Here is a 72,089-nt window from a genome sequence, read left to right as displayed (position 1 = left end):
CAAATCTGCTGATGGTCTGTCCAATTGGGGCCGTGTAGAGAGAGAACAGAAGGGGGCCAAGGACTGAGCCCTGAGGTACCCCAACAGTGAGAGGAAGAGGAGATGAAGTGGAGCCAGAGAACAGAACACTGAAGGAGCGGTCAGAAAGGTAGGAGGAGAACCAGGAGAGAGCAGTGTCCTTAATGCCTAGTGACTGGAGCCTAGAGAGAAGGAGAGGGTGGTCAACAGTGTCAAAAGCTGCAGAAAGGTCGAGAAGAATGAGCAGAGAGTGGTCACCATTACGTTTTGCTGTCAGAAGGTCATTGGTCACTTTGATGAGTGCAGTTTCTGTCGAATGTAGGGGTCGGAAACCGGACTGTGAAGGGTCTAGGAGGGAGTGAGTGGAGAGTTAATGGGTAAGGCGGGAGTATATCAGGCGCTCCAAGAGTTTAGAGATGAAGGGGAGATTGGAGACCGGTCTGTAGTTGTTCGTGCAGGATGGGTCGAGGGTGGGTTTCTTTAGTAATGGAGTAATGATAGTGTTTGAAGGAGGAGGGGAAAATGCCAGAGGAGAGGGAGAGATTAAAGATTGTAGTTAGGTGACTTGTGACAACTGGAGAGAGAGACTGGAGGAGATGTGAGGGAATGGGGTCGGTAGTGCATGTAGTCGGACGAGAAGAGGAGAGGAGCTTGGAGACTTCTTCTTCTGTGATGGGATCGAATGTGGAGAGAGAGCCAGGGGCAATGAGGGGAGGGATGGGAGTCACTGAACTTAGTTGTTGGGAGCGGATTTCCTGACGGATATTGTCTATTTTCTCTGTAAAGTGGGAGGCCAGGTCACCAGCACAAATATCTGTGATAGGGGCTTGTGCTTTTGGCCTGAGGAGGGAGTGAAAGGTGTCAAAAAGTTTCTTGGGGTTGTTGGATAGTGAGGAGATCAGAGTGGTAAAGTAGGTCTGTTTAGCGAAGTGAAGGGCAAAGTTATAGGTCCTTAACATAAATTTGAAGTGTATGAAGTCTTCTGGTGTGCGTGTTTTCCTCCATAAGCGTTCAGCACACCTAGAGCATCGCTGGAGAAATCGGGTTTGCGATGTGGAGGTAGGCCTCATTAAAAAAAAAGTCACAATTTAAAGGAGTGGGTCTCCTAGAATTGAAATGCCCATACACTAAATGTATGGGCTGACAAACACTTCCCCATGAGGGGTACATTTTTTATTTTTTTTTATTTTTTTACGGGCATCATAAACACCTTGCAAAACTGTAAAGTGGTTTCCTACACAGTTGCTGCTGGGAAGGTGCAGGTCTTTAGTAAAAATATAGCGGACGAATCCTTGGATGAAGTGATCAGGAAAAGGGCCATGGTGCTGTTCCAGAAACTGCAGGGTCTCCTTTTTGACGTCCTCGTCCAACAAGTTCAGTATTAGTAGGTGATGGATTGACAGAATCCAGCAAATGAACACAAGGCTTCAGTAGTTGCGAGTACTGGCCCTGTGCTCTTCCTCTGGCTTTTCCAGTCATGATTTCATCTAGAAGATTTCACCTTTGTAAGCCAGACAGAGTCCAATACTATGCCTCTAGGTAGAATATGATGATGGTGGTAGTAGTTGGTGCATTTAAGGCTGGTTTCACATTTGCGTTTAAATCTGCAGCGTTTTAAACGCATCTGCAAGTGGTGGAAAAAATGCATGTAAACGCATACAAACGCTGCGTTTTTTAGACGCATGCCTTGACGCATGCGGTTAAGAAAAAGCCGCGTTTGTACACGTTTACATACATTTTTTCCTGCATTTGCGCTTTTGGTATGCATGATGAGAAATTTCACAAGCTGGTTTTTGTTCATTCTGCTTCACAAAAATCGTAATAAAAAGCAATCAAAAATGTCACGCCCGAAAATGTTACCAATAAAAATGTCAACTCGTCCTGCAAAAAACAAGACCTCACATGACTCTGTGGACCAAAATATGGAAAAATTGTAGCTCTCAAAATGTGGTAATGCAAAAAATATTTTTGGGAATAAAAAGCGTCTTTCAGTGTGTGACAGCTGCCAATCATAAAAATCCACTAGAAAAACCCCTTATAAATAGAAATCAAACCCCCTTCATCAACTCCTTAGTTAAGGAAAAATTTAAAAATTAAAAAAATGTATTTATTTCCATTTTCCCATTAGGATTAGGGCTAGGGTTAGGGTTAGGGCTAGGGCTAGGGCTAGGGTTAGGGTTAGGGATTGGATCCCTAGGGTTAGGGTTAGGGCTAGGGCTAGGGTTAGGGTTAGGGTTAGGGCTAGGGTTAGGGATTGGATCCCTAGGGTTAGGTGTCATGATCCCAATGGCAGGGGATCACAAAAGGACAAGCACACAAAAAGCAGAACAAGCTCTAGGGTGATGGAAACTGAGCTGACCGCGATCCTGAACCTAATTCACAACACTAGCAGTAGCCAGGGAACGTGCCTACGATGATTCTAGACGTCTCGCGCCAGCCGAAGGACTAGCTTCCCCTATTAGAAGAAACAAAGACCTCTCTTGCCTCCAGAGAAACACCCCACAGAAATAGCAGCCCCCCACATGTAATGACGGTGAAATGAGAGGAAAGCACATACGTAGTAATGAAAACAGATTCAGCAAAATGAGGCCCGCTAAAACTAGATAGCAGAGGATACAAAAGTGAACTGCGCGGTCAGCGAAAAACCCTACAAAAAAACCATCCTGAAATTACCATGTGCCAACTCATGGAACATGAGGAGTAATATCAGCCCACTAGAGCAACCAGCAACAAGGAATCACATAACTGCAAGCTGGACTAAAACAAAAATAAAGCAAAACGTGGAACAGGAAAATCAAAAACTTAGCTTGTCCTGAAGATTACTGAAGCGGAAAGCAGAGGTAACAAGACACACTGATTACATTGATCGCCGGCGAGGAAATGACAAGAAAGCCAGGTTAAATAGGAAACTCCCATATCCTGATAGAACAGGTGGACACCAGAGACCGCAGAGAACACAAGTCACCCAGTACCATCTGTAACCACCAGAGGGAGCCCAAAAACAGAATCCACAACAGTACCCCCCCCTTGAGGAGGGGTCACCGAACCCTCACGAGAACCACCAGGGTGACCAGGATGAGCCCTATGAAATGCACGGACCAAATCAGCAGCATGAACATCAGAGGCAACCACCCAAGAATTATCCTCCTGACCATAACCCTTCCACTTGACCAAATACTGAAGTTTCCGTCTGGAAACACGAGAATCCAAGATCTTCTCCACAACATACTCCAATTCTCCCTCCACCAGCACCGGAGCAGGAGGCTCAAGCGAAGGAACAACAGGTACCTCATACTTCCGCAACAACGACCGATGGAACACATTATGAATAGCAAACGATGCCGGGAGATCCAAACGAAACGACACAGGGTTAAGAATTTCCAAGATCCTATAGATGAACCGAGGCTTGAACTTAGGAGAAGAGACCTTCATAGGAACAAAACGAGAAGACAACCACACCAAGTCCCCAACACGAAATCGAGGACCCACGCGGCGACGGCAATTAGCAAACTGCTGAGCCCTCTCCTGGGACAACTTCAAATTGTCCACCACATGACTCCAAATCTGATGCAACCTATCCACCACCATGTCCACTCCAGGACAATCAGAAGGCTCCACCTGACCAGAGGAAAAACGAGGATGAAACCCCGAATTACAAAAGAAAGGAGAAACCAAGGTAGCAGAACTAGCCCGATTATTAAGGGCAAATTCGGCAAGCGGCAAAAAGGTAACCCAGTTATCTTGATCAGCAGAAACAAAACACCTTAAATAAGTTTCCAAGGTCTGATTAGTTCGTTCCGTCTGGCCATTCGTCTGAGGATGGAATGCAGACGAAAAGGACAAATCAATGCCCATCTTAGCACAGAACGTCCGCCAAAATCTAGACACAAACTGGGATCCCCTGTCAGAAACAATGTTCTCCGGAATCCCATGCAAGCGAACCACGTTCTGAAAAAACAGAGGGACCAACTCAGAGGAGGAAGGTAACTTAGGCAAGGGTACCAGATGAACCATCTTAGAAAAGAGGTCACACACAACCCAGATGACGGACATTTTTTGAGAGACAGGGAGTTCCGAAATAAAGTCCATGGAAATGTGCGTCCAAGGCCTCTTCGGGATAGGCAAAGGTGACAACAATCCACTGGCCCGAGAACAGCAAGGCTTAGCCCGAGCGCAAACTTCACAAGACTGCACAAAAGAACGCACATCCCTCGACAAGGAAGGCCACCAAAAAGACCTGGCCACCAAGTCTCTAGTACCAAATATTCCAGGATGACCTGCCAACGCTGAAGAATGGACCTCGGAGATGACTCTACTGGTCCAATTATCCGGAACAAACAGTCTTTCAGGCGGACAACGATCAGGTTTATCCGCCTGAAACTCCTGCAAAGCACGTCGCAAGTCTGGGAAGACAGCCGACAAAATCACCCCATCCCTAAGGATACCAGTGGGCTCAGAATTTCCAGGGGAATCAGGCACAAAACTCCTAGAAAGAGCATCCGCCTTCACATTCTTTGAACCTGGCAGGTATGAAACCACAAAATCGAAACGGGAGAAAAACAGTGACCAACGAGCCTGTCTAGGATTCAGACGCTTGGCAGACTCAAGGTAAATCAGATTTTTGTGATCAGTCAAGGCCACCACACGATGTCTAGCACCCTCAAGCCAATGACGCCACTCCTCAAATGCCCACTTCATGGCCAAAAGCTCCCGATTACCAACATCATAATTCCGCTCAGTGGGCGAAAACTTTCTAGAAAAGAACGCACATGGCTTCATCACCGAGCAATCGGAGCTTCTCTGTGACAAAACCGCCCCCGCTCCAATCTCAGAAGCATCAACCTCAACCTGAAAAGGAAGCGAAACATCTGGCTGACGCAACACAGGAGCAGAAGAAAACCGGCGCTTAAGTTCCTGAAAGGCCTCCACAGCCGCAGGAGACCAATCAGCAACATCAGCACCCTTCTTAGTCAGGTCCGTCAAAGGCTTAACAACACTAGAAAAATTAGTTATGAAACGACGATAGAAATTAGCAAAGCCCAAGAACTTCTGTAGACTCTTAAGAGATGTAGGCTGCGTCCAGTCACAAATAGCTTGAACCTTGACGGGATCCATCTCAATAGTAGAAGGGGAAAAAATATACCCCAAAAAAGAAATCTTCTGGACTCCAAAGAGACACTTTGAACCTTTTACAAACAAAGAATTGGCCCGCAGGACCTGAAACACCTTCCTGACCTGCTGAACATGGGACTCCCAGTCATCAGAAAAAACCAAAACATCATCCAAATACACAATCATAAATTTATCCAGATATTCACGGAAAATATCGTGCATAAAGGACTGGAAGACAGAAGGAGCATTAGAAAGTCCAAAAGGCATCACCAAATACTCAAAATGGCCCTCAGGCGTATTAAATGCGGTTTTCCACTCATCACCCTGCTTAATCCACACAAGATTATACGCACCCCGAAGATCAATCTTAGTGAACCATTTAGCCCCCTTAATGCGAGCGAACAAATCAGTCAACAATGGCAAAGGATACTGATATTTGACCGTAATCTTATTTAAAAGACGGTAATCTATACAAGGCCTCAAGGAACCATCTTTTTTGGCCACGAAAAAAAACCTGCTCCCAAAGGAGACGAAGATGGACGGATATGTCCCTTTTCCAAGGACTCCTTAACATAATCCCGCATAGCAGTATGCTCTGGCACTGACAGATTGAACAAACGACCTTTAGGAAATTTACTGCCAGGAATCAAATCTATAGCACAATCGCAATCCCTGTGAGGAGGAAGCGAATTGAGCTTAGGCTCCTCAAAAACATCCCGATAATCAGACAAAAATACAGGAACCTCAGAAGGAGTAGATGAAGCGATAGAAATCGGAGGTGCATCATCATGAACCCCCTGACATCCCCAGCTTAACACAGACATCGTTTTCCAGTCCAAGACTGGGTTATAAGTTTGTAACCATGGCATACCAAGCACTAAGACATCATGTAAATTATACAGTACCAGGAAGCGAATCACCTCCTGATGAACGGGAGTCATACGCATGGTCACGTGTGTCCAGTACTGAGGTTTATTCATAGCCAAAGGTGTAGAGTCAATTCCTTTCAAAGGAATAGGGACTTCCAGAGGCTCCAGACTAAACCCACAGCGGTTGGCAAATGACCAATCCATAAGACTCAGGGCAGCGCCTGAATCCACATAGGCATCGACGGAAATGGCTGATAATGAACAAATCAGAGTCACAGACAGAATGAACTTAGACTGTAAAGTACCAATGGCAGCAGACTTATCAACCTTTTTTGTGCGTTTAGAGCATGCTGATATAACATGAGCTGAATCACCACAATAAAAACACAACCCATTTTTCCGCCTATAGTTTTGCCGTTCACTTCTGGACTGAATTCTATCACATTGCATTGTCTCAGGTGCCTGTTCAGAAGACACCGCCAAATGGTGCACAGGTTTGCGCTCCCGTAAACGTCGATCAATCTGAATAGCCATAGTCATAGACTCATTCAGACCTGTAGGCGCAGGGAACCCCACCATAACATCTTTAATGGCGTCAGAAAGGCCATCTCTGAATCTTGCAGCCAGGGCGCACTCATTCCACTGAGTAAGCACCGACCATTTCCGAAATTTCTGACAATATATTTCTGCTTCATCTTGCCCCTGAGAGAGAGCCAATAAAGCTTTTTCAGCCTGAATCTCTAGGTTAGGTTCCTCATAGAGCAAACCCAATGCCAGAAAAAACGCATCCACATTGAGCAACGCAGGATCCCCTGGTGCCAATGCAAATGCCCAATTCTGAGGGTCACCCCGCAGGAAAGATATTACAATCTTGACTTGCTGAGCAGGGTCTCCAGAGGAGCGAGATTTCAAAGAAAGAAACAACTTGCAATTGTTCCTAAAATTCAGAAAACTAGATCTATCTCCAGAAAAAAACTCTGGGATAGGAATTCTAGGTTCAGACATAGGAGCATGTACAACAAAATCTTGTATATTTTGAACCTTAGCAGCAAGATTATTCAGGCTGGAAGCCAAACTCTGGACGTCCATGATAAACAGCTGAGGTCAGAGCCATTCAAGGATTAAGAGGAGGTAAGACGCAGCAAACTCTGAGGGAAGGAGAAAAAAAAAAATAAATAAATTTACTCAGACTACTTTTCCTCCTACTTCAGCCAATATGATTACCACTTTTCGGGCCGGCGATATTGTCATGATTAGTGTTGAGCATTCCGATACCGCAAGTATCGGGTATCGGCCGATACTTGCGGTATCGGAATTCCGATACCGAGATCCGATATTTTTGTGATATCGGGTATCGGTATCGGAAGTGTAAAATAAAGAATTAAAATAAAAAATATTGTTATATTCACCTCTCCGGCGGCCCCTGGACATCAGCGGGAGGATCCGGCGTCCGGCACGGCTTCTTTCTTCAAAATGCGCGCCTTCAGGACCTGTGGAATGACGTCCCGGCTTCTGATTGGTCGCGTGCCGCCCATGTGACCGCCACGCGACCAATCAGAAGCCGCGACGTCATTCCTCAGCTAAAGTCCTAGAATGAGCGCCTTCTAGGACCTGAGGAATGACGTCGCGGCTTCTGATTGGTCGCGTGGCGGTCACATGGGCGGCACGCGACCAATCAGAAGCCGGGACGTCATTCCACAGGTCCTGAAGGCGCGCATTTTGAAGAAAGAAGCCGTGCCGGACGCCGGATCCTCCCGCTGATGTCCAGGGGCCGCCGGAGAGGTGAATATAACAATATTTTTTATTTTAATTCTTTATTTTACACTTTAATATGGATCCCAGGGCCTGAAGGAGAGTTTCCTCTCCTTCAGACCCTGGGATCCATGAGGATACATTCCGATACTTGATGTCCCATTGACTTGTATTGGTATCGGATATCGGTATCGGCGATATCCGATATTTTTCGGGTATCGGCCGATACTATCCGATACCGATACTTTCAAGTATCGGACGGTATCGCTCAACACTAGTCATGATCCCAATGGCAGGGGATCACAAAAGGACAAGCACACAAAAAACAGAACAAGCTCTAGGGTGATGGAAACTGAGCTGACCGCGATCCTGAACCTAATTCACAACACTAGCAGTAGCCAGGGAACGTGCCTACGATGATTCTAGACGTCTCGCGCCAGCCGAAGGACTAGCTTCCCCTATTAGAAGAAACAAAGACCTCTCTTGCCTCCAGAGAAACACCCCACAGAAATAGCAGCCCCCCACATGTAATGACGGTGAAATGAGAGGAAAGCACATACATAGTAATGAAAACAGATTCAGCAAAATGAGGCCCGCTAAAACTAGATAGCAGAGGATACAAAAGTGAACTGCGCGGTCAGCGAAAAACCCTACAAAAAATCATCCTGAAATTACCTGAACTAATGTGCCAACTCATGGAACATGAGGAGTAATATCAGCCCACTAGAGCAACCAGCAACAAGGAATCACATAACTGCAAGCTGGACTAAAACAAAAATAAAGCAAAACGTGGAACAGGAAAATCAAAAACTTAGCTTGTCCTGAAGATTACTGAAGCGGAAAGCAGAGGTAACAAGACACACTGATTACATTGATCGCCGGCGAGGAAATGACAAGAAAGCCAGGTTAAATAGGAAACTCCCATATCCTGATAGAACAGGTGGACACCAGAGACTGCAGAGAACACAAGTCACCCAGTACCATCTGTAACCACCAGAGGGAGCCCAAAAACAGAATCCACAACAGTTAGGGTTAGGGTTAGGGCTAGGGTTAGGGATTGGATCCCTTTATCACCTTGATAGTGGGGGGTGGCTTATCAGTGTATAGACTTGTTTTTCTCTATTGAAACGCATGCGTTAAAAAACGCAACCAAAAGCATGTGCTTAAAAACGCATGCGTTTACATAGACAGCAATGCTTTTTTTTTACGCAAACTGTGTGCAATCGAACGCATGCGTTTCCTGGCAGCAAATAAATGCCTCTAGAAATTACTACATGTTGCATTTCCGCGGCAAGACGCAAGCAGCGAAAAAACGCATGCGTCGTCAAACGCGGCCAAATGCGTACAAAAAAAACGCATGCGTTTTTAGTGTGAAATATAGGAAAGCATGACGCATGTGTTTATATGCGGTACAAACTCAGCGTCACAAAACGCAAATGTGAAACCAGCCTAAGACAGTCATGAATCAGCCATAACAACTTGAAACATAACGATTTTTACCGAGATACAAGACTCTTAAATATGTGGCCTGTATATTTATTTCTTGCTAATAAATAGTGTTTAGAGCTAAGGCAACAAACAAACAACCAAAAATGGTCAATTGAAGCCTCAAAAGCACACTTTGTAGGCTACAGATAGGTGAGATGTGGAAAGGCTATTTAAGTGGGCACCATCATACAATAGTCTATAGGTACTTATCTGGGATCACTACCATGCATGTAGAAATTTACTACAAGAACCATTAGAGAGACAGGTACATGCATATAATTGTAGGATCACCACAAGACAAAGAAATAATTATCAAAAAGAATTTAAATTTTATTAGACACACCACAAAAAAACAGACAATACACACTATTAAAAACATTTAAAATTTGTTCCACATAGAACAAAAAATAGATCCAAGTCAATTACATATAATATATGATGGTATAAATCAAATAACAACAACACTGCCCGGCTGTATAATATTGTAAATACAGGGAAACACACAATCGTATTTCCTATTAATTCAGATGCACACAATTGTAAACATAGATCAATTATAGTGGACTGGAGTGGTTTATAGGATATGCAGTAGAGCCCCCTTTCAGGGAGACAACGTCTCAGATAATAATCTACTCAGTCTTGGACTATCACAGTGCTAAAACCAGGTGTCCTGATATATGTATTACACCCTGATGTTCAAAGCAGTGCTTTCTGATATGGAACAAATCATAGGGCACAGGCTTGCGCACAAATGCTTCACCTTGTCCTATATATCACAGATTGATAGTGCATTGCCTAACTTATGAGTGGTAATACTTCACCCTATACCGTCTCAAAGTCCACTACCGTCCTTATGGTCCTAGGTGCAGTGCTATAGTCCGGGCAGGATTACTGGACCCACGCGTTCCGACACACCCTGTGTCTTTCTCAAGGCGGTAATGCCTGAGTTTTACCGGTTGTGTCTATTTATAAATACCTTAATTTGTGTTTGTATTTCAGCTGTGAGAAGCGGCTTGTGGTTAAGCAGGTGAATCTGACCGCTATCAACCCGGAAGTAAGGCTCCCCGGTCACATGGTTTGCCTCACTGACGCCAAGAGCAATACAGTTGGGGGCGTTTTGCACATAATCCCCATATCATGGAGTGCGCACGCGCAGCTATTTTGGTTTTATATGGACTCAGCTTTAGTCCTAGCATTCGGTTTTTACACAGAGGTAGCCCCTATTCCCATCAGTATTCGTGCGCCTGTAATATCAACATTTGTTTTTATTCTTTTATTCATGGTATTTGAAGTACAACCTCCACCAAATTCCATAGTGCGCACGCGCAGGTACTCAAGGCGCAAATGGCGTACGCTGAGTGCGTGTAACCAAGTGTCCCCCATTACCATGAACACGCAGGCGCCTTTGATCCGTTAAAGGCGCTCAGGGTATGGTCCACATCATATACAGTGCGCCTGCGTAGTTACTTAGGGCCTTCGCGGGCGCAAATGGCGTAAATGCTGACGTTAAATACGTACAGCAAGGTTTCCCTTTTGCCATATGCGCACAGGCACCATAGGTCCTTTTAGGGCGCTCGAGAGCCAGTACCTGCAGTATATTGTATGCACCCACAGTCATAATAGGTCTGTGTGGGCGCAAGTGGCGCAGGTCCTGACATTATATGCGCACAGCAGCATTACCTCAGCCAATTATACGCAAGCGCCTTACATTCCCCACATTTGTACAGTGCGCATGCGTAGTCCCTTAAAGACCCATGTGGGCGCAAATAACGTAGGTCTTAACACTGGGTACGTATAGTAACGTTACCCCCTTGCTATATATGCGCAAGTGCTTTTTTTATATCCATTGGGGGCGCTTGAGATATTATATCCACAAAAGTTAGTTAGTGCACATGCCTCGTCTCTTGAGGCATGTATGAGCGCCGATAACATAGATACTGACATTTAGTGCGTACTGCAGAGCTTCCCCTTTTGCCATATTGGCGCAAGCACCTATGGGCCCTTGGGCGCGCTCAGGATCCACTCCCCAATATACCATACATTTGTGCCTACAGTGTGTCGGAACGCGTGGGTCCAGTAATCCTGCCCGGACTATAGCACTGCACCTAGGACCATAAGGATGGTAGTGGACTTTGAGACGGTATAGGGTGAAGTATTACCACTCATAAGTTAGGCAATGCAATCAATCTGTGATATATAGGACAAGGGGAAGCATTTGTGCGCAAGCCTGTGCCCTATGATTTGTTCCATATCAGAAAGCACTGCTTTGAACATCAGGGTGTAATACATATATCAGGACACCTGGTTTTAGCACTGTGATAGTCCAAGACTGAGTAGATTATTATCTGAGACGTTGTCTCCCTGAAAGGGGGCTCTACTGCATACCCTATAAACCACTCCAGTCCACTATAATTGATCTATGTTTACAATTGTGTGCATCTGAATTAATAGGAAATACGATTGTGTGTTTCCCTGTATTTACAATATTATACAGCCGGGCAGTGTTGTTGTTATTTGATTTATACCATCATATATTATATGTAATTGACTTGGATCTACTTTTTGTTCTATGTGGAACAAATTTTAAATGTTTTTAATAGTGTGTATTGTCTGTTTTTTTGTGGTGTGTCTAATAAAATTTAAATTCTTTTTGATAATTATTTCTTTGTCTTGTGGTGATCCTACAATTATATGCATGTACCTGTCTCTCTAATGGTTCTTGTAGATAGGTGAGGTGTGTCACGGAAATACCACACTGTAATATATGCTGCCTTTTTTTAAAAATAAAATTCATCCCAAAATAGCGTTTACTATTTATAGCTAGGGTAATCCAAGAAGTATTGTTTCTCCTTGCGGAGATTGACATACTAAGCATGCCGAGATGAGGAGACTTAAAGCCGCAATGCTCCTCTGGGTAATATGCTAGGGTAACACACAGCAAAAAAAGGTGAATGGAAGCCTGAAAAGCATACTTTGTAGACCAAAGATACATGAGGCGTGTCACGGAGATACCATACTGTAAAATATGTAGTCTGTGCTTTTATTTTGGCCCCAAAAATTGTGTATAGAAATCAGGTCAAAGACCGCAAATACAGTGGAATGTAGCCCTAAAATGCCACAAATTGTAGGCCACAGATACATCTGGTGTTCGACTGAGATACCAGACTCTTCAATATGTGGCTTGCATATTTATTTTTTACTGCTAAATAGTGTTTAGAGCTAGTTTAACACACTGCAAAAAAAGGTGAATGGAAGCCTCAAAAGCACACTTTGTAGCTCACAGATAGATGAGGTGTGTCACGGAACTACCACACTGTAATATATGTTGTTGTTGTTTTTTTTTAACCAAAATAGTGTATAGACCTGGGGTATTAGACAGACCAAAAATTGGAATGTATGCATGAAAAACAAATACTTATAGACCACACATAGAATGGGAGTCGGACTGTTTCAATATGTGGCCTCTATTTTTTTTAATTTTTAAAACCACAAAATACTGTATACACCAAGTGTATCAAACCAAAAACTGTAATGTATGCCTGAAAAGCAAGGATCTGAAGACCAGAGATAGACTAGGCGTCTGATTGATATAACCAACTGTTTCAATATGTGGCCTGTATTTTTAAAAAATTTAAAAAACAAAAAATACTGTATACACCAAGGGTAGCAGTGCAGACCAAAAACTGGAATGTATGCCTGAAAAGCAAAGATTTGGAGACCATAGATAGAACAGGCGTCTGATTGAGCTAACAGACTGTTTCAATATGTGGCCTGTATTTTGTAAAATTTTTAAAAACAAAATATTCTGTATACACAAAGGGTAGCAAACCAAAAAATGCACTGTATGCCTGCAAAACGAGGATTTGGACATCAGATACACCGTGTGTCTGACGGAAATCAAAGACTGATCAAAATGTGGCCATCATTTTTTTGTGACCACCAAAATGTGTCAATAAGTAGGCTATGACACTAAAATAAAAAATCTGGAGTACTAAAATTGTCCAATATTTAGCGCAATGATATGCGATGTGTGTGGCATACAAATCACAGTTCTAAATATAAGAACTATAGCTAAATATTTTTTTGCCAGCTAAAGATTTTTTAGTCCAAAAATGTTGTAAGTAGTGTTGACCATTCCGATACTGCAAATATCGGGTATCGGCCGATATTCGCTGTATCGGATTTCCGATAATGAGTTCCGATATTTTTAAGATACTGGATACCGGAATCGGAAGTTCCTATAGTGCAATGATGCACTATAATGGAGTGTGGGTGGTGCGTGGGCGGAGACTGAGACTGTGTGTGCGGGCGGGGGTCTGTGCGTGACCATGGGGGAGTCTGTGCGGGATGTCGGGGGTCTGTGCGGTCTGCCGGTGGTCTGTGCGGGCCTGCCAGGGGTCTGTACGGGCCTCTCGGAGGTCTGTGCGACAGTCCGGGAGTCTGTGCGGCCTGCCAGGGGTCTGTACGGGACTCTCAGGGGTCTGTGCGGCCTGCCGAGGGTCTGTGCGGCCTGCTGGGGGTCTGTGCAGCCTGCCGGGGGTCTGTATGGGCATTTCGGGGGTCTATGCGGCCTGCCGGGGGTCTGTGCGGGTGTGCAGGCTATGCCTGCTACAAGGGCAGTGATTGACACATTAGCCAATGATGGGACAGTAGTATTCCCATCATCCGGCTAAAGTGTTGAATGTAAAAAAATAAAATACTACATACAACATGTTAGGTCTCAAGTTCCCGCTTCTGCACAGGGGGAATCTCGAGCCATCTCCGCTGCGGTCTCCCATTCTTATCCAGCCGCAGTGGAGTCTGCTCAGCAGGGACGTCGGTCCCAGCGTCTTGCTCAGTCTCACTCTGTACAGAGAGTTACTGCTGCTTCTTCAGCTTCTGCCATTAAAGCCAGTGCTGGTCAGCAGCGAGCAGACTTCTCTGGGACTAAGTCCTTGTCTGCACACACTGACCATGCCCAGGGCAAGATCTCCCGTTGGAGATCGAGGGTCATGTGCTCAGGCTCTGCAGCACATTCCATTGGTCTTCTTGGCAGGTCTTGGAAGGGCAAAGTTTCTGTGGCCACTTCCTGTGCTGCAACTATATAAACTGTGCATGACCGCACGGCCATGCGCTAGTGTACAATTGTTAATGTGTGTATGTTGTGAGTGCAAGTCGTCCTTGGATACCCCTACCCTATTGAATGTCTGTTCGCGGAAGGTGTATGGTTGCTATCTAGCGCCCGACTTATCCTATAGCACGAATCACACATTACAGCGTCCAGTTGCTGTGACCGCCAGTACGGCACCGTGCACTTCCCCTGTGCTTTCCTTACCCAAGCCTGGGTGGTTAGTGGCATTCGTCAGTGCGGCACCGCATGCACTCTTGTGCCTTAATATTGTTATTCAGTTTCCTTACACACCCAGTTGCGGTGTTGTGCCAGCAAGGGTCTAATCGGACTTCAATCCTAGTTGGGGTTGAGTTCGCTGACTACTTGCTCGCGCTCTATGTGTGGTACCGCGGTCCTGTGACGCAACAGGATCGCTTCCTTCACGCTGGGTGAAGTTTAACCCACGTGTGTATACTTATGAGTACCGCCATATAGTCCGTCATTACTTGGCAGCAGGTTCCATCTCTGCACGGTGGACCCCGGGCTGCGAACGCACCATACTTTATCTGTCTTATTATTTGGTGCGTTCCGCTAGCCCTAACACTACATGCATACAACATACATACTACATACATCTGCAGCGCCCCAGAGATCTGGTCGTTGCAGTAACGTCGCTCTGCCACTAAGGGGAGTGATGGTACGTCTGATGGCACTAAAGGAGTTCATTGACCAGGTATCACCAACACACATTATACTTCACACTCCGGCCTCTAGGGGGAGTAAAAGGCTTTATTTATTGGGTCACTCCTCACACTGGTAAAACTAGGTGTTGGATAGGAAGTTAGATCAGAAGCTGACTGGGTTGGATTCAGGCAGCATCCCGTGGCAGGGGGTGCTGCAGGGAGAAGATTCAGGGGGATCCCTGTCAAGCGTGGGAACCTGGCAGGTACCTAGCAAACATAACAGAACGTTACGGAACCGCGCCTGCACTACCTTGCGGCGGTATCCTAAGAAAGAGACACAAAGCGAAGGATATTGTGGAACAGTGAGAAACGAGATCACCACAAAGGAGATCCAGTAGGAGTCGTGCCCCGAGAACGGCAACATCCTACTGAGGCGCGTAGCCGGTGGCCGGAACACCGAGGAAGTAACTGACTCTATGCCTTACTTCAAACTCCGCAGGACAGTTAATTATAGGTTGGCTGTCCACCTTAAATTTCCTACGAAGACATAGGGGGCAACACGTGGAGAGGGGCGTCTCTAGGGTCCCGGAAGAGCTCCGAGCCTTCCCGTCATACGGGTGCATCCTAGCCATAACATACCTGAGGGACGAGAAACTAGTAACATCTGGAACGAAATAGAAAGAAAGAGAAAGAACTAGAAAGAACAAACGAACTAGAACAGAAGTTGTGAGGACTATACTGAATGCTCAGCAGGGTAGCACTACAACACACAGGCGCTATTGGTAGGCAACGATTTCCACCTGTAAAGGGAACTCTGGATGTGCCATCGGACCGGCCGGTCTCAGACAGCCCTGTTAATCGTGCTCTGGATTGAGGATCCTGAAGTCTTCAGTAAAGAGGTAAAGAGACTGCAACCCTGTGTCCTCGTTATTGCCTGCACCTCACACCATCACCATCCACCTTACTGGGAAGCCCTGGGGACATACTTCACCTGTGGGAAGGTTTACCATCTAGCTGCCATCACATCACCCCAGTGGACCCCAAGCAGCGTCGGTCACCCTGACGAAACGAAACCTTGACAGACTCCTATCACCTTTTATTGGACACCCCTTAGCAGGGTCACGGACCGGGTCCAGCCACCCTGACCTCCCCAGAACTGAGCCAGCAGAGGACCGGTACCGAGTAACCCGCGGCCCTGAGTCTGGGGGCGATCCACATCCACCTCACCATCGATGCGTTGACCAGTCACCATGGACAGTGATGATACATTTCCCTCACTGCCCATTGGGTCAATGTTGTGGAGCCGGGTACAGATCTTGCGAGTGGCGCTGTACGTGTTCTGCCAACTCCAAGGATTGCAGAAATCCAGTCTGTACACACTGACTCCTCCTCATACTCCAGTTCCTCTAAATCATCGCTGCAGGAGCCGTCACAGTGTTAATTCTGTCACACTAGGGTGTGACCCGTCTTAATTGTCTGTGGTCAAATTGGTTCTCTAGGAGAGAAAGTACGTGCACGGAGGAAAGAAGACGCAAGACAATGGATCATGTCTCAAATGCTTCTCGCCTAGTTTATTCAATCGCAGATTACCTCCTTTTATAGGAGTAAAGCACATTACATTATTGGGTTGTACTTCCAACTTAATTATCACAAATCTCTTTGATCTTACATGTTATGCGTTGTTATCTTTATTACTATATTACCATTATTCTAATAATTATTACTTTTAATCTATGTCTGTACCGTTATTGCCCTAATGGCGCCTTTGGGTCAAGCTGACATCTGTCTATGCACGTATTCTACTTATCTTTGGTTTATTGGCGATCGATTCACCTTCGTGCAGATACATTTACTCTAGATAAGGGTAGGGGATTTACACAGCCTTTCTTAAAGTCGATCTGGATACTAGGTGTATCCTGGCACATCCTGGTACGGAGTAATCAACAGAATTTAGTCTTATAACAGTGAATCAGAAAACCTTAAAGCTACATGAATCTAATATGTATATACATATTCAGCAAAGCGTCCATATAAGTTTGATTTCAGTATATCTTCATATGCCATATAGTCTCTCCATAACAGTCCCCCCTTTGGAGATATGCAGAATCAAAAACCCTAATCTCGTCGAACCTATCGATCTGCTCCTCTGTACCTAATCTGAAGCCTATCTAACTAACTAACCTTCACCGTATAAACGAGACAGTCCATCTCTAGTAGATGGACCCCCTCCTAAAGGGACTTTGCACAGGAGGAGTCAGATCCTAGTCTCTCCCTCATCGGTGTGCTTCAGGCAGACGTATTCCGGGGGAGGTGGATATGGCAGTCCTCTCATGGTCTCACAGCAGCATCTTTCGTCTATGGGATCTTCAAAGTCAGCATGCATGGTCATCACTGTGGTTTCCATGGTTGTCATCATCATTTTCTTAAGGCATGGAGCTAAGCAGCATAGAATTAAGGCTAATATAATTAAAACACATAGGACAGCTATTCCAAACTTTGTGAGTGCTCTTTGCCACCCATCCCACCACCCAAACCAGGTGTCCCATTGATCCTTTAACCCTGGGCTAATTCTTCTGATAGGTCAGTAAGGCCTTTAAGTGCCCTGGTTATGCTTCCATCCGGAGCAGTGTTGTTAGGGATATAAGTACAACAGCTAGTACCTATCATTTTGCAGACTCCACCTTTCTCTGATAGGATCATGTTTAGGGCCATCCTGTTCTGGAAGGCCATGATGGATGTGGGACCTAATTGCTCAATGAGTCCCCTTATAGCATCTCTAGTAAAAGTAACAAATCTCTGCTGATTATAGTATAGGTAATTTATCCATTTTACATTATTATTTACCCCAATTATGGGGATTATTGACTCAAACCCAGCTGCTACCTCATTTCTGGCTTTGAACTCGTTAGGTACTCCCTGTGGAACCCCAATAGTGTCTATATAGATGTGGGGGTCAAAAGAACCTCGTAGCTCCCTTTTTACTTTTTGGGGCAGGTGGTCTTCTTGGAGTACTTGGTCCCAGCTAGGTAGATCAAATATATGAAAGGGCATAAGGGCTTTTACCATGGCACATTGTCCTTTCCATGGGGTATTAAGTCTAGGCCTGATTTTCGTGTCTCCACATAGCCAATATACATCAGGCAATTGGTAAATTTGTCCTACAAACAAGGAATCATTGTATGGAGTGCCTTCCTGGACCAGGATCACTTGGTTATTACAGTATTCAGGTGGTAAGTTATCTACCTGTCGTCCAGGACCTTTTCTTTGAAAACAGGTGTAATTCCCTGGATAGGGGGTAATCCCATGGCCAGTTGGTTCACTACTTTGGTAAGGAGGGTATAAGTGGGATACAGTTTGGCATTTATGTGAGTTACCTGGTTGGTTATTCATGTACAGAGATAAGGCACATAAGAATCCCTCCTCATCCACCCGTGGGTCTATTGAGAATGGTACTGTGCCTAAATTGGGTCTGGCGGTGGTACAAGCTATGCATGAGGAGCGATTTGCATTAGTAACAGTGTATCTTACCCACTCTAGCCAGACAATGGAGTCAGAGAATCCTGTTTCTATAGCAAGCTTATCCTCAAAGGTTAGATCTACTAAGAATTTGGCTCCTGGTATTGGGTCATTGGTCTCTACATTTTCAGATATAGACCTGGAGGCAAGATTTCTCAATCAAAATTTCCCATTTTGTCACCTTCCCCTTCCCTACCAAGCTTTGTATTCGAGCCTAGTACATATAACCCTTGGTCATTTTCTGAGGGATTGTCAATAGTGAGGTAGAGAATTGTGCATCCCTCCTTGGGACAGTGGGTGGCAGGGATAGGGAGAATTGAACCCAGATACCCTCTCTTGCCTTTGAACGGGGCTTTGGTCAGAGACATACGGGTGATTAAGCTGGCCCCCCATTTGTCTGTGCGTTGCAGGGCTAGGGCTGGTTGATATCCCCAATTACCTTCTCCGATGTGCCACCCAACAAGTGTCCAATCTTCACAGTTTGACCCCCCCCCTTTCAGCTGCGGTGACACAGATGAATTGAGTGCCTAGCCAGATATCAAACTGTCCCATTGGACCTGGGCATTCAACTATGAGGCAATAGTCAAATTGATAAGTAACCCTGGGGGTGGAGACATTATACCAAAAAGTAACTATCCCCTCTTCAAGGGAGATGGCCCCTTGGGTAATGGCTACTGCTGGGGTCAGGTAAAGGATAAGTATCAGATGGATGAAGGGTGGCAGCCGCCACTGGCCTCTGGATCTGGATCCGGCACCTTCTTGCAGTGGGAAGCGTGGATCCATGTGGGCTTTCCTTCAAGCTTGACTGCTGTGGCAGTGGTCAACAGGACTTGGTACGGGCCGTCGTATCTGGGCTCGAGTGTGCATCTGTTGAACCTCTTTGTCAGGACCCAATCACCGGGCTGGATCTGGTGGGTTCCTTCTAGGTCCTCAGGATCTGGGATGGATGAAAATACTCGAGAATGTATTTTAGTCAGGTGTTAAGCTAATTCAATCACAAACTTAGCCAAAGTGTCATACTGCATAGACAACTGCTGTGGGAAGTACAATCCTAACCTGGGGGCACTCCCAAACAGGATCTCATATGGGCTAAGTTTGGTAGGACCAGATGGCGTGTGCCTGACACTAAACAGTGCAAGGGGGAGACTCTCGTGCCATGGTTTCCCTGTTTCTTGTGCTGCTTTCAGCATTTTGCACTTCAATGTCCCATTTAACCTCTCAACTTTGCCACTGCTCTGCGGGTGGTATGGAGTGTGTAGAGCCAACTCGGTCCCGAGTGCGTCCCATATCTCTTTTGTGAGGTTAGCAGTGAATGCAGGCCCTTGGTCACTTTCTATGGTTTCTGGGAGCCCATACCTGCAAACTATCTCAGAGAGGAGTTTTTTGGCAGTGGTCTTTGCTGACTGGTTTTTGACTGGAAAGGCTTCTGGCCACCCTGAGAAGATGCCTATTACCACTAAAGCATACTCGAACCCCCCTGAGTGCGGCATTTGGATGTGATCTATTTGTATGCGCTGGAAGGGATAGAGGGGTTTGGGTGTGCATTTCTGGGGTATCTTTTCTGTTTTCCCTGGATTGCATCGGGCACAGACAAGACATACCTTGGTGATGTTGGCATCTACTGTAGAGAAGCCTGGGGCATGGTAGTACTGGCGGACAAGATTGTGCATCTTGATCTTGGACTGGTGAGTGGTGCCATGGGCCCATTTTGCCACCATAGGGTAGAGGGCTCTTGGTAGACAAGGTTTTCCTTTGGTCATCATCAGGTTTCTTTCATCCTGTGTGGCTCCATCTTGGGTCCATTTGTCCGTTTCTTCCTTGGGTGCTTGCCTTTGGAGTGTAGAGAGCATCTTCTCCCAGGATTGCTTCTTTTCTTCTGCTTCTGAGTCCAGTAGAGAGTACAGGTGAGATGTTTCTGCATCCAGTGGTAGTAACGCTGCTTCCTTTGCTGTGACATCAGCCAGTCTGTTGCCTACTGCTTCCTTTGAAGTGCCTCCAGTGTGCGCCTTCACGTTTACCACTGCAACTCTTTCTGGCATCAGTAGGGATTCCATCAGTTCCTGTATGGCTTTGTGGTGTCTGACAGGCGTTCCATTCGCCGTGATGAAGTCTCTGGCCTTCCAGATTGGTCCATAGTCGTGACATACGCCATAAGCATAGCGTGAGTCAGAGTAGATTGTAGCTTTGCGTTGGGCAGACATTTTGCAGGCTTCTGCCAAGGCCCTCAGCTCTGCCTCCTGTGCCGAGACGGATGGAGGCAATGGTTGTGCTAGTAGCACCGTGTCTTCAGTGACCACCGCTATAGCAGTGTGAAAGCGGCCTTCTTGGTCTGCATACCTTGATCCATCCACGAAGAGCGTCAGGTCAGAATCTTCCAAGGGTACATCAGTGACTGAGTCAAACCCGGAGCCATTTCAGAGTCGACTACCTCTTCCATCGTTGTGTCAGAGATGTGGGCTTCACTCTCTTCCCCCCTTGGCAGAGGTAGGAGAGTAGCTGGATTCAGGACAGCACATCTGGAGATGGAGACATTGTCAGGAAGAAGAAGAGAGCATTGTAGGCGTAAATGGCGGGCAGCAGACAGGTGCTTTGGCTGTGTCTGGGCCAGGATGGCTGTAATGTCATGAGGTGCCATTATCCTCAGTTTATGGCCTAGAATGATGTCAGAAGTCTTGTCCAGTAGCAAATGTGTTGCAAACACGGCTCTCATGCAGGTTGGGGCTCCACGGGCCACTGGGTCGAGTCTAGCTGAGTAGTACCCAAAAGGCCGTTGTCTGCCTCCGTGGAGCCGAGTGAGGACTCCAGTTGCATGTCCTTGCTTCTCCATGACGAATAGGCAGAACAATTTGGCATAGTCAGGGAGTCCCAGGGCAGGAGAGGATGTGATAGCAGTTTTTAGCATGTAGAACCCATCGATGGCTTCCTTGGTCAGCGTGAAAGGAGTGTCCTTGAGGCAGTCATACAGGGGTTGCATGTGGAGAGAGGCATCCAGGATCCAGGAGCGGCAGTAGGATACAAGTCCAAGGAAGGACTGCAGCTGTGGGGGCTTGGTAGGCAAAGGTATGCTCTGGACAGCTGTTTTCCTGTATTCAGTCAGGTGCTTGGTCTGGTGAGAGATGCAGTGTCCCAGGAACACAACTTATTCCTTGCAGAACTGTAGCTTGTCTTTAGATGCCTTGCATCCGTTGGTGGCCAGGAACTGTAGCAAGGAAATGGACTCCGTCTGTGCATCTGATAGGGTGTCAGCACAGAGGAGGAGGTCATCCAGATACTGCAGTAGGGTTGTAGTCGAGTGTGTCATCTTCCAGGGTTCCAGGACTGTTGTCATGGCTTGGATGAACATGGAAGGGCTATTTTGTGCCCCTTGTGGCATCACAGTCCAAGTATATTGCCGACCGTCGTGGGTGAAAGCAAACAGGTACTGACTGTCAGGATGTAGAGGTACGCTGAAGAAGGCATTGGCCAAGTCAATCACTGTGAACCATGGAGAGGTAGGTGGGATTGATGACAACAGTGTGTGTGGGTTGGGCACGATGGGTGTGTCCAACACTGTGGCCTCATTGACAGCACGCAGGTCATGTACCATGCGGAACTTTGTGGGCTGTCCTTTAGGTGTTTTCTTCTTTACAGGAAACAAAGGGGTGTTGCACGATGACTTGGTAGGAATGATTGCCCCATTTTCCAGGTAGATTTGAAGTTGTTGTGCAATGGCGGCAGATTGTGATATGGAGAGTGGGTATTGCGGTTTCCGTGGCAACAGAGCTCCTGGTTTCAGTTCCACTTTTACAGGCTGAACTTTGAGCCTGCCAATGTCTTCCGGGATCCGCGCGCCCACAATGAGTCTGGGATCAGTGCCAGCAGTTCAATGTCCACGAGATTCACAGGTGTGTCCTGTAAGGAGAAGAGGCCGTACACTTCTGTGGACTGCTCCGGTGAGAGTGGGGTTGTAAGAGTGACGGTTCCATCCTCGTGAAACAGGATACTGACTTGGAGTTTTGATAGCAGGTCTGATCCTAGTAGATTGACAGGGCAGGTGGACGAGACTACTAGTTGGGACAGCATGCTTTGTGTTGGCTGTAGGCCAATGTGGAGGGGTCTGGTCATTGGGGTGTACCTCGTGTTACCATCTACCCCTACACAAGGCACTACTTCCTCCGTGAGACAGTCTGGATCGGGTAAGTCAATGTTCCTGATTACACTTCTGGCTGCACCGGTATCCACCAGGAAATTAAGGGATTTACCCTCAACCTCTAGCTGGATGGTAGGCGTTGGTCCACTCGGCTGTTTTGTGGAGTGAAAGAGTATGAGTGGTGTGTGCAGTGGATCCGGCTTGCCAATGTCCTATTGTGGATTGGGTCCAGGTGGCCCCTGGGTGGGCTGTTGTTGCTGCCATGGCCCCCTCTTGAGCGGAGCTGATCTGCAGTTCCTTTTAAGGTGTCCTGCTTTGCCACAATTGTAGCAGATAGCCCTAGGTCTGTGTGGTTTTGTTGGGTCTGAAGGGTCTTGAGAGAACAGAAGAGTGGTACGGGGTCTGAGTGGTTGGTTCAGCTCTACTCCTTTTGCTACCGTGTGGAGCACTTCTGAGTCTAGTCTTCTGTACTCTGGCCTTGTAGCCTGCACTTGCTTGCGTATTGGCTCTCGGAGGCCCTGCACAAAGGCCTGCACCCATATCTGATGATGGGCTTTGTCATGTAGATCAAATCCTAGATCAGTAAACATTTGATTTAGTCTGTGGTAAAATTTTTCCACAGACTCCCCCTTTTCCTGCATGGTGTCCTGTAGGGAGGTGACTTGGTCTGCCAGGCGGTCCTTAGCCCAGATCCGGAGTTGATTGAGGAAGTCCTGCCCCGATTCTAATGACTGATAATATTCAGGTAGGCCACTTACGGGCCTCAAGGCCGGTTCCATAACGGGCCAGAAAGAGTCTCCTGCTTTAATTTCTGCTAGCCCAATCAAGTCTATCCATGAGGCAGCATGTGTCTTGTGTATCTGACTCATCTTCCTAAAGAAAGGCATAGGGTGCCATTCCGGGTCTGGTAGACTGTTTACTAGGGTAGCCGCTTCCTGGGGTTTCCAGCTCACGTAGCGGGTGTTACGTCTGGTACCGATTAAGCTGTCACGGAAGGGAGCTGTACGTCTAGTACGGGGATGGTCTGACACCCTTATAGACTCTGTCCTGTCTGGGCTGTCATCTTCGTAGTAAGGTATCCTTATTTTTGGTGTGTAGAGAGCCGCTGCGGTTGCACTGTCTCTTGGGTTTGCTTCACTGCTTGTGTCTGTTTCTTGCTGTGAGGATGTGGTTGGAGGGCGGACTGTTTCTACTTTTTCCTCCTTAACCCCTTCTTCTGTATCTTTGTCTTCATCCTCGTCCCTATTTGTGAATATGCCAGATGCTACCGGAGCTAAGATGGCTGCTCGGTGACGTGTGCCCTTTCTTAAAATGGCGGTAGGTGTAGGTGCAGGTGTAGGTGTGGCCTGAGGTAAGATGGCCGCCGGGACATGGGGCGTGCCATCAGCATTAAGGACTGGATATAGGGAAGTAGACTTGTGTGGGCGTGGTGCTCCGCACACAGCACAAGTTTCCCTCCAATCTGGATTCTAATTTTGGCAAACTGCACATGTCCATCCCTCTGGAGAGTATGGGGGTGGTCTATGTGCCGTGGATGCGGCTGCCAGAGCCATTTTATCGGGAGGTGGTCGGTAAAGATATTCACCAGTGGCAGAATTACATTCCTCAACCCAAATTTGTCTTTTAATCTCTTTTGCCGTTCTATACCATGCTTCAGCATCTCTTAAAACATTATTATCTCTTAAGAGTCCTTTCTTGCTAGACAACATACTTTTTGATTCTGTCTCATCAAGCCTTCCCCTCGGGTTGTAGATCCCGTAAGTTTCAGGAGGAGCTTTACATTTTTAACATACTGTTTGCCTTCTCGTTCTGCCACTATCTCTTGTGCAGAGAATTGACTGAGTTTAGACTCGCTTGTACCCATATTGCAATTTAAATTCTAACCACCATACTTCCTGTTTTGCCAAAACTGCATACACCTCTGGAATACCGTAATTGTGAGCACACCTGAAGGGTGTTATATGTGTAGGGTAATACAACCTATTAGACTCAATGTGGTGTAGTAGTGTACCTTCAGGACTAGGAACAGATATCTTAGCGTGAATGTTCAGTCTAAACACTTTAAATTCAGGAAATTCAGCAGAAAAGGCGGTATAACCAGTGTTGAATCTGCGGACGGGTGTGTCTAGTACTTTGATAATGCGCCAACCCTCTTGTGAGATACTGAGTATGAGTGTTTGTACACAGTGAGGGCAAGACATGAGACTACTGTGAATAGTAATGCAATAGTTAAATGCGTTTCCCTTCCCGTCACTGGTTTGTAACCAAGACAACTAGGGCTGAACTTTGGTACTTCAGCTGCAATGGGCAGTAATATGGTTAATGATCAACTTTGGTTAATACAGTTGATCTTACTACAGAGGGGTATAGCAATGCCACAATCCTTTGAATCAATTGTCACATATATGTGTATGCCGTGTCAGTCACGTCACCAGACCCCTGTTTTGCACTATGGGGCGAATGGCCGGACGTGAGCACCTGTATGAGTATAGCTCTTCGACCGTCTAAGGTCGGAACCAGGGCGATTGCGTGATGGTCCTATAACAGTCCCCCTCCGCAGTTTGCTGTTCTAACAACCCATGTATAGTGTGGGATGGCTTATGAGTAGACACTAGACACACCCTCAGTCGGACTGGACAATACACACAGATACAGACAATTAAGGAAGTATATATCAGACCAGGTTCGTAGACTCAGGACTTTCAAATGTGGTCTATTGTCCAGGGACGACAGCCAACTATCTCAGCCCAGGGGAGGACGTATACAGGGGTCAGGTAAGATTATATATTTTCTTACCTTGTTCAGAGCTGCAGACTCTTCCCACCGATGACGTCCGTCCTGGGGGAGATGTGGTGCAGCTGTGGTCGTCTGGGTATCGTCCTGAGCCCCACGTTGGGCGCCAGCTGTTAATTCTGTCACACTAGGGTGCGACCCGTCTTAATTGTCTGTGGTCAAATTGGTTCTCTAGGAGAGAAAGTACGTGCACGGAGGAAAGAAGACGCAAGACAATGGATCATGTCTCAAATGCTTCTCGCCTTGTTTATTCATTTGCAGATTACCTCCTTTTATAGGAGTAAAGCACATTACATCATTGGGTTGTTTTTCTAACTTAATTATCACAAATCTCTTTGTTATGCGTTACTATCTTTATTACTATATTACCATTATACTAATAATTATTACTTTTAATCTATGTCTGTACCGTCTGTATATCTGTAGAGCTCCGAGCCTTCCCGTCATACGGGTACGTCCTAGCCATAACATACCTGAGGGACGAGAAACTAGTAACATCTGGAATGAAATAGAAAGAAAGAGAAAGAACTAGAAAGAACGAACGAACTAGAACAGAAGTTGTGAGGACTATACCGAATGCTCAGCAGGGTAGCACTACAACACACAGGCGCTATTGGTAGGCAACGATTTCCACCTGTAAAGGGAACTCTGGATGTGCCATCGGACCGGCCGGTCTCAGACAGCCCTGTTAATCATGCTCTGGATTGAGGATCCTGAAGTCTTCAGGAAAGAGGTAAAGAGACTGCAACCCTGTGTCCTCGTTATTGCCTGCACCTCACACCATCACCATCCACCTTACTGGGAAGCCCTGGGGACGTACTTCACCTGTGGGAAGGTTTACCATCTAGCTGCCATCACATCACCCCAGTGGACCCCAAGCAGCGTCGGTCACCCTGACGAAACGAAACCTTGACAGACTCCTATCACCTTTTATTGGACGTCCCTTAGCAGGGTCACGGACCGGGTCCAGCCACCCTGACCTCCCCAGAGCTGAGCCAGCAGAGGACCGGTACCGAGTAACCCGCGGCCCTGCGTCTGGGGGTGATCCACTTCCACCTCACCACTGATGCGTGGACCAGTCACCATGGACAGGGACGATACCTTTCCCTCACTGCCCATTGGGTCAATGTTGTGGAGCCGGGTACAGATCTTGCGAGTGGCACTGTACGTGTTCTGCCAACTCCAAGGATTGCAGAAATCCAGTCTGTACACATTGACTCCTCTTCATACTCCAGTTCCTCTAAATCATCGCTGCAGGAGCCGTCACAGTGTTAATTCTGTCACACTAGGGTGCGACCCGTCTTAATTGTCTGTGGTCAAATTGGTTCTCTAGGAGAGAAAGTACGTGCACGGAGGAAAGAAGACGCAAGACAAGGGATCATGTCTCAAATGCTTCTCGCCTAGTTTATTCATTCGCAGATTACCTCCTTTTATAGGAGTAAAGCACATTACATCATTGGGTTGTTTTTCCAACTTAATTATCACAAATCTCTTTGATCTTACATGTTATGCGTTATTATCTTTATTACTATATTACCATTATTCTAATAATTATTACTTTTAATCTATGTCTGTACCGTTATTGCCCTAATGGCGCCTTTGGGTCAAGCTGACATCTGTCTATGCACGTATTCTACTTATCTTTGGTTTATTGGCGATCGATTCACCTTCGTGCAGATACATTTACTCTAGATAAGGGTAGGGGATTTACACAGCCTTTCTTAAAGTCCATCTGGATACTAGGTGTATCCTGGTACATCCTGGTACGGAGTAATCAACAGAATTTAGTCTTATAACAGTGAATCAGAAAACCTTAAAGCTACATGAATCTAATATATATATACATATTCAGCAAAGCATCCATATAAGTTTGATTTCAGTATATCTTCATATGCCATATAGTCTCTCCATAACAACAGTCTACCTCCACCTTGACCCGTGAACGCTTACCTGTTACGATCGATATGAGCACAGCCGTGGCCAAACGTCAACAGGTCGTACTGAAATTAATTTCTTTGGAGAATCGAAGCCACACAGCGCAGGAGCTCTGGAATGCTATCAAGCAGGAGAGCGACGTGTGGCTTGTGCCAGCGAATCTCCAGTCAGGCATGGTAGTGTGTGACAATGGCCAAAATCTGGTGGCAGCTCTGGGCCTAGGCAACCTCACTCACATCCCATGAATGGCACATGTGCTCAACTTGGTCGTGCAGAGTTTTTTGAGGGACTATCCGGATCTTGATGCACTGCTGCACAAGGTCCAGCTAGAGTGTGCTCACTTGCGGCGTTCCAGCATGGCAAGATCATGCATTGCAGTTCTGCAGCGACGATTCTGCCTTCCGGAACATCGCATCATATGTGACCTACCCACCAGGTGGAATTCAACGTTACATATGTTGGAGAGGTTGTGTGAGCAGCAGCCCGCAGTAATGGAGTACCAGCTGCATCAGGTGCAAAAAAGTCTCACTGCCCACCGTTCAGACTTCACAACCACTGAGTGGGCCACTATGAAGGACATCTGCCAGGTTTTGCGTGCCTTCGATGATTCCACATGGATGGCGAGTGCAGATGATGCACTAGTCAGCATGACTATCCCCTTATCTGCCTGCTTGAAGAAACACTGTATGCCTGAGAAACGACCGCCGCATCACCCACATTCTCAACACGGCTGATTATTGGGTGTACACCCTCCTAGATCCACGCTACCGGGACAACTTACAAAGCCTCATAACACTGTTGAACCGGGAGTGTAAAATGCGGGAGTACCAAGAAACACTGGTGCATTCCATCATCTTCTCCAGTCCAACTGAGAGCAGTGCTGCTAGTGCTTTACAAAGCAGCTCAGTGCACCGAGGCAGTGGAGGAAGCTCAGCACAAAGAGGGAGCAGAAGCAGTGCCTCAGCACAAGACAAGACCAGTATGGCACAATTCTGGCAAAGTTTTGTGTGCCCGCCACAAATGTCTACACCATCACAGACGGCTCCAGTCAGTAGGAGGCAACGTTTCGTCAGATAGTGACAGACTACATGTCTTGCCCTCTCAGTGTACTCCCAGACGGCTCTTCCCCCTTCATGTCTCTAAGCTGGATACATGGCCAGAACTTAGCCCAGTATGCATTGGAGGTGCTGGCTTGCCCTGCTGCTAGTGTATTATCAGAACGCGTCGTTAGTGCAACAGGTGGTGTACTAACAGACCGTCTGTTAGGTCTCGAGTTCCCGCTTCTGCACAGGGGGAATCTCGAGCCATCTCCGCTGCGGTCTCCCATTCTTATCCAGCCGCAGTGGAGTCTGCTCAGCAGGGACGTCGGTCCCAGTGTCTTGCTCAGTCTCACTCTGTACAGAGAGTTACTGCTGCTTCTTCAGCTTCTGCCATTAAAGCCAGTGCTGGTCAGCAGCGAGCGGACTTCTCTGGGACTAAGTCCTTGTCTGCACACACTGAGCATGCCCAGGGCAAGATCTCCCGTTGGAGATCGAGGGTCATGTGCTCAGGCTCTGCAGCACATTCCATTGGTCCTCTTGGCAGGTCTTGGAAGGGCAAAGTTTCTGTGGCCACTTCCTGTGCTGCAACTATATAAACTGCGCATGACCGCACGGCCATGCGCTAGTGTACAATTGTTAATGTGTGTATGTTGTGAGTGAAAGTCGCTCTTTAAATAACCCTCCCTGTTGAATGTCTGTTCGCGGAAGGTGTATGTTTGCTGTCTAGCGCCCGACTTATCCTACAGCACTAATCACACATTACAGCGTCCAGTTGCTGTGACCGCCAGTACGGCGCTGTGCACTTCCCCTGTGCTTTCCTTACCCAAGCCTGGGTGGTTAGTGGCGTTCGTCAGTGCGGCACCGCATGCACTCTTGTGCTTTAATATTATTATTTAGTTTCCTTACACACCCAGTTGCGGTGTTGTGCCAGCAAGTGTCTAATCGGACTTCAATCCTAGTTGGGGTTGAGTTCGCTGACTACTTGCTCGCGCTCTATGTGCGGTACCGCGGTCCTGTGACGCAACAGGATAGCTTCCTTCACGCTGGGTGAAGTTTAACCCACGTGTGTATACTTATGAGTACCGCCATATAGTCCGTCATTACTTGGCAGCAGGTTCCATCTCTGCACGGTGGACCCCGGGCTGCGAACGCACCATACTCTATCTGTCTTATTATTTGGTGCGTTCCGCTAGCCCTAACACTGTCGCATGCGACTATCCTCTGATAACGTTGACAGGTTTACTTTTCTGAAAATGAACAAGGCCTGGATCTCTCAGGAATTTGCCATTCTCTTTCAGCTGTGTATCCGGCAATTTCTCCTGCTCCGTCCACACTCACACTACAACAGATATTAAACTTGCTCCAATTAGGCCTCAGCCTACACTCTGCTTCTTCTGGATTCCCTCTGCTCCAACACTGCCAGTTGCTGCTCGGAAATGCCGTCTGCACAGAGAAAAACACTAGCTCCTGTGTTAGTGGGGTTCAGTAACGTCAGCTGCTCCCCTGCTGTGTGTCCGGCAATGTCTCCTGCTCCCTCCACATTCATATTACATCAGATATTAAACTTGCTCCAATTAGGCCTCAGCCTACACTCTGCTTCTCCTGGATTCCCTGGGCTCCAACACCACCAGTTGCTGCTCGGAAGTGGCGTCTGTACAGAGAAAAACACTAGTTCCTGTGTTAGTGGGGTTCAGTAACGTCAGCTGCTCCCCTGCTGTGTATCCGGCATTTGCTCCTGCTACCTCCACACTCACACTACTTCAGATATAATACTTGCTCCAATTAAGCCTCGGCCTACACCCTGATTGACTCTGGGCTCCAACACCGCCAGTTGGTGCTCGGAAGTGCTGTCTGCACAGATAAAAACACTAGCTCCTGTGTTAGTGGGGTTCGGAACGTCAGCTGCTCCCCTGCTGTGTATCCAGCAATTGCTCCTGCTACCTACACACTCACACTACTGTTATGACCTGGTGGTTAGGAGCACCCGGTATGACCTGATAGTTAAACTCACACAGGACAAGCTCTGGGATGTGGGAGCTCTGCTGACCGCAACCCCTAATCCTATCACACAACTAAAAATAGCCGTGGAGCGTTCCTGACTCTCCCTAGACGCCTCTTCACAGCCTAAGAGCTAGCTAGCCCTAGAGATAGAAAATAAAGCCTACCTTGCCTCAGAGAAATTCCCCAAAGGAAAAGGCAGCCCCCCACATATATTGACTGTGAGAAAAGATGAAAGTCACAAACGCAGAAATGAAACAGGTTTCAGCAAAGGGAGGCCAGACTTACTAAACAGACAGAGGATAGGAAAGGTATCTTTGCCGTCAGCACAAAAACTACAAAAGACCACGCAGAGTGTGCAAAAAGACCTCCGCACCGACTAACGGTGCGGAGATGCCACTCTGCATCCCAGAGCTTCCAGCTAGCAAGACAAAATCATGATAACCAGCTGGACAAGGAAACAATGAACAAATAATGACTATCAGGAACTTAGCTTCTGCTGGAGATGACAGGTCACCAGAAAGATCCAAGAGCGAACTGAACCAATGCAGGAACATTGACAGCTGGCATGGAGTAACGATCTGAGTGGAGTTAAATAGAGCAGCCAACCAAAGGATAAACCACATCACCTGTGTAAGGAACCTCAGAAGCAGCAGCTTCACTCACAGCCACCAGAGGGAGTCCATGGACAGAACTCGCCGAAGTACCATTCATGACCGCAGGAGGGAGTTCGACAACAGAATTCACAACACACTACTTCAGATATTAAACTTGCTCCAATTAGGCCTCGGCCTACACCCTGATTGACCCTGGGCTCCAACACCGCCAGTTGGTGCTCGGAAGTGCATCTGCACAGAGAAAAACACTAGCTCCTGTGTTAGTGGGGTTCACTAACGTCAGCTGCTCCCCTGCTGTGTATGCGGCAATTGCTCCTGCTACCTCCACATTCACACTAGTTCAGATATTAAACTTGCTCCAATTAGGCCTTGGCCTACACCCTGATTGACCCTGAGCTCCAACACCGCCAGTTGGTGCTCAGAAGTGCTGTCTGTACAGAGAAAAACACTAGCTCCTGTGTAAGTGGGGTTCAGTAACGTCAGCGCATGCCACGGCGATTAGGGATCAGCTGATGCCGCACAGTCTGAAGAAGGCAGAGGGAGATGAGTGAGAGGCGAAGATATGCACTGCGCATGCCCATGAATCCCAGCCCCGCAGCATGAATAAATCAGAAGACATTGCGGGGCGGGACCTCGGGCAGCGCGGCCGCACAGGCAGTCACCCTGACAGCAAATGATGTCAGAAGACGGGCAGCGCTAACTGCACATGCCCAAGGGATAACATAACAGCGCTGTCTCCGGGACAGATTCAAACAAGGCTGAGGAGGTGGTGCTCGGCACCAAGGGGGTATGAATGACTGTGCTGCGTCTCATTAAGAAGGAAAGTCTCACCTCCGGGATGGTTTCACGGTATGAGGGGGCACATTTTTTAACTTCAGCGTGTGCAAGGAGCATAAGTAAAAGAGCCACATTTTCCTTGTGCACCATTAGTGCTGCACAAGGTGGCTCCTTTAGTTACAAACGCCTGGGGGGAGGTTACAGGTTCCTTTTCAATTTGCTACAATTAGGCCTCAGCCTACATTCTGTTTATCCTGTAATCCCTGGGCTCCAACACTGCCAGTTGCAGCTCGGAAGTGCCCTCTGCACAGTCAACACATGCTCCGGTGTTTTGGGGTTCAGTAACGTCAGCTGATCCCCAGTTTCTCCTGCTCCCTCCACATTGACACCACTACAGATTTTAAACTTGCTCCAAATAGGCCCCAGCCTACACTCTGTTTCTCATGTAATCCCTGGGCTCCAACACCACCAGTTGCTGCTCAGAAGTGTCTTTGGCACGGGTACTCCCTCCTGCCCAGCCTGGTTTCAGCATGCCAGCTGTTTCCGGGTAGTGTCAAGGTCACTGTGCCTCCAATACATTGTCCTGTCGGGTTGCGGTCGGGTTAGCCAACTCTATGGTGCCTGCAGTTTAGGTGCTTCCTATGTGTGCTGCGGGAACTGGCAATCAAGGCTGGTTCCATAGTGCCAATAGGACAAGCTCCCCCTGTAGGACTGTGGGTTTTCGGTAACTATGGCCGGCTCGTGGCCTAGCAATTTTTTTTTTCTGTGGACCTTCTGCTGCCTATCTGAGTTCCAGCACCATTAGCTGGATCTTTGGAAGACGATCTTGAATAGGTCCACCTGGTTCCAGTACCATCAGCTGGTTCTAGGCAGAGTCTTTGGCTTAGGTGCCTCCTTCTGGGTATCCGAGTTCCACCAACTTCTGGTGGTCCTCGGTAGTGCTTTCTGGCACGGGTACCTCCTGCTTAGTAACACTGACAGGAGACAATGGCACTTGCAGTGCATCACTGAGAGGTTACTAGAGTTCAAAGTCTCACTTTATGGCAATTGCTGCGTGGGAAAATTTCTCACACAGCAATGCCAAAAGTGAGACTATAAACTATTTTTTTTACAGCGGCGGAGGAATACAGTGCTGAAGGATACCTTCCTCCCGTCATTGTGTTCCTGGAGCCCCTAGAGAGAGTTCGCATCAGCTGATGCTGCCGTTCTCCACAGGAGATCGTCATGGGACACTCATGGATTTCTGCGGATCAGGGAGTATATTGGTTGTTTGTTATTTTAATCTTTTTTACAGATGACACTGGCTTTGGGGATCAAAATGGCAATAGATGGTGAGTATGTAATCTATGTTATATGTACTGTATGTCTATGTATGTATTGTATGTAATGTATGAATGTATTGTATGTAGTATGTATGTAGTATGTAGTATGTATGTAGTATGTATGTAGTATGTTGTATGTATGTATGTAGTATGTATGTATGTATTTAGTATGTATGTATGTAGTATGTATGTAGTATGTATGTAGTAATGTATGTATGTAGTATGTATGTCATATGTATTGTAAGACTCATGCTGGTGTGGTAGTTGGAGGCAGGTATATCTCGCCCAGGTGTTTGTCCTATGTGAATTAGGCCACTCAGTATCTTCAGGGTGCTAATGGGTTAATGATTGCAGGAATAAAAGATGACCAGCTGGGGGTTTTCAGCGTCTGCCTGGGGCACACAGATTGCCTGCCTGTGTGAGACAAACGTGAGTGAAGAGCTCTGCTCAAGATCTGTGTGATGTTAGCTGGGTGGGAGAAGCCCCCCAGTTGTTGAGATAGCAACGTATTTGTTTAGTTAGTGCCGGACAGGCTAGGATTTATTTTTATGTTTTGTTTTGTTCATGTTGCTTTCACGTTAATAAATCTGACCTGAGGTCAGCCTGCTCAGAAACCTGCTGTACGCCTCAGATTCAATGCACAAACCACGTGACCTTTGACCCCAGCAAAGGCAATCCCAGAGTGTTTTGTCACATTGTGGTGGAGAACGCGGGCATACCGTGGCACAGGCGACAGCATGGAAGACGTGGTGAAAGCCTTAGTACAGTCCACTGCCGTACAGCAGCAGGCCACTGCCGCACGGCACGAAGCTAATCGCTTGATGGCCGCACAGCTGAAGGAGTTAGTGGACATGACGGTTGCAGACCGCCAACTTCTCCAACAGGTGGCGCAGCGCCTGGTGAGCATGCCTGATGCTGACCCGGAAGCAGAGTCCAGAAGGATCCATGTGAGTCGATACTAGCAAAAGCTGACTGCAGAAGATGACGTCGAGGCATACCTGACAACGTTTGAGCGGACGGCGTTGAGAGAGAAGTGGCCGAAGGCACGATGGGCTGACTTGATTGCCCCGTTTCTCTCCGGCGAGGCCCAAAAAGCTTACCATGATTTGGACCCGGAGGTCGCTCAGGACTTTGAGAAACTGAAAGCTGAGATCCTGGCCCGGCTGGGTGTGACGACGGCTGTCCGGGCACAGAGGGTACATCAGTGGACATACCAGCAAGATAAACCGGCGCGGTCTCAGATGTTCGACCTGATCTACTTAACAAAGAAATGGCTGCAACCCGAGGTACTGACAATACCCGAAATAATCCAGCGGGTTGTCCTGGACAAGTACCTGAGAGTACTACCCCCAGCGCTGAAAAGGTGGGTAAGCCAAGGAAATCCCACGACAGCGGATCAACTTGTGGAGTTGGTCGAGCGTTATTCCGTGGCAGAAGGACTTCCTGACGACACCGCCAACCCCCGGTCTGTGCCTCCTCCTCGTGGAACCGGTAAGACTGTTCCAGGGACCACGGGTGAAGGAAAATCGCTTAAAACTGTGGGGGAGGAGTCCGGGACTGTTCGCACTCCGAGACCAAGAGTATTGGACGGTGGTCTCAGTAGGGGACCTGTTAGGTGTTTCCGCTGCCATGAGAAGGGTCATGTTTCTGCGAACTGTCCTGTTACCGCTGAACCCATGCAGTGAGACGTTATAGACTCTAGAAAACGCATGTCTTTGGTTACACAGCTAGTGAATGTGAATGCGGGTCAAAATGATACAGTGAAACACCTGTGTGAATTATCTGTTGATGGGAAAAATGTTGTGGCATTACTAGACTCCGGAAGTGTGGTGACTCTGGTGAAAGCTAGTCTGGTGGCACTTCCGTCTGGTCCGTCTGACAAGTTTTCTGTGACGTGTGTGCATGGTGACACCCGCTCGTACTTAACAGCGGTCATATGGATTTCTACTCCCTATGGGTCAGTGCAGCACAAAGTGGGACTCGTTCCCGCATTGTTACAGGATGTAATCCTGGGCAGGGATTTTCCCTATTTCTGGCAGTTGTGGGAGAATCAGTTGCTCTTCACGGTAGCTGTACCCGTGAATCTTCTCCCATGCCATCTGGAGGTCCCGAGTCCCTAGAGGAGACCCCACAGGAAGATGATGCTGGGGAGGTTAGTGAATCTAACCTTCAGTACCCCTTCTCCGTCATGGCGGGGGAAACGGAGGAAACTGAGGAACCTCAGCGAGAGGCGGAGGCAGACAGCCATCCGGCACCCTGCCTGCCAGATTTGGGAGTCCAGGTGGATGACTTCCACAGCGAGCAAATGAAAGATCCTACCCTGACTCCGGCTAGGAAAAATGTAAAAATGATAGATGGGGTACCCGTAGAACCTGACACTAGGCTAGCGTACCCGTATATGGTTCTTGAAAATGATTTGCTCTACCAGGTAGAAAAAAAAGGGGAAGACACAGTGCAACGGTTAGTGGTACCCAAACCTTATCGGTGGAAGGTACTGGATTTGGCCCACGGACACATAATGGGGGGACATCTGGGGGTACAGAAAACCACAGAAAGGATATTGCATTGTTTTGTGTGGCCTGGAATACATTATGATGTGCGTAACTATTGTGAGTCCTGTCCAGAGTGCCAAATCGCGGCCCCTAAATCTCAGTTCCGTAGCCCTTTGGTACCCCTTTCTATCATCGGGGTCCCTTTTGAGAGAATTGGGATGGATTTGGTTGGGCCCCTTCCCCGATCCGCACGTGGGCACCAACATATCCTCGTCATCGTGGACTATGCCACTCGTTACCCGGAAGCCGTCCCTTTGCGTAACACAGCTACCAAGACGATCGCCAAGGAATTGGTACAAGTGTTTAGTCGGGTGGGAATTCCAAAACAGATACTCACCGACCAGGGGACTCCCTTTATGTCGAGGGTAATGAAGGAGCGCTGCAGGCTCTTACAAATAGACCCGTTGCGTACGTCTGTCTATCACCCTCAAACAGATGGCCTGGTTGAGCGCTTCAACAAAACCTTAAAACAGATGCTCCGGAAGGCGATAGACAAAGATGGGAAGAACTGGGATTACTTGTTACCCTATTTGCTGTTTGCCATTAGGGAAGTTCCCCAGTCTTCCACAGGGTTTTCGCCTTTCGAACTGTTGTACGCCCGTCGTCCCCGGGGACTGCTGGACGTCGCAAAAGAAACCTGGGAAGGTCAAGTCACTCCCTTTAAAACGGTGATTGACCATGTAACACAAATGCAGGATCGTATTGCCGCTGTCATGCCCATTGTTAGGGACCATATGTTACAGGCCCAGGGAGCCCAGAGGCAAAGTTATGATAGAGGCGCTAAGGTCCGTACATTTGCACCCGGCGATAGGGTGTTGGTCCTAATCCCTACGATGGATAGTAAATTCCTGGTGAAATGGCAGGGCCCATTTGAGGTCCGAGAAAGAGTTGGTGAAGTGAACTATAAAGTGTACCAGCCGGGTAAGAGAAAACCGGAACAGATTTATCATGTGAATCTGATAAAATCCTGGAAAGACCGCTCTGCCCTAACGGCGGATCTGCCCCGTCCGGTTTGTTCACCTACTGTACTGTGCAGGTTGCCGAGACTCTCTCAGAACGACAAAAATCTGAGGTTAAGCAATTTTTGTTACAGAACCGACAGTTTTTCTCCGAAAAACCTGGCCGGACTAAGTTGGTGAAACATGAGATTGTCACAGAGCCTGGCGTCACTGTTCATGTGAAGCCCTACCGGATTCCGGAAGCCCGCCGTGAAGCCGTCTCCCGGGAAGTGATGGCAATGTTGGACTTAGGAGTCATTGAGGAGTCGCACAGCGCCTGGTCCAGTCCAATTGTGTTGATACCTAAACCGGATGGCTCCATCCGGTTTTGTAATGACTTTAGGAAACTGAATGCAGTTTCTAAATTTGATGCGTACCCTATACCCCGGGTCGATGAGTTGATCGACCGGTTTGGTAAAGCCCGATACATTACGACCCTGGATTTAACAAAGGGGTACTGGCAGATTCCTCTGGCCGAGGCGGCCAGAGAGAAGACGGCATTCGCTACACCGGAAGGTCTGTTCCAGTATGTCTATATGCCGTTTGGACTTCACGGAACTCCCGCAACGTTCCAGAGATTGATGGATCGAGTCTTGAGGCCTCACAGACAGTACGCTTCTGCCTACCTGGATGACATCGTAATTTACAGCATGGACTGGGAAACTCATCTCCAGAAGGTACAAGCGGTGATTGATGACCTGCGAGATGCAGGTTTAACGGCAAACCCCAAGAAATGCCACATCGGGCTTGAAGAAGCCCGATACTTGGGCTACGTGATTGGCCGAGGAGTAGTTAAACCCCAGATCGACAAAATACAGGCAATTCAGGGCTGGCCACAACCAGTGAACAAAAAACAAGTACAGGCTTTCCTGGGGATTGCCGGCTATTATCGCCGGTTCATACCCAATTTTGCAGCCATGGCTACTCCCTTGACGGATCTTACCAAGAGGAAGGGTTCCGTCATGGTAAAATGGACCTCAGCTGCTGAAGAGGCCTTCCACAGCCTGAAACAGGCTTTGTGCTCTCAGCCCGTACTAGTGACTCCTGATTTCAGCAGCGAGTTTGTAGTACAAACTGATGCCTCTGATACTGGTGTCGGAGCTGTACTTTCCCAGGTGAGGGACGGAGTCGAACACCTGTTCCTCTATCTCAGTCGGAAACTGAATGTACATGAGCAGAGGTATGCGGTGGTTGAAAAAGAGTGCCTAGCCATTAAATGGGCTCTCGACTCCCTCAAGTATTACCTGGCTGGTAGGAAGTTTAGGCTGGTCACAGACCATGCTCCTCTCAAGTGGATGCACCTCCACAAAGACCGTAATAGTCGGGTAACCCGGTGGTTCCTTGCCCTGCAGGCTTACTCTTTTACGGTGGAGCACCGACCTGGGGTGCAGATGGGGAACGCCGATGCCCTATCCCGAGTGCACTGTTTCAAAAGTGTTCTTGCTCGACCGGAGTGGTCTGAGCAAGGGGGGGGATATGTAAGACTCATGCTGGTGTGGTAGTTGGAGGCAGGTATATCTCGCCCAGGTGTTTGTCCTATGTGAATTAGGCCACTCAGTATCTTCAGGGTGCTAATGGGTTAATGATTGCAGGAATAAAAGATGACCAGCTGGGGGTTTTCAGCGTCTGCCTGGGGCACACAGATTGCCTGCCTGTGTGAGACAAACGTGAGTGAAGAGCTCTGCTCAAGATCTGTGTGATGTTAGCTGGGTGGGAGAAGCCCCCCAGTTGTTGAGATAGCAACGTATTTGTTTAGTTAGTGCCGGACAGGCTAGGATTTATTTTTATGTTTTGTTTTGTTCATGTTGCTTTCACGTTAATAAATCTGACCTGAGGTCAGCCTGCTCAGAAACCTGCTGTACGCCTCAGATTCAATGTACAAACCACGTGACCTTTGACCCCAGCAAAGGCAATCCCAGAGTGTTTTGTCACAGTATGTATGTAGTATGTATGTTGTACATATGTAGTATGTATGTATGTTGTATGTAGTATGTATGTAGTATGTATGTACTATGTATGTATGTTGTATGGGTGTATGTAGTATGTTGTATGTTTTATGTATGTTGTATGTATGTAGTATGTATGTATGTTGTATGTGGCATGCAGTATGTATGTAGTATGTATGTAGTATGTTGTATGTATGTAGTAAGCATGTAGTATGTATGCAGTATGTATGTAGTATGTATGTTGTCTGTATGTTGTATGGATGTATGTAGTATGTTGTATGTAGGTTGTATGTATGTAGTATGTATGTATGTTGTATGTATTTTGCATGTATGTTGTATGCATGTTGTATGTATGTGGTATGTAGTATGTATGTAGTATGTATGTAGTATGTTGTATGTATGTAGTATGTGTGTTTTTTGTTTCTTTTTTTTACATTCAACACATTAGCTGGATGATGGGACTACTACTGTCCAATCATTGGCTAATGTGTCAATCACTGCCATTGTAGCAGGCATAGCCCAATGGGACTTGTAGTCCCATCGGACGATGCCTGCACACCCGCAGAGACCCCCGGCAGGCCGCACAGACCCCCGGCAGGCTGCACAGACCCCAGAGTGGCCCGCACAGACCCCCGGCAGGCTGCACAGACCCCCAGCAGGCCGCACAGACCCCAGAGAGACCCGTACAGACCCCTGGCAGGCCGCACAGACCCCCAGCAGGCCGCACAGACCCCACGAGAGGCCTGTACAGATCCCCGGCAGGCTGCACAGACCCCAGAGAGGCCTGTACAGACCCGCGGCAGGCCGCACAGACCCCCGGCAGGCCGTACAGACCCCCGGGAGGCCCATACAGATCCCCGGCAGGCCGTACAGACCCCCAGCAGGCCACACAGACCCCCGAGAGGCCCGTACAGACCCCCGGCAGGCCGCACAGACCCCCAGCCGGCCGCACAGACCCCCGAGAGGCCCATACAGACCCCCGGCAGGCCGCACAGACCCCCGGCAGGCTGCACAGACCCCCCGAGAGGCCCATACATTTCCCCGGCAGTCCGTACAGACCCCCGGCAGGCCGCACAAACCACCGAGAGGCCCGCACAGACCCCCGGCAGGCCCGCACAGCCCCCCCACAGTCCCACACAGTCATGCAGTCTCCGCCCACGCACCGCCCACACTCTTCCCCCCTCCGGAACAGGATGTCAAGGACAGAAAGGGCTTATTTTAATTCCGATATTTGTGTCCCATTGACTTGCATTGGTATCGGGTATCGGTATCGGCAATATCCGATATTTTTTGGATATCAGGCTGATCCAATCCGATACTGATATTTCCGAATATCAGAAGGTATCGCTGAACACTAGTTGTAAGACACTCCAATAAAAAACTATAGAACCAAGATAAAATGCCAGAATTTTATGCGCACTTACATCTGATGCATGGGAAAAAAACAACCGTTTTAAATTGTTAGATTTTAACGCTCTTGTATTAAAATTACCTGGCTGTAGTCTGCAGCTTGACCAAGCAAACAAATGTTGGAAAAAAAATGGGGCTCTGGATTGCTTTCTACTAAAATTAGCAGGTATTAGCTGCCCCCCCCCCCCCAAAAAAAAAAAATATATATATCCTGGCCAAGGATACCTGCAGCTAGGTATATATAAAATACGCAGCCTTTTGATGTATGTAGGGAGATTTATAGACTCACAAACCGTGCCTGCATGCCTTACAATGATGTGGATATGTGCACATAGACTCCCCTGCCTACCTAGCACAATGATCTAAATACCCCCGAAACAGCCCTAAAAAGTATTGTTGGTTTATCAGGATTTGTGGATTGAACACTAGTAGACCCACACTAATAAAAGAACAAATCTGACCCTATCTAAGCGGTAGCTCTCTCTACACTAGCTGAGTCCGGAGCAGAATGCGCCGAGCAGTGCAGCGTCAGTTCTCTTATAGACCTGATACCGCTAGGGTTGAGCGAAACGGACCGGTCAATTTCATAAGTCGGCGACTTTCGGCAAAGTCGGGTTTCGTGAAACCCGAGCCGATCCAAGTGTGGGATCGGCCACGCGTATGACGTGTTCAGCACCATTTCTCAGCCAATGAAGGTGGACACAGAGTGTGGGCAGTGTGATGACATAGGTCTCAGTCCCCACCATCTTAGAGAAGGGCATTACAGTGATTGGCTTGCTTTCTGCGGCGTCACAGGGGCTATAAAGGGGCGTGCACGCCGACCGCCATCTTACTTCTGCCGATCTGAGCATAGGGAGAGGTTGCTGTAGCTTCGTCTGAAGCACGGATATTGTTAGGAAAGGAAGATTTACCCCCCAAACCGCTTGTGCTGTAGCGATTTCCACTGTCCAACACCACCTTTTCTTTGCAGGGACAGTGGAGGCTAGATTTCTGTGCATCACCTCTGTAGCTTATAAGACACCCTGACAGCTGCATTGCTGCACAGTTCTCTTGTTTCTTTGTCCACACTCTTGTGTGCAGCAGTCCTTTTTTTATTGCTGCCATACTTGTCCTTTGATCATTGTAGGGAGATTGAAATTCTACTACAGCCCTTGTATTTTTTGATATATCTGCCAACCACTTTCTGCCACTCAAACTGTGTAGTGTAATACAGTGGGCCTGATTTTTTCCTGCATTCTCCCACACATAAAAAAGGGAGATTTATATTGCCACTGAGTGCATCTGCGTCAGTCCTGTTTGTGGCATCTGTCATCCACTTTCTGCCACTCAAACTGTGTAGTGTAATACAGTGGGCCTGATTTTTTCCTGCTGTCTCCCACACATAAAAAAGGAGATTTATATTGCCACTGAGTGCATCTGCGTCAGTCCTGTTTGTGGCATCTGTCATCCACTTTCTGCCACTCAAACTGTAGTGTAATACAGTGGCCCTGATTTTTTCCTGCATTCTCCCACACACAAAAAAGGGAGATTTATATTGCCACTGAGTGCATCTGCGTCAGTCCTGTTTGTGGCATCTGTCATCCACTTTCTGCCACTCAAACTGTGTAGTGTAATACAGTGGGCCTGATTTTCCCAGCAGTCTCACACACCTATAAAGGGAGATTTAAACTCACAACAAGTTTACGTACACCTTCTAACTGGTTTTACAGTACCATAAAATGTTTGTTAGTTTGGTTACATTTTTCCAAGAATGAGGAAGTCTGGTGGAAGAGGTCGTGGCCGTGTGCAGTCATTGCCAGCTGGTAATGATGGTAGTGGTGGTGGAGCACCAGGTGGTCGTGGAAAAAGCAATATAGCACCTAAGTCTCGAGATGTCGAGCTAGCGTCATCGTCTGGCTACACAAGGCCTCGAATGCTCCCTTTTCTGGGAGTAGGAAAACCGCTTTTAAAGCTGGAGCAGCAGGAACAAGTTTTGACTTTCCTTGCTGACTCTGCCTCTAGCTCTTTCGCCTCCTCTTCGGAAAGTGCAAAATTTAAAAGCAGCGCATCGTCAGTGGATGCTCCCGGTCCTTCACCCAGAACAACAGAGAAGGATGCATCAGGTGACACAACAGGTTACTCCATGGAGCTCTTTACACATACCGTGCCTGGGTTAGAAAGGGAAATTGTTAACAGGCCATGCCTATTACAAGATGAATCAGACATGGAGTGCACAGATGCACAGCCACAGCTAGATTATTATGCTGCTCCATTGACTCAGATCACAACATTGCCCTCGCAGTGTACTGAGCCAGAATCTGACCCTGATGAGACTATGGTGCCCCGTCCCGAACGCTATAGCACCGGCTTACACGGTGACACAGAGGAAGGTGCACAGGACATAGAAGAGGAGGTGATAGATGACCCAGTTGTTGCCCCGATTGACAGCCATTGGGGGAACAGGGTGCCGCCGGCAGTAGCTCTGAAGCGGAGGAGGAGCCACAGCAGGTATCAACATCGCAACAGCTTTCATCTGGCAGGCCCGTATCTGGCCAAAAACGTGTGTCAAAACCAAAAACAGTTGTAGGACAGCGTGGCCATCCGGTTAAAGTAGCTCATTGTGCAATGCCTGAAAAGGTATCCGATAGTAGGAAGAGTGCAGTCTGGCAATTTTTTAACCAAGATCCAAATGATCAGTGCAAAGTCATCTGTAAGAAATGCTCAAGGACCTTCAGCAGAGATCAGAATGTGAAAAATCTAAATACAAGTTGCATGCATAGACATTTAACGTCCCGTAACGTTGTTGCACCCTCTCACAATGAAGCTAGTCAGCAACGCTACATTCCTTCCCTCACAGTAAGCCCACCGTTTATGACACCACCTGCAGCAAATGTGGAGGTTTCGTCAAAAGGCCAAAGCAGTCAGGGAATCACCAGGTTCGTGGTAGGAAACACTGTATGCAGGCCAACTGCAAGAATACCATCACCAACCCTCTCTCAGTCTGCCATGTCCACCACCACCCCCGCTAGTTCCACCATCTGGAGCTCTCCAGTCCAGCTCACCCTACAAGAGACTCTCGTTAGGAAAAGGAAGTACTCATCCTCTCATCCGCATACACAGGGTTTGAATGAGATGATGCCCTACCGGTTAGTTGAAAGCAAAGCTTTCAAAGCCCTGATGGACTACGCAGTACCATGCTACGACCTACCCAGTCGACACTTCTTTGCGAGAAAAGCCATCCCAGCCGTCCACCAGCATGTAAAAGACTGCATTGTCCATGCATTCAGGCAATCTGTCAGTAGACAGGTGCACCTCACAACAGATGCATGGACCATTAGGCATGGCCAGGGACGTTATGTGTCCATCACGGCACACTGGGTTAATGTGGTAGATGCAGGGTCCACAGGGGACAGCCATATAGGGACAGTTCTGCCTAGCCCACGGTCTAGGAAACAGTTGGCTGTAGGCGTTCGTCCCCCCTCCTCCTCCTCCTCCTCCTCGTCCTCCAGCAGAAGCGAGAGCTCGTCCACAAACTGCAGTCGCACGACCACTCCATCCGCAGCTGTCACTGTTGCACACGAGGTGTCCCATTATGGAACAGCTAGTGGCAAGCGTCAGCAGGCTGTTGGAAATTACGTGTTTGGGTGAAAACAGACACACCGTGGAAGTTCTGTCCGAGTTCTTGCAGCAAGAAACTGTCATGGCTGGGCAGTGTACATCTTGAGGCAGGCAAGGTAGTCAGTGATAATGGAAGGAATTTTATGGCTGCCATAGCCCTTTCACAACTGAAACACATTCCTTGCCTTGCTCACACCTTGAACCTGGTGGTGCAGTGCTTCCTGAAAAGTTATCCGGGGTTACCCAACCTGCTCCTGAAGGTGCGCAGACTTTGCTCGCACATCCGCCGTTCGCCCGTACACTCCAGCCGTATGCAGAACCATCAGCGATCTTTGAAGCTTCCCCAGCACCGCCTAATAGACGTTGCAACAAGGTGGAACTCCACACTGCACATGCTTCAGAGGCTGTGTGAACAGAGGCGTGCTGTTATGTATTTGTGGGAGGATACACATACACGGGCAGGCAGTTGGATGGCAGACATGGAGTTGTCAGGTGTGCAGTGGTCGAAGCTACAAGACCTGTGTCAAGTCCTTCAGTGTTTTGAGGAATGCACACGCCTGGTTAGTGCAGACGACACCATCATAAGCATGAGCATCCCTCTAATGCGTCTGCTGATGATGCAAAGCTTGACGCACATAAAGGAGCAGGCTTCTGCAGCCGAGGACAAGGGAAGCCTTGATGACAGTCAGCCATTGTCTGGCCAGGGAAGTCTACTGGACGAGGTGGCGGGTGAAGAGGAAGAGGACGAGCAGGTTCAGGGTTTTTGAGGGAGACAAGTGACATTGATTTGCCAGAAAGTGCTCCTCAACCCAGCCCAAGCAGTGAATTGACACCTGGAACTTTGGCCCACATGGCGGATTATGCCTTGCGTATCCTAAAAAGGGACCCCCGCATTATAAAAATGATGACCGATGACGATTACTTGTTGGCCTGCCTCCTGGATCCACACTATAAAGGGAAATTGCAAAATATCATGCCACATGAGAATCTTGAGCAAATATTGGCAACCAAACAAGCAACTCTTGTAGACCGTTTGATTCAGGCATTCCCAGCACACAGCGGCGGTGATGGTTCTCACATGAGCTGCAGGGGGCAACATGGCAGAGGTGTTAGAGGTGCACAAATCAGAAGTGGCGTTGGACAGAGGGGTTTTCTGACCAGGTTGTGGAGTGATTTTGCAATGACCGCAGACAGGACAGGTACTGCAGCATCAATTCAACGTGACAGGAGACAACATTTGTCCACTATGGTTACTAACTATTTTTCCTTCCTTATCGATGTTCTCCCTCACCCATCATTCCCATTTGATTACTGGGCATCCAAAATAGACACCTGGCCTGAATTGGCAGAATATGCATTGCAGGAGCTTGCTTGCCCAGCAGCTAGTGTGCTATCAGAAAGAGTATTCAGTGCTGCTGGTTCAATACTGACCGAAAAAAGGAGTCGTCTGGCTACCCAAAATGTTGATGATCTAACCTTCATTAAAATGAACCAATCATGGATTTCTAATTATTTTGCCCCACCTTTCCCGGCTGACACCTACTTTTCCTGTAAAAAGGTCTTGCTTTTGGACTGGTCTTACTGACTGTTCCAATTTCTCCATTTGCAGCTGCTGTAGGTCCAGCATATGACATTTTTACACCTCCCTAAATGGGCTGACTCCCCCCACGGGGCCGTGGTCACCACTTGGCGCAAGCACCCATGAGAGTGCTGTTTGTCTGAAGAGGTGGGTGTGCCCACTTTTGGGTGATGGCACTGGCACAGGGTCCCTCATAGTACAATGAAGTGTCTCTGGCGGTGGTGGTGCGCACCCAACGTCACACACACCGTTGTAACATGAGGGGCCCTGGGCCAGTACCGCCAGCCACGAGAGAGTGTCCCCCCTCCCAAGCTCAAACAGTGCTCTACCACTTGCAAAATTATCTCTCACTGCTCCACCACTGTTTAGTCTATGCGGTTAAATCCTTCAATGGCACTGCCAATACCAATTTGTTGACATATATGATGCTAATAAAAATATTCAGGGGCCCTGTCCTACATTTACACCAGCTAATACTTTGCGCCAAATACCACTGAGTGCAAGTCAGCAGAGGAGCCCACCCCTGTACCTAGGTATGCCACCTGTTTATTTGTTAAAAAATTTTTTGCCAGACATTAACCTCAATTTATTATTTTGGCCTACTAACTGTGTCAGACACTCCTTCCAATTGTCCTCCACTGACCACACCAATGCTGCCTGTGTACCCCTGGAACCTATTTAAAAGTGCATAGAACCTACTTTTTTTTATTTTAGGCCTATTAAGTCTGTCTGCGGTCCCTCCTTCCAATTGTCCTCCACTGACCACACCAATGCTGCCTGTGTACCCCTGGAACCTATTTAAAAGTGCATACAGCCTACTTTTTTTATTTTAGGCCTAGTAAGTCTGTATGCGGTCCCTCCTTCCAATTGTCCTCCACTGACCACACCAATGCTGCCTGTGTACCCTTGGAACCTATTTAAAAGTGCATAGAGCATACTTTTTTTTTTAGGCCTAGTAAGTCTGTCTGCGGTCCCTCCTTCCAATTGTCCTCCACTGACCACACCAATGCTGCCTGTGTACCCATGGAACCTATGTAAATCTGCATAGAGCCAACTTTTTTATTTTAGGCCTAGTAAGTCTGTCTGTGGTCCCTCCTTCCAATTGTCCTCCACTGACCACACCAATGCTGCCTGTGTACCCATGGAACCTATGTAAATCTGCATCGAGCCAACTTTTTTATTTTAGGCCTAGTAAGTCTGTCTGCGTCCCTCCTTCCAATTGTCTTCCGCTGACCACACCAATGCTGCCTGTGTACCCCTGGAACCTATTTAAAAGTGCATAGAGCCTACTTTTTTTTATTTTAGGCCTAGTAAGTCTGTCTGCGGTCCCTCCTTCCAATTGTCCTCCGCTGACCACATCAAATGCTGCCCGTGTACCCCTGTAACCTTTTTTAAACTGCTTTGAGCCAACTTTTTGGTTTAAGGCCTATTACCTGTGTCTGTCTGTGCCACTCAATACAGCTGTCCTCATCTTAAAAAAGCTGAGCTTCAGTTGTCAGGTTTTCAGCCTATCGGAATTTGAAAACTGCATTGGGACTACTAGATTGGTTGGGGCCTACTAACGGTGTTTGCCGCTCCTTGGTGTTCTCCTGTTTTTTTTTATTAGCTTCAATCTTCAGGCTTTCGTCCTATGTTTTTTAAAATATTAAACTGCATTTGGCCTACCAGTTTGGTTGGGGCCTACTAACGGTGTCTGCCGCTCCTAGGTGTTCTCCTGGTTTACTTTCCTGAGCTTCAATCTTCAGGCTTTCATTAAGTAGTTTTAATATTGAATTGCATTTAGCCTAGTACTTTGGTTGGGACCTACTAATGGTGTCTGACGCTCCTAGGTGTTCACCTGTCTCACTCCTCACTTTGTACATTATGGGTAATTTTACCACACTGTTTTCTTCTTGCGCATGTGCGTTTTTCTTCACCTTTGACTGGACACTCTGGTCTACTGTATGTTCATGCTGTTCAGGCATCCTACATCCCTCTGTGCTTAAGTGCATTATGTCACTTCCGGCTCTGTGTCTGGGACCGCATCCATTCTAATCACCAGACACCACGGCCGCTCGTCACACCTCCTGCTGCAGACTGGTTGATCCCTTCACACCAGTAACTACTTGTTCTCAATTATACCCTTCCATGTATATTGGTGCATTTGGATCTGAGGACAAACTTCCCCTGACAAAGCTGTCTTGAACAGCGATACGCGTGGGGCCTTTCCTACACCCCTGATCTTTGGGACCTCTCTGCCTATTATGGCCTCCTGCAGGAGCTTATTTTGAGCATGGTAGCTATATCTGCAGATATTCCTCTGTAGCTTTTTCTATTGCCTCACATCCAAGCCTCACGCTTTCTGTATTATCCATCCCCTTTCTCCTTCCCCTCCCCATCCCTCTCTTTTCCATCTTTTCTCCAGATTATCTGGCTTGGTCTTTCATACCATGCATTTCAAATTGACCCATGATACTCTCTCCTCCTTGTAGTACATGATTTTTTATTTTGCATAGTCTTTTTACTGGTAACCTTCCATTGTTTGGTTGCCAGGTGAGGGTGATTACTGTAGTTACATCCATATTTACTGTTTATATTTGGTTATATTTGGTTCTATGACCTATGCTCTTATTAGCAAGATCTTTTCTACCTAGATATTAGTGGATCTCCACATATTGTATTTTGTATTGGAAATTGTTCCATGTATACATCATTCAGGGGTGTTATGTATGTTCAAGGTTTCCAATAAAGCTTATATTCTTGTTTTGAATCAGGTGTGCACACCATTCTTTGTTGTTTTTTTCTTTTTCTCCCCAGTTCATATTGCTCTCCATACAAGGTGTAGCACCCTGAAAACTATAACCTTTTCAATATACATGTTGTCTAATATTGTAGGTGCACCCTACTCTCCTCATCATTATGTTAGCCACTCCCATCTACTATATAATCTGGGCCCTGTCTAGTACTCATTGTCAGATATAGCTTTTGCTACATGGCTGTTGGTGGCTATTACTGGAGAAGGCGTATAGTGGATTTATCTGTGACGATCGCTAGGTTTTGAGGGTGTGATAATTCATTTTCTTCTCCTACTTTGGTTTAACCCAATTCCTCTGTTGTATGTGTGAGTATTTTTGTATATCTAGCATTTTCTGTTATTTCTGTTTCTATTACTTTGTTAGTCTGGTTGGTGTATTATGGTACACTACAACTCCCATCTTCCCCGGGTGGGGAAGGGTACAGACTGAGGGCGGATTCACGACCTAAGGCAAGGTACATGGACACTGCATCTTCACCATCAGAAGTAATTCCGGGGAACAGGTTGAGCTAGAGCGCCCCTAGTGTTAGGGACAGGGAAGGGACCCCTGGTCCTGGGTCACCAGACAACAGATTTGTACCACTCCAGCGCCAAAATAAAATGCTGCTTTAAAGAAAATGTTGTAAAAGTGCTTGGTTAAGAAACAACTACCGGTTCTACATTTTTGTTTTATTATAATAGCATACCAGAACTGATACAGTGCAACAAAATGCATTTTCCTTAATAAAGGATATTCTCCAAAAACTATAGAGAGTGAAAAGGAGACATATAGAGTTTAAAGATCCTTATAGTGGTAAGTAGGGTTGAGCGACCTTCACTTTTATAGGATCGGGTCGGGTTTCACGAAACCCGACTTTTGGAAAAGTCGGGTCGAGTGAAATCGGCCGATCCTATAAAAAAGTCGGGGTCGGCCGAAACTCGAAACCCAATGCAGTGCATTGGGTTTCCATGGTTCCCAGGGTCTGAAGGAGCAGAAACTCTCCTTCAGGCCCTGGGATCCATATTTAAGTGTAAAATATAGAATTAAAATAAAAAATATCCTTATACTTACCCTCTGACGCGCCCTGGTACTAACCGGGAACCTTCCTTCCTTAGAATCAGCCTTCCAGGACCTTCGGTGACGTCGCGGGTGACGTCGCGGCTTGTGATTGGCCGCGCGGCCGCCCATGTGACCGCTCGCGCGGCCAATCACAAGCCGCGACGTCACCCGCGACGTCACCGAAGGTCCTGGAAGGGCTGATTCTTAGGAAGGAAGGCTGTCGGAAGGAAGCAGGGCGCTTCCGAGGGTGAGTATATTCCTATTAGGTATATACTCACCCTCGGAAGCGCCCTGCTTCCTTCCGACAGCCTTCCTTCCTAAGAATCAGCCCTTCCAGGACCTTCGGTGACGTCGCGGGTGACGTCACGGCTTGTGATTGGCCGCGCGAGCGGTCACATGGGCGGCCGCGCGGCCAATCACAAGCCGCGACGTCACCGCGACGTCACGGCAAGGTCCTAGAAGCGCGGATTCGAAGGAGGAAGGCTGCCGGTTAGTACCAGGGCGCGTCAGAGGGTAAGTATTGCAATATTTTTTATTTTAATTCTATATTTTACACTTTAATCTGAATTCCGATACCAATTCCCGATATCTTAAACATATCGGGAATCGGGATCGGAATTCCGATTCCAGATTCAAAAGATCGCCGACTTCATGGCCGACCCCCACTGGGGTCGGGTGGGGTTTCATGAAACCCGACCTTGCCAAAAGTCGGCGACTTTTGAACAATTTCGACCCGTTTCGCTCAACCCTAGTGGTAAGGAATAACCTCAAAAAGGGGTAGCTAAATATTAAAGACTTGATATGTCCAATCAATAAATACACATAGACAAGACAATACTAATGTCAACAAATCCATATACCAAAAAATAATTTCTTATAATAATAGATAGGTGGCTAGCAATGCAACCATGGAGAAAAGAGAGTCATACAATTTTACCAAGCGGGAGAACCCTTGACACCCGGGTAGAAATTTATATAACAGTACATACTGATGAATGTCAAAAATGTATATATGTACTAATAATATATCCATGTAAGATAGCAGAGGTAGCCATATTAAATGTGAACTAGAAAAAGGGCAAATGTAATTATAATATTAAGATCCCATTAATGAAGAAAAAAAAACCACGGACATATAGATAACATTATCTTCCAAAGGAAAGAGTGCATATATAGGGAATAGTCCGTCTATATATCACATTGTGCTTTGAAACATTAGCAAATACAGTACAAATTTCACAAATAAGGCGACCCCTTATGTCCACAAGTTGCTTGATGAGCAAAAAACATTGGGGAATATTCAAAGATGTCATAAATGAGGCACAAAATCCAATGCTTAGATAATATCCGCTAATAAAATAAGTGAAAGCACAAAAACACACAAATTAGAATAAAAGTAAATTAAAAACACTCCACAGGCATATAACCAAATGAACATTATTAAAAGGCACAGAGTCCACAGATATAGAACGCACCCTACAAAAAGGATGAGAACCTCAATTTTTCATTGAGCCCTGAAGGGGTCATAGTACCCAATCTGGCGTTCAAGCTGCACCAGCCTGTGTTTCAGATCACCTCTGCTGATGCCTCCATGTACTCGATCGATTCAACATAGCTTTAATAAATCAGAGTTGCAGGCATGGCACAGCTTGAAATGGCGGGGAATCGTCTTAAGGGATACTAATTCTTCAACAGACTGGGCTGCCTTAATGTCCCTAACATGTTCCCTGGTCCGTATTCACATTTCCCTTGATGTAAGGCCCACATAAATTAAACCATTGGGGCACGTGGCATAATATACCACAAAGTCACTACTGCATGAAATATATTCTCTGATTTGGAAAACTTGTTTTCCATCAGAAGAACAAAAAATGGCAACCCGTTCAATGTTGCAGCATGCCAAACATGACCCACATGGAAAACACCCCTGACGTCATTTCCCCATATAAAATATTAGAGGAGTGGCCACATAATAGTTCTTTACCAAAAGATTTTTTAGGCTTCTTCTTCTCCTTGCTGCAATCAGCAATCTCTCGGGGAGTGATCCACCTATGTCGAGTTCCGCCCTAAAAATTAGACAATGTTTATCGAGATACTGTGAATTGTGCCCCACTGATTATTATATGTAGAAATGAATCTGATTTTGTGGGGCTCATTTTGAACCCTCCTGGAGCAAGACAGGGGCTGGCCATAGCTGGATGCTTTAGCCCTCTGATAACCCTGCTTTATGCATCATTTGCTATATTCCCCCTTGCATGAAACCTATCCCAAAGGTCCAATGCCTGCCTCTCAAAACGTTCATTGCTGGAACACAAACCTCTGATCCGCAGGAATTGGCCTATCAGGATAGGCTTCATGTTGCATGGAGTATGGGCTGAGAAGACACGTAAAAGGGCATTCACCGACGTCTCTTTCCTAAAGACGTCGGTTTGAACCTTATTGTCATCGGTCACAAGAATCTAAATGTCCAAAAAATAGATCTGTTGCCTATGAAATTTATTTGTAAGCTTAATGATATAGTTGTTCTTATTGAGGTAAGACATACAATTAAAAAGGTCATAGGCAGAGCCCTGCCAGATGAGCAATAAATCATCAATATAGCGATACTCGCATTGTACCTGGGTGGCGGCAGACGCACCATGCCCGAAAACCTCCCTCTCCCAAAACTCAAGGAAGCGTAGGATGGTGCGCACACCACGCCCATCTTGGTACCGCGTTACTGCAGAAAAAAATGGTCCTTAAATGTAAAAAAAGTGGGTCAAAATAAACTTAAGTATTTCCAAGATCAAAGATCGAAGTGAGACATCCAAATTACTCGAATCCAGATAAAAGTCAACTGCCCCCAAGCCATGTTGATGTGAGATGCATGTGTACAGGGATTCAACATCTGCCATGACCAGCACCATGTCATGCTCCAGGGTAAGGCCATCCAGTCTCCGAACGACATCAGTAGTGTCTCTGACATAGGAGGGGAGCGTCTCTACCAAAGGATGTAAATAATGTTCAATAGGACGTCCAGGGGGCCCACCAGGTCCTTATGTATTTTTGGTAAAAGATAAAGTGTTGGTATAATAACCGGGAACTAGATAAGCCCTCAAAGATTTTTTCTTAATCACTCCTTAAGAGAGCGCCGAGTGAAGAATTTGTAAAAGATCCTTCTGGAAAGAGGAAACAAGGTTATATGCAAGGGACGAATAGATCTCTGTCTCTTAACTGTCTAAAAGCCCCCCGCTCATACATCCTAACTGGACAAACCATCACGTTCCCCCCTTATCCACAGGTTTGAAAACCACGTCCCCATGTGATCTCAATTCCCATAATGCTCTCCTCCGGGCAATAGTCAAGTTGTCATGTACCCTGCCTGTCAGAATTATTTTAAGTTCTTGCATAACTAATTTACAGAATATTTCCACTTGGCGGCACAGGGAGAGAGGGGGAAAAGTGGTGGGCCTGGAGAGGATCGACGCAGGGAAGTTACCTGTAGGGGTCCGTTTTATTATTGTCCGTTTTAACTGCTGCTATGGCTCATGAGAGGAGTTAAACTAGGCTGCTTCAAGGCACTTAACAACCTTCAAGTTTTTAATTTTAAACTGCACACATATACCTGTAAAAATTAGAGCTTCCCGTTGCCACCAATACAAATCCAATCTTCAGGCAGCTAATGCTGCCAGTGTCTTCGAAAAATATAACCACAAGTATATTTTCATGTTTGTTTTACAAACTACTCGCAAAGACAATAGCATTTGGTAGATATTAACAAATAGGTGTAATGCAATTAAATTTAAAAATGATCTAATATACAGTTATGCAATAAGCAACATATTAATAAGCAACAGGTATAATAAACCACAAAGCTGCAGACTACCATGTAATATTGGCAAGATATCTGTGTAACTCCATTTCTAGAGCTCCAGCAATGTAGGAATTGTCCTCAGTAATGTGCTCTATATTAGTATGGAAACACGGACATTGGGCTATGGTAAGTGCAGCACCAGGGTAGCACAAAATCTTTTTGCACTACAGTTTGACATCAGAAGAGCAATAAAAATGATGGTTTCCAGGTGCCAAAGAAATCTGTATTTGCTGTCAGTGCTGTGCCTCCAACCGTGGCATATAAAAGATAGCAATGACACCCCACACTGAGATATGGTGTGAGGATTTTCAGCGTATGATTTAAAACAAGCGACGATACAGATAGGTGAGTAAAATATTTTGCTACATTTTCAAGTCTTTACTTTAATCTTTGCCTGTCACTTGTGCAGGACTAAATCTACTGTACACAGAGCATTATTCCTGAGGAGACGGCTGAGTAATGACTTTATGCTAATGCATTTTTGTCTCGCATTTGTCTTCTTTTTCTTCATTCCTTCAGACTAATATTGTTTTTGCCAGCAGAACGTTCTAAGGCTGCACACTAGACGACAAGTATGCCCGTTCACATGCTGCTCACATATCCCGAAAGATCTGCACATCTGCATGTGCATTCATCAGTGGAGTTGCCGATTACAAATACTTTAATGTTTTCGCTTAACATTTTGGAAATAAATGAGTGTAATAGCACGTCTTAAATACTATATATTTACAGGGGAGGACCGAAGCCATATTTTAATTTATTCCTAAATGTTTACTTAATGGAACAATCTAATCACTTTTCTAATACCACATTTTCCCTCTCTCCCTCTATTATATCTTCCTTTTTTTAAGCTTATTTTTGATGATGTTTTGTTTAAGGAAACCCAGTGAGTGCTGGGATACTCAAACTGTAGGTCATCAGGGGGCAGAGGCTGGGCCGTCGGCTCTCTTGCAGGCCCATCACTTCTCATTAGAGCCGGTGAGTAGTGCAATGTCACTGAGCATTCAAGGGAAAAGCATGGTAGTGTACCTCATGCTAAGCATATGCCGGAATTGACAAGACACATGCTCAGTAGAAAATGAAATGACGCTTTGTTTCAGGGTGGGGTCAGAGGTTGCGCAGTGACCTATCCCAGCATGCACTAAGGAATCCCAAATAGAATGTCATCAAAATGAAAGTTAAAAAAATTTAAAATAGATTAGCGATGGAGAGGGATTGGTAGGGAATATTTAATTAAACTATATTACAGTGGAGATCAGATTAAATAGACATTTCGGATTAAATTAAACTTTGATTTCAGACGCCCCTTTAAATTACTTTGTTCAGTATCCTACATAGTAAGGTGTAAAGTGTATAATCATGCAATTCCTTAATGACTCAGGGATAAAAAAGAGCCTGTCATCTTGGAAACGCTATTCACCTGCACTAATAGGGATAATTTGCAGGTAAGCAGAGAAATTGAACGTAGTATTTCCTGGCAGCTGCCAGCTTTCAGTCATAGGGGTGGTCCATGGAGCAAGTACAGTTTAGGGTGGCGGTAAGTATTCACAGCTCGCTCTCTACAGATATACGCAGGAGAGCCAGCTGTCATTCAAAGTGCCAGCGCGTGCTCACAGCCGCCATTCACAGTAGAGTGAGCTGTGCTGTGAGCGGTGACTTTAGTCTCCTCATGACTGAAAGCCTCGTAATGAATCATGAGCTTCTGGCTCCAACACGTCCCTAATCAAGACCAATGTGAACCTCTCTAGTCTTGATGAATTGCGACTCATGCCTTTACACACAGCATTTCTTGCAGATTATCTCTTTAGAGGCACATGTCTCTTCCTTCTTTGACTCTCTGTACTATATAATACATAGGGACAGCTTATAGCAATAGTCTGTAAGAAGTAAAGTTCAGGCTACTAGCTGGATTTGAGGAATATGTTTGCATTTGGTTGATGTTCTGTCATTGGGATGCATTGATGAATTTTATTTTTGGAGAATTTCTGAGAAAAACAGTTGAATCAATTCTCCCATTATATTCCATGGAACAATATGTAGACAAAATGACAAAATAAGCCAAATCCAGACAGAACACAAGACTTATTTAATCATATTTTTATCATATGTCCATAAACCGTATTGTGCATACCTCACAGTATTCATAATAAACCAACTTTCCCATACCAGAATAATACGGGGGGAAAAAAGAGGATAAAGCAAGTAGTAATCAATTCAATAAAATATATTTTTAATAAGAAATATTTTAAAAAAGCCTGCAGCTTGTATAGACGTACCTGGTGACAGATCAAATTTAGCTGTCCTAGAACTTATGGTATGTAACCTATGAGCAGGAAAAAGAAGAAGGAATAATATAATCAGCTGCCAAAATGAGAAGGAAACTGAACAGCAATACAAATTAGCAGCAGTGGACGCATAGAAGCAAAAAAGCAAAAAAAAATTATTTTTTATGCTGAAATAGCTTTAAAACACCTTGCAATAGATATTAACAGCATTTTTAGACATGGCATGATCTTTTTGAGGGGATAACACATTTAAAGGTGATATCCGAGACTTTAAAATAAAAAGGCATGTAGTTGCTAACAGAGGCAACTACCTGACTGTTATACCCGGCGCCGGTCATTGACCGCTCCTGCCAGAGATTCAGCTGCTCCTTGTCTCTTCCTGTTGAAAGGGCAGGAATACTGGTGTCATGCTGATTAATATCCGGCTACCCCCAGTGTCATGCTGAGTGTCAGCTGTCTCTCCGCAGCCTAATTGGGGGAAGCCGGATATCAATCAGCATGACACAAATGGTTCCGCCCTTTCAACAGGAAGAGAAACTGGCGCAATTTTTTTTAAGTGCTGGGTATACCCATTTAATGACAAATACAGGCAAATTCTTTAGGCTGAATCACTACTATTCTATATTACAGCTCTGCAATGGTCACTTGGAGCTGAGCTACTATATCAGACACAAACCACAGACAAATAAAGTAAAGTAGTGTTTGTTTTTTTTAAACTTACACAACCACTTTACAGATCAACAGCACTTAACAGATATCTGCCAGCAGGTTTGAAATCTGACAACAACATGAGGTAGGGGCAGAGACCCTGACTCCAATAATGTGTCCTTAGTTTACTAGGTGCACCAGATATAATAAAATCACAGCATTTTTCTCTGCAGACTTAGCAGAGCTGAGATGTTGAGCTCTGTATAACTCACCCCACATCACTGATTAGCAGCTTTCTGCATGGTTGGACAAGCAGGCACAAAGCCAGTTGTCTTTAGTGATAATCTTCTGCTGATAAAACACTGATTGTATTAAAACAGCAAAATAGAGTGCAGTAAGTGACACATCGCTGTAATCAGTGTCTCTCCCCCTCTTGGTATTCTCAGACTACATAGCAAAAAACCTTGTGATAGATTCTCATTAACTAGCCCTTTCTAGGACTTTTAGCTGTCAGTAACCAACTAATCAGAATGTCATAACACATTTATTTATTTTACTTGCTTTTATAGCACTTTAAATTTCCACAGCAGTTTACATGCATCATCATCACTGTCCTGACTGGAGCTCACAATCTAAATTCCTTATCAGTATGTCTTTGAGGAGTTGGAGGAAAGCCACACAACACAGGGAGAGAATACGACCTCCATGGAAATATTACAATATCTTCTATTATCCGATAGATCTGAGGTTATGTGTGCACATCGAGCAGATTTCCCTGCTGCAAAAATCAGAGGGGTTGGCAGGAAATCAGTTGTGAAATACATGCGTTTTTGTGTGTATACCGTCTTTTTGAACTATAAGACACACCTTTTTTCCCCCAAATTTGGGAGGAAGATTGGACAACCCAACCTCCAAGCTCGGAGCCCGCAGCATGAGCCCACACTTGCCGCCAGCTTCCTGCAGTAGGGACCCTGCCTCCTGTGAGGACAGCTACCATAAGTTCAGATTACAAGATGGACCCCTGTTTTATTAAAAATTATATTTTTACTTATTTTCCAACACAAAATTTGAGTAGCACCTTACAGTCCGTAAAATACAGTGTTTGATGTTTTCTTTTTCTTGGGTCTTAATCCAATCATTTACATGAATGAAAAATGATGCAAAAAGTCTCTGAAATAATTGACATGCTGCAATTTTGAAAAAAAAAACACTTGAAGGTTCAAATCTGCAAATATTATTCACTTTGCTGTTACTTTAAAACATGTTATTTTTCTGTGCAAACATGCGAGGCAAGAACGCAATGTGTGAACCGGCCCCAATGTGGAAACACCTCCTTAATGATGACAGCCATCCCTTTTCCATAAGAATGAATGTAAAGCTGTAACATCATCACTACATTGATAAGAAATCTGACTAAATTGTTTTTGTACTATTGAAGGATGTCAGTTTGATTTTATAAATGGCCGTATGAAATCGGAGGATGTGTAAGATTTTCTTTTTTAACTATACTCTAACAACATTACTCAAAAGTAGTTACTTTCCTTCTAATAATATGAAATGCAACACAAAAAATATGGAAAAATGAATTTGCAATTCTTCATTCCATATAATTCTATCGAACATTGTGTTGCTTTATTTTTGTAGCTCTCTTAATCCTATATTGATGCGTACAATATATTAAGTTACTTATGCTTTCCTATTACAGCTATGGTTTCCCGTGTGATTATGTCAACTTTCCTTATTATATCTGGTCTCTGCATGTTGACTGAGAAGACTCATGGGAGTTTCCTTCATTTTTTCTCGCACAGTGATGCTTGTAATATGCAGGTACTATAGACAATATTTTTATTTCTAATTATTTTGAGATGTAGGCTAGAATGATTGAGTATTAATATGTGCTTTAAAGAGCTGATTACTTATGCCTCAATTGGCTACAGAAGTCCTGCTTGTTATGTGGTCCACATATTCCCATGTTAAACAAATGAATATGCTAATCCACAAACAGGGTTTTGTTACGGATTTGGGGCAACTAAACCACAACTGATCTATGAAAAAAATAACATGATGCAGATTTAAAATCTACACTGCATGTCCATTTATGTGCTGAACTTTTTTTTAATGTAAATTGCATTTGTTAAATGAAACCTGTCAGCAGGATTGTGCTTGGTAACCTACAGACAGTCAGGCCGGTGCCATTATACTGATTAACCTTGGTTGATGAAATCCGTCTTGTGGTTGCTGTTAAATCTTTTATTTGAAGTTCCTGTGGGGGGGGGGGGTCTTCATGTGGTGCTCTGCTCACATATTCAACTGTATGGCTTATAACACGTCATTGATCCTTCAGTGACCTGCTCCCTATTTTACATAATGAATATTTCATATATTTAAATTAAAAAAAAATCATCTTCCAGGGAGGCGGCGGCAGCATCTGTATTGCAGCATGATCACATCTATAATGTTATCAACCAAGAAACAGATGATACAAGGTCAAACGCAGTATCATATGAACATATAAACTTTATTGAAAATTACTAAAAGTAAATGCATGGAGGTGATACAGATCATGGCGCCACAGCGAAACACGCTGCAACAGAACGCCAGAGGCGCGTACACAGGGATGCCAGTCCTCAATGCATAAGATACATATGATACATATTATTCTAAGGTATAATCCAAAAAAACAAAGTAAAACGTACAAAAAATACATAAAAAATAAACAAAACTAACTAAATATAGCAATATGTGACATAATTACTATGTAGTAGGCACTGAACTGCTAGCAGGAACGTACTAGAAATAATCACAGACCTTGCGCAGAGGTACACCTGATATATTAACCGTGTACCATATGAGCACCCATATTGGGTATAGGATCACTGTCACATAATGTGGCAGTGAAATACAACGCTACCGGTCTATAATGTACACAGATACCGCCGCAGAAAAGTACCCACCGCAAGAGGACTGGAACTCCCGTGGACGCGCCTCCGCCCCAACGCGTGTTTCGGTAATAGACCTTCGTCAGGGGGCATGCGTTGTATTTCACTGCCACATTATGTGCCTACTACATAGTGATTATGTCACATATTGCTATATTTAGTTAGTTTTGTTTATTTTTTATGTATTTTTTGTACGTTTTACTTTGTTTTTTTGGATTATACCTTAGAATAATATGTATCATATGTATCTTATGCATTGAGGACTGGCAACCCTGTGTACGCGCCTCTGGCGTTCTGTTGCAGCGTGTTTCGCTGTGGCGCCTGTTGTGAATTCTGTGGCTGAATTCACTCCTGTGGTCACAAGTGGTACTGCAGCTTCTGAGCTTCCTCCCTCAGGTGTTCTGGTGAGCTCGTTAACTGCTTCATTACTTAACTCCGCCTGATGCTGCTATCCTTGCTCCTTGTCAATGTTTCAGTGTTGGATCTGAGCTTCTCCTGATTGTTCCTGTGACCTGCTGCTCTGTATAGCTAAGTGCTTTTTGCTTTTTTGTTGTTTTTTTTCTGTCCAGCTTGTCTTTTGTTTTGCTGGAAGCTCTGAGACGCAAAGGGTGTACCGCCGTGCCGTTAGTTCGGCACGGTGGTTTTTTTTTGCCCCTTTGCGTGGTTTTGCTTTAGGGTTTTTTGTAGACTGCAAAGTTCGCTTTACTGTCCTCGCTCTGTCCTAGAATATCGGGCCCCACTTTGCTGAATCTATTTCATCCCTACGTTTTGTCTTTTCATCTTACTCACAGTCATTATATGTGGGGGGCTGCCTTTTCCTTTGGGGAATTTCTCTGGGGCAAGTCAGGCCTATTTTTCTATCTTCAGGCTAGCTAGTTTCTTAGGCTGTGCCGAGTTTCCTAGGTAGTTGTTAGGCGCAATCCACAGCCGCTTTTAGTTGTGTTTAGGATAGGATCAGGTGTGCAGTCTACAGAGTTTCCACGTCTCAGAGCTCGTTCTTGTATTTTTGGGTATTTGTCAGATCACTGTGTGCGCTCTGATCGCTAAGCACACTGTGTTTCTGGATTGCCTTCATTACACCTGTCATTAGCAAACATAACAGTACAAGGAGCCAAACTAATGATTCTCAATAGAGGGAAAGAAAAAGTTCTGACATCATTTTTTTTTTTTTTTTTTCTGCTCTGTGTTCACTTTTTTTTTTTCCCCTAGACATTTGGGTGATTCTGGACACAGGTGTGGACATGGATATTCAGGGTCTGTGCTCTTCAATGGATAATCTCGTTATAAATGTACAAAAAATTCAAGATACTATTGATCAGAAATCTATGTTAGAACCAAGAATTCCTATTCCTGATTTGTTTTTTGGAGATAGAACTAAGTTTCTAAGTTTCAAAAATAATTGTAAGCTATTTCTGGCCTTGAAACCTCATTCTTCTGGTAATCCTATTCAACAGGTTTTGATTATTATTTCTTTTTTGCGCGGCGACCCTCAAGACTGGGCATTTTCTCTTGCGCCAGGAGACCCTGCATTGAGTAGTGTCGATGCGTTTTTCCTGGCGCTCGGATTGCTGTACGATGAGCCTAATTCAGTGGATCAGGCTGAGAAAAATTTGCTGGCTTTGTGCCAGGGTCAGGATGATATAGAAGTATATTGTCAGAAATTTAGGAAATGGTCAGTACTCACTCAGTGGAATGAATCTGCGCTGGCAGCTTTGTTCAGAAAGGGTCTCTCTGAGGCTCTTAAGGATGTCATGGTGGGATTTCCTATGCCTGCTGGTTTGAATGAGTCTTTGTCTTTGGCCATTCAGATCGGTCGATGCTTGCGCGAGCGTAAATCTGTGCACCATTTGGCGGTACTGCCTGAGGTTAAACCTGAGCCTATGCAGTGCGATAGGACTATGACTAGAGTTGAACGGCAGGAATACAGACGTCTGAATGGTCTGTGTTTCTACTGTGGTGATTCCACTCATGCTATTTCTGATTGTCCTAAGGGCGCTAAGCGGTCCGCTAGGTCTGCCGTCATTGGTACTGTACAGTCCAAATTCCTTCTGTCCATTACCTTGATATGCTCTTTGTCGTCGTTTTCTGTCATGGCGTTTGTGGATTCGGGCGCTGCCCTGAATCTGATGGATTTGGATTATGCTAAACGTTGTGGGTTTTTCTTGGAGCCTTTGCGGTGTCCTATTCCATTGAGAGGAATTGATGCTACACCTTTGGCCAAGAATAAACCTCAGTACTGGGCTCAGCTGACCATGTGCATGGCTCCTGCACATCAGGAAGTTATTCGCTTTCTGGTGTTGCATAATCTGCATGATGTGGTCGTGTTGGGGTTGCCATGGCTACAAACCCATAATCCAGTATTGGATTGGAATTCCATGTCGGTATCCAGCTGGGGTTGTCAGGGGGTACATGGTGATGTTCCATTTTTGTCGATTTCGTCATCCACCCCTTCTGAGGTCCCAGAGTTCTTGTCTGATTATCAGGATGTATTTGAAGAGCCCAAGTCCGATGCTCTACCTCCGCATAAGGATTGTGATTGTGCTATCAATTTGATTCCTGGTAGTAAATTCCCTAAAGGTCGATTATTTAATTTATCCGTGCCCGAACACGCCGCTATGCGCAGTTATGTGAAGGAATCCCTGGAGAAGGGACATATTCGCCCATCGTCATCACCACTGGGAGCAGGGTTCTTCTTTGTAGCCAAGAAGGATGGTTCGCTGAGACCGTGTATTGATTACCGCCTTCTTAATAAGATCACTGTTAAATTTCAGTATCCCTTGCCATTGTTATCTGACTTGTTTGCTCGGATTAAGGGGGCTAGTTGGTTCACTAAGATAGATCTTCGTGGTGCGTATAATCTGGTGAGAATCAGGCAAGGAGATGAATGGAAAACTGCATTCAATACGCCCGAGGGTCATTTTGAGTATCTAGTGATGCCGTTCGGACTTGCCAATGCTCCATCTGTGTTTCAGTCTTTTATGCATGACATCTTCCGTGAGTATCTGGATAAATTCCTGATTGTTTACTTGGATGACATTTTGATCTTCTCAGATGATTGGGAGTCTCATGTGAAGCAGGTCAGAATGGTTTTTCAGGTCCTGCGTGCTAACTCTTTGTTTGTGAAGGGATCAAAGTGTCTCTTCGGTGTGCAGAAAGTTTCATTTTTGGGGTTCATCTTTACCCCTTCTACTATCGAGATGGATCCAGTTAAGGTCCAAGCCATCCAGGATTGGATTCAGCCGACATCTCTGAAAAGTCTGCAAAAGTTCCTGGGCTTTGCTAATTTTTATCGTCGCTTCATCTGTAATTTTTCTAGCATTGCCAAACCATTGACCGATTTGACCAAGAAGGGTGCTGATTTGGTTAATTGGTCTTCTGCTGCTGTGGAAGCTTTTCAGGAGTTGAAGCGTCGTTTTTGTTCTGCCCCTGTGTTGTGTCAGCCAGTTGTTTCTCTTCCGTTCCAGGTCGAGGTTGATGCTTCTGAGATTGGAGCAGGGGCGGTTTTGTCACAGAGAGGTTCTGATTGCTCAGTGATGAAACCATGTGCTTTCTTTTCCAGGAAGTTTTCGCCCGCTGAGCGTAATTATGATGTGGGCAATCGAGAGTTGCTGGCCATGAAGTGGGCATTCGAGGAGTGGCGTCATTGGCTTGAAGGAGCTAAGCATCGCGTGGTGGTATTGACTGATCATAAGAACTTGACTTATCTCGAGTCTGCCAAGCGCTTGAATCCTAGACAGGCCCGTTGGTCGTTATTTTTTGCCCGCTTCGACTTTGTGATTTCGTACCTTCCGGGCTCTAAAAATGTGAAGGCGGATGCTCTGTCTAGGAGTTTTGTGCCCGACTCTCCGGGTTTATCTGAGCCAGCGGGTATCCTCAAGGAAGGAGTCATTGTATCTGCCATCTCCCCTGATTTGCGGCGGGTGCTGCAAAAATTTCAGGCGAATAAACCTGATCGTTGTCCAGCAGAGAAACTGTTCGTCCCTGATAGGTGGACTAATAAACTTATCTCTGAACTTCATTGTTCGGTGTTGGCTGGTCATCCTGGAATCTTTGGTACCAGAGAGTTAGTGGCTAGATCCTTCTGGTGGCCATCTCTGTCACGGGATGTACGTACTTTTGTGCAGTCCTGTGGGATTTGTGCTAGGGCTAAGCCCTGCTGTTCTCGTGCCAGTGGGTTGCTTTTGCCCTTGCCGGTCCCAAAGAGGCCTTGGACACATATTTCGATGGATTTCATTTCTGACCTTCCCGTTTCTCAAAAGATGTCAGTCATTTGGGTGGTCTGTGATCGCTTTTCTAAAATGGTCCATCTGGTGCCCTTGGCTAAATTGCCTTCCTCCTCTGATTTGGTACCTTTGTTCTTTCAGCATGTGGTTCGGTTGCATGGCATTCCTGAGAATATTGTTTCTGACAGAGGTTCCCAGTTTGTTTCAAGGTTCTGGCGAGCCTTTTTTGGTAGGATGGGCATTGACCTATCCTTTTCCTCGGCTTTCCATCCTCAGACTAATGGCCAGACCGAACGAACCAATCAGACCTTGGAAACATATCTGAGATGTTTTGTTTCTGCAGACCAGGATGATTGGGTGTCCTTTTTGCCGTTGGCTGAGTTCGCCCTTAATAATCGGGCCAGCTCGGCTACCTTGGTTTCTCCATTTTTTTGCAATTCTGGGTTCCATCCTCGTTTCTCTTCAGGACAGGTTGAGTCTTCGGACTGTCCTGGTGTGGATTCTGTGGTGGATAGGTTGCAGCAGATCTGGACTCAGGTAGTGGACAATTTGATCTTGTCCCAGGAGAAAGCTCAACTTTTCGCTAATCGCAGACGCCGTGTGGGTCCCCGACTTCGTGTTGGGGATCTGGTTTGGTTATCTTCTCGTCATATTCCTATGAAGGTTTCCTCTCCTAAATTTAAACCTCGTTTTATTGGTCCGTATAGGATTTCTGAGGTTCTCAATCCTGTGTCTTTTCGTTTGACCCTCCCAGACTCCTTTTCCATACATAATGTATTCCATAGGTCGTTGTTGCGGAGATACGTGGCACCTATGGTTCCATCTGTTGAGCCTCCTGCCCCGGTTTTGGTGGAGGGGGAATTGGAGTATATTGTGGAGAAGATTTTGGATTCTCGTGTTTCTAGACGGAAACTCCAGTATCTGGTTAAATGGAAGGGTTATGCTCAGGAAGATAATTCCTGGGTTTTTGCCTCTGATGTTCATGCTTCCGATCTTGTTCGTGCCTTTCATGCGGCTCATCCTGGTCGGCCTGGGGGCTCTGGTGAGGGTTCGGTGACCCCTCCTCAAGGGGGGGGTACTGTTGTGAATTCTGTGGCTGAATTCACTCCTGTGGTCACAAGTGGTACTGCAGCTTCTGAGCTTCCTCCCTCAGGTGTTCTGGTGAGCTCGTTAACTGCTTCATTACTTAACTCCGCCTGATGCTGGTATCCTTGCTCCTTGTCAATGTTTCAGTGTTGGATCTGAGCTTCTCCTGATTGTTCCTGTGACCTGCTGCTCTTTATAGCTAAGTGCTTTTTGCTTTTTTGTTGCTTTTTTTCTGTCCAGCTTGTCTTTTGTTTTGCTGGAAGCTCTGAGACGCAAAGGGTGTACCGCCGTGCCGTTAGTTCGGCACGGTGGTTTTTTTTTGCCCCTTTGCGTGGTTTTGCTTTAGGGTTTTTTGTAGACTGCAAAGTTCGCTTTACTGTCCTCGCTCTGTCCTAGAATATCGGGCCCCACTTTGCTGAATCTATTTCATCCCTACGTTTTGTCTTTTCATCTTACTCACAGTCATTATATGTGGGGGGCTGCCTTTTCCTTTGGGGAATTTCTCTGGGGCAAGTCAGGCCTATTTTTCTATCTTCAGGCTAGCTAGTTTCTTAGGCTGTGCCGAGTTGCCTAGGTAGTTGTTAGGCGCAATCCACAGCCGCTTTTAGTTGTGTTTAGGATAGGATCAGGTGTGCAGTCTACAGAGTTTCCACGTCTCAGAGCTCGTTCTTGTATTTTTGGGTATTTGTCAGATCACTGTGTGCGCTCTGATCGCTAAGCACACTGTGTTTCTGGATTGCCTTCATTACACCTGTCATTAGCAAACATAACAGGCGCCATGATCTGTATCACCTCCATGCATTTACTTTTAGTAATTTTCAATAAAGTTTATATGTTCATATGATACTGCATTTGACCTTGTATCATCTGTTTCTTGGTTGATAATATGTATTTTGATGATAGGTCGGTAGGTCCTTCTTAGACTAATGGTACAGATTTCTGCAATAATTATTGTTACCATGTTAGTTGGCTATATCTTTTGCACATCTATAATGTGTATTTATTTATTTTTTGATGGTATACATTAATTCATAAACAAACCATTAGTCTGAAAATGGCGCCAGCAGGATCTGCACAGTAGCATCTATCGGCGATCCGATAGATGCTACTGTGCAGCCTCCAGAGACGACATGTTGCTAGAGAAAAAATTGCCTCCACTTTCCCCTTTAATGTGCTTTGATCCCTAAATAAACAGATCTTGTGAGCTTTTGCAGATGTACAGATACTACCGTAACATTGAATGCTTGAGCTCTGTTCTCATGTATCGTCTACAACTGCAATACAATTCTCTATTCTTACTTTGCTAAATGGGATTTTATTGTTTTTCTTTACTGTTGAATAAAAAGTATCGTAATATTATCTAAATATTGCTAACTCAGGATTTTGTGTTTTAATCTACCCTTTTGAGAAAGGGTGGACCATGCAAGAAATTTTTACAACAAAGATCAGAAGGAGCTGAGCTACGAAATGTAGGAGGGCTGCAAGAAGATGTTTTAAAGGTACAAAGTATTACTTGTTTTACTCTTTTTTATCATATAGATATATTATTACTATTTCCATTGAAAAATTGTTTCTTGCCTAGCAAATCTACCTGAGTAATTTGGGGTGGGGAGCTTACCTTATCTTTTGGACTGCTGGTGAATCTTTTGTGTTAGGCTATGTTAACACGATGAGCTTTTGATGTTGCTGATTTTTTGCACCTATTAAGTAAAATAAATTACTTGAATTTTTTCAAAATGTAAAAACTTTACAAAAACTCATCGTAGGAACGTAGCCTTTGGTAGAATAACAGTTATCAGGACTGATTTAATCAGTAACATGAATTACAGATTGGCAAAACATGCATCAGTTAAGCAAGATATGTCACTGCCAGAATGTTCTCATGCCACTTAGTATATTGGAAAGGTATGAGAAAAATATATAGACCTCCCTTGAAAATTGACAATGAATATCTTGGTCTGTCAACAAATGTCCAATGATCAGCTTTAGGCCACATTCACATGTTCAGTATTTGGTCAGTATTTTATATCAGTATTTATAAACCAAAACCAAGAGTCGAAAAATCAGAGGAAAGTATAATAGAAACACGTCACAATGTCTGTATTTATCACCCACTCCTGGTTTTAGCTTACAAACACTGATGTAAAATTCTGACCATGTTCACTGAACATTTGAACGTGGTCTTACTGTGATCCATAGCTAAGTATCATGCATCTGTGACATGTTTGCTTGTAATCAGTGTGTGTGCATAAAAGCTGAGTGAGTTTCTGGGATCCAGACAGACTCTTGCATCTTTTATCCAGCCACTGATGTTTCTGGATTGTGAGTCATGGGGAAAGCAAAAGAATTGTCAACGGATCTATGGGAAAAGGTAGTTGAACTGTATTAAACAGGAAAGGGATACAAAAAGATATCCAAGGAATTGATAATGCCAGTCAGCAGCATTCAAACTGTGATTAACAAATGGAAAATCAGGGGCTCTGTGAAAACAAAACCACAGTCAGGTAGACCAACAAAAATGTCATCCACAACTGCCAGGAAAAATAGTTCAGGATGCAAAGAAAAACCCACAAATAACATCAGCTGAAATACAGGACTCTCTGAAAACTAGCGGTGCGGCTGTTTCAAGATGCACAATAAGGAGGCACTTGAAGAAAAATGGGCTGCATGGTCGAGTCGCCAGAAGAAAGCCATTACTGCGCAAATGCCACAAAGTATCTCGCCTGCAATACACAAAACAGCACAGAGACGAGCCTCAAAACGTCTGGAACAAGGTAATTTGGAGTGATGAGACCAAAATTTAACTTTTTGGTCACAACCATAAACGTTACGTTTGGAGAGAGGTGAACAAGGCCTATGATGAAAGGAACACCATTCCTACTATAAAGCACAGAGGTGGATCGCTGATGTTTTGGGGATGTGTGGGCTACAAAAGCACATGAAACTTGGTCAAAGTTGAAGGAAAGATGAATTCAGCATGTTATCAGCAAATACTGGATGCAAATTTGCACTTCTCAGCCCAGAAGCTGCGCATGGGACGTACTTAGATGTTCCAACATGACAACAATCCAAAACACAAGGGCAAGTCAACCTGTCATTGGCTACAGCAGAACAAAGTGAAGGTTCTGGAATGGCCATCTCAGTCCCCTGACCTCAATATCATTCAGCCACTCTGGGGAGATCTCAAGCGCGCAGTTCATGCTAGATGGCCCAGGAATTTACAGGAACTGGATGCTTTTTCCTAAGAAGAGTGAGCAGCTTTACCATCTGAGAAATTAAAGAATCTCATCCACAACTACCACAAAAGACTTCAAGCTGTCATTAATGTTAGACGGGGCAATACATGGTATTAAGAAATGGGGTATGTGAACTTTTCATCAGGGTCATATGGATGTTGTGGGTTGTCATCGTTATTTAAAATAAAAAACAGTAGATTCTCTGAAAAAAGGCCAAGAAAGCAAAAATTCTGCTGGGGTATTTAAACTTTTGAGCACAACTGTATATGAAAAATTATGCGACCAATGAACAACCTATTTGAAAACCCTGCTGAACACATAGAGGCCTGTTTAGGGCTTACAACACTGAATTTTACCCAAAAAGAAAGGAGGTTGTTCTATCAATTTTGTTTGTCATGTAAATCAAATGTGAACTGCTCTAGAGTATATATTGGTCATATATTCAGTATACATAATGGGTCTTATCATTCTTTCATGCATCAAAGCAAGTAATGCTCATTTCCTTTATTCACAGCTAAAAGCTCCCGTGGAAATTGAAGTTAGATTGGACTCACAACAAATAGAAAATTATCGAAACACTGTTGAGGACATCTTTGGAAGTGAACCACAAAAGTCCTAAGATGCCATGAAGGTGCTTGACTCTTTGTAAAAGAAAGTATATTCATAAAATTGCTATCATTATGGCTATGCAACATAAATACATATGCTAACATAAAATGTGCATAAAAGTGCTAAAATCTTTTAGATGTATTGAATAAATAAAAAATTCCTCAGTTCTGTTTTCTCAGCATAAAATGACTGGGACGTGTTGTGTTAATCTATCTGAAAATGTTCAGCATTACCCTGTAGAGACTAATTCTGTTTCCATGACAATATGAATGCTTTACTATCGTCGGTGAGGTGTGGCAGCATGATCAGAACATGGAGGTAAACAAAATAAATCATTCCTGCAGAAGGAGAATGAAAGCACTGCAGCTTATCCTACATTATTAAAGAACACATGCTATTAATCTATGGCCCATCATTTTGTTAGCAACACGTTGGACCTCATTTATCTAAACTGTCCAAGTGAAAACATGGACTTGGTACCTGTAGCAACCAATCAAAGTGTAGCTTTATTTTTATAGAGCAGCTTAACAAGTGAAAGATGAATACTCAGCTACTATGGGCAATAAAACCAGATACATTAGAACCCGTGTATGTTCCTATGTTTAGTTTAGAAAGCAATAAACTACTAAGTCTTAGAATTGATTCTCCATGAATGGATCCGCGCACCCCAAAATCATTTTTTCATTTCATTCAATGGCACATATTGTTAGGTGTCGAGCTCCCACCGCTGCACAGGGGGAATCTCGAACCATGTCCGCTGCGGTTTCCCATTCTCCTCCAGCTGCAGTGGAACCTGCTCAGCGGAGACGTCTGTCCCAGCATGTGGCTCAAGCTGATACTGTACGACTGGTTACTGCTGCCTTTCCAGGCTCTGCCTTTTCCTGCCTTTGTAGCCAGCACTGATCAGCAGCAAGCAGTCCTTTCTGGGACTAAGTCCTGCTTTTCCCATACTGAGCATGCCCACGGGACAACCTCCCATTGGAGGTTAGGGGTCACATGCTCAGGTCCTGTTGCGGCTCCTATTGGACCATCAGGATGGTCCTGGAGTGCTACTGGTATAAAAGGTTTGCATGGCCTCTCGGCCATGCGCTAGTGTAAACTTATTTACTTGTGTGTTTGTAGATGAATGCCTGTCAATGGATGAAAGCTCCAAATCATTCCCATCCCTAGTGTTGTTGCCTGCTCACGAATGGTGGAAGCTACCTAGCGCCAGACAGTGCTATTCTGCACATCCAGCACACAAATCAGCGTCTCTCAGCAGCGACCGCCAGTGCGGCGCCGTGCGCTTAGTGCGCTTTCTGGGCCCTGGTTAGGGTGGTTAGTGGCGTCCGCCAGAGCGGCGTTGTATGCACTTTTGTGCGATAAATTATTATTATTAGTTTAGTTCTACCCCTGACACCACAGTAACGGTGTCAAGCGTAAGAGGTCTAGAGGAACTCTTTCCCCGTGTCTTGGGACAGAGTTCTGTGACCCTTTACTTACGCTCTCTGTGCGGTATCGCGGCCCTGTGACGCAATAGGGTTCGCTTCCTTCATACCGGGTGAAGCTAACCAGTGTGTGTATTCTCATTATACCGCCATCTAGTTCTCCATTACCGAGCAGCAGGTGTCCTTTCTGCACGGTGGACCCCAGACAGCGAACACACCTCATATCCTCTCTAAATATTATTTGGTGTGTTCCGCCAGTCCTAACACATATATCTTTATTTTGTTATTCTTATACAGTGTTAGCTTATTCTACAGTACAGACCAAAAGTTTGGACACACCTTCTCATTTAAAGATTTTTCTGTATTTTCATGACTATGAATTAACACACTTGAAGCTCATCAAGAGAATGTCAAGAGTGTGCAAAGAAGTCATCAAAGCAAAAGGTGTCTACTTTGAAGAACCTAGAATATAAGACATCATTTCAGTTGTTTCACATTTTTTGTTAAGTATATAATTCCACACGTGTTAATTCATAGTTTTGATGCCTTCAGTGTGAATGTACAATTTTCATAGTCATGAAAATACAGAAAAATCTTTAAATAAGAAGGTGTGTCCAAACTTTTGGCCTGTACTGTATGTGAAACATATAGCCCTTAGAGCTGCCTTTATTGTATCACAGACCCTTATGCTCCCCTCTAATGAATAACAAGTATAGGCTAGTACAGTGGGGGAAATAAGTATTTGATCCCTTGCTGATTTTGTAAGTTTGCCCATTGACAAAGACATGAACAGTCTATAATATTAAAGGTATGTTAATTTTAACATTGAGAGATAGAATATTAAAAAAAATCCAGAAAATCAAATCGCATAAATGTATTTGCATTTTGCAGAGAGAAATAAGTATTTGATCCACTACCAACCATTACGAGTTCTGGCTCCTACAAACCAGTTAGATGCTCCTAATCAACTCCTTACCTGCATTAAAGACTGCTGTCTTACATAGTCATCTTTATAAAAGACTCCTGTCCACAGACTCAATTAATCAGTCAGACTCTTATGTCTATAACATGGGCAAGACCAAAGTGCTTTATAAGGATGTCAAGGACAAGATCATAGACCTGCACAAAGCTGAAATGGGCTACAAAACCATAAGTAAGACACTGGGTGAGAAGGAGACAATTGTTGGTGCAATAGTAAAAATATGAAAGAAATACAAAATGACTGTCAGTCGACATTGATCTGGGGCACTATGCAAAGTCTCACCTCGTGGGGTATCCTTGATCATGAAGAAGGTGAGAGATCAGCCTAGCACTACATGGGGGAACTTGTTAATGAGCTCAAGGCAGCTGGGACCACAGTCACCAAGAAAACCACTGGTAACACATTACGCTGTAAAGCTTTAAAATCCTGCAGTGCCCGCAAGGTCCCCCTGCTCAAGAAGGCACATGTGCAGGCCCATCTGAAGTTTGCCAGTGAACACCTGGATGATTCTGTGAGTGATTGGGAGAAGGTGCTGAAGTCAGATGAGGCAAAAATTGAAGTCTTTGGCATTAACCACTGCCTATGACCCAATGAACACCATTCCCACTGTCAAGCATGGATGTAGAAACATTATGCTTTTGGGGGTGTTTCTCTGCTAAGGGCACATAACTACTTCACCACATCAATGGGAGAATGGATGGACCCATGTGTAACAACCCAGGTAACCGGTTGTTACAGTGGCATTGCTTTCCTCACCGGGAGAGTGATGTCATGCTTGGAAGTGAGGAAGGATCCCTTTGACAGGTATTCAGCACATACAACACTGTTCTGACTCCAGGCCAGAAGGGGGAGATCTACACCTGACTTCAGGGGAGCTGCTCTCTCTGGTCGGGAGTAGGAGTCAGTTGCTAGGCAGTTGACAGGCAGTTAGAGTTAGACAGTTGGTGAGAGGAGAGCGAGGAGAGAGGAAGGAAAGCCGGGGCTGTGGAGACGAGTGATTCTGTGGGTCCTGGGAAGGAAAAAGAAAGCAGCGCAGTCTGTAGGGGATTTAGAGGGAAAAGAAGCACAGGAGAGCGAAGAGCTGGACAGAGAAACTGCGACTGGGCTTCCTCTATGCTGAGCGCAGATACCGGTAGCCAGAAGACCAAAGTTGTTGGGGTAACTTCATGCTCCATGGCAGAAACTGGCGGACAGCTGATTGCAAGTTACCTGTCCACTATTAACAACCAAAGACACAGTAGCAAATAGAGCTCGGGTTGTGATAGAGATCCTGTAAAAATCCTGTTGTATGGGTTAGTGTCCTACGTAAAGGGGGACAGAGAGAAAATGTGAGGACCTTGTGTGAGTCCTAAGACAGCAAGGGAATACAACACCACATCGCTAGAAGGAAGGCTTCCAAACCCACTTGGTTAGTGGGATTCCCAATTTGCTTCTAAGCCGGCCGGACTACACCAGCATCCGTGATCCGGTACCCTGGACTGTGGCTGCCTTGTTCCAAGTAAAGAGGTAAAGAGACTGTAACCCTGTGTCCTCCGTTTCTTACTACACCACCTGTCACCATCTTCATCTATTACATCGGGAGCCCTGGGGACCCAGCTTCACCTGTGGGAAGCCATACCATCCCTGCTGCCATAACATCACCCCAGTGGACCCCTTTAAGCAACTTCGGTCACGCTTGAACTTGGGCACCCAGGGCCACAGACCAGGTCGCCGCCACCGTGACACATCCCTTTAAGTACTGGACGCGG

At 45.7% G+C, this 72,089-nt stretch overlaps 1 protein-coding gene across 1 annotated transcript; it reads left to right on the top strand.

Annotated features, from left to right (window-relative positions):
* Positions 1-25,354: 25,354 nt before the first annotated feature.
* Positions 25,355-68,061, top strand: MLN (motilin). Its single transcript, XM_069760130.1, has 4 exons — positions 25,355-25,430; positions 57,545-57,666; positions 65,500-65,586; positions 67,838-68,061. Exons 2-4 carry the CDS (start codon positions 57,547-57,549, stop codon positions 67,940-67,942), a joined length of 312 nt encoding a protein of 103 aa, XP_069616231.1. The 5' UTR covers positions 25,355-25,430; positions 57,545-57,546; the 3' UTR covers positions 67,943-68,061.
* The last annotated feature ends 4,028 nt before the right edge of the window (positions 68,062-72,089 follow it).

Source organism: Ranitomeya imitator, chromosome 3 (assembly GCF_032444005.1).
Source record: "Ranitomeya imitator isolate aRanImi1 chromosome 3, aRanImi1.pri, whole genome shotgun sequence".
Classification (NCBI taxonomy): Eukaryota; Metazoa; Chordata; class Amphibia; order Anura; family Dendrobatidae; genus Ranitomeya; species Ranitomeya imitator.
Note: the sequence above shows the minus strand (reverse complement) of the source record. Positions and strands in the feature narration are given on the sequence as shown.

Bases quoted from the DNA above. Each gene is read 5' to 3' on its own strand.
- MLN (XM_069760130.1), top strand. From the start codon at position 57,547: ATGGTTTCCCGTGTGATTATGTCAACTTTCCTTATTATATCTGGTCTC. The intron at 57,667-65,499 runs GTACTATAGACA...CTTTTGAGAAAG, and splicing joins GTGATGCTTGTAATATGCAG to GGTGGACCATGCAAGAAATT. The intron at 65,587-67,837 runs GTACAAAGTATT...CTTTATTCACAG, and splicing joins TGCAAGAAGATGTTTTAAAG to CTAAAAGCTCCCGTGGAAAT.